This window comes from Nuphar pumila, chromosome 7, assembly GCF_984573655.1.
Source record: "Nuphar pumila chromosome 7, dmNupPumi1.hap1.1, whole genome shotgun sequence".
Taxonomy (NCBI): domain Eukaryota; kingdom Viridiplantae; phylum Streptophyta; class Magnoliopsida; order Nymphaeales; family Nymphaeaceae; genus Nuphar; species Nuphar pumila.
The window spans coordinates 21,664,028-21,736,116 of NC_143255.1; the positions used below are offsets into that span (position 1 = coordinate 21,664,028).

A 72,089-nucleotide genomic window follows, 5' to 3' on the forward strand; every position below is an offset into this window, starting at 1 on the left:
ATTTATGACCTTCCAGATCTCAGTGCTGCCGGAAAACGGCGTCTCCGTGACCGGGTCCTCCAAACGTTTCCCGTTGATGTACAAATGAGTAGGCTCCCCATCAGCTGTCTGATACTCATACATAACAATGTATCTCGTCACAAACTTGTCCGCAATCACCGGCTTTGGGTAGGCAATCAAACTGGACGGAATTCTTGATTGATCGGGCACTTGAGGGTTGCCGTGCATGATCACAAACTTCATCACCTTGCTGTTGAGTGCATCGACTGGAGTACCGGATGGATAGGGATAAGGCGCGTTGTTCGTCAGCTCAATTTCGCCGGACGAAGCTGAGAAGTCGATCACAATGTCGGCGACTTCTGATGTAGAAATCAATATGGTTGTGGTAGTGACTGGTTTGCTCAGGTAGGAGTGGTCGGAGGCAACTTGAGTGAAAGGGAGGCCGTTGCTCAATGACAGGCGCAAGTAGCGAGCATTGCTAGCATTGATGATCCTGAAACGGTACTTCCTTCGTTGGACATTCATGTAAGGCCAAGCCTTGCCATTAACTATGATGGCATCACCAAAATACTCAGGCTGCCATTGTGGGTGAATAGAGGGGTTGTTGCCTGTTCTGTTCATGTAGAGTGAGCCATCTGTATTAAAACTCCGATCGAAGACGAAGAGTATTTGGTCGAACTCATCACGAGGGAGATTCAATGGTGATTCTTTAGCCGGGTTGCGGATCACATATGCTCCGATGAGACCGGCTAGGAGGTTCAGCCTTGTCAGGCCAAGTGCATGGTCATGGTACCAAAGGTTGCCTGGTAGTTGCTGGTCGTTTGGGTAGGTGTAGGTTCGTCTAGTCCATGCCGGTCCAGTTTCCTTGAAACCAGCAGTGAACCAGGCGAATGCGCTGCCGTCGCTCTGCGGTTCATGGACACCACCGTGGAGATGGACAACTGCGGGAACACCACCTGCCTTTGGTATGGCGGTCGGGACCGTCGGATCCCATGGGAGTATGTGAGTGGATGGTAGGTAATTCTCCCAATTGACAAGAGTTGGTACGTTCTGAAGGGCCTCTATGGTTGGTCCTGGCACGGTTGCTGCCTCTTGGGAAGTTCCATAAGCAAAAACCGTGCTGTCAGGCAAATCTCTGTGGAATTTCTGCCGTAAAAAAATTCAAAAGTGATTACTATTGCGGGTAAATTTTCACAATTAAATGAAAAATGATGAGAGATTGTCTTGAGGAAGATGGAAAATTAATGGTTAATTGGTGAGCTAAATTCATACCCATTTCTTCTCGAACATTCCAATCTTGAGAGTGGCTGGCCTGGCCTTTTCCTTACCTAGAGTGTAGCCATATATCTTTGGCATGAAAGGCAATTCATCAACGTACATTTGAAGGGAACCAGCCACCTGATGAAGTTGATCTGCAGTTATTGGCGCAGTCTTGGCAGAAGATACCAATGGGATCATGTTGTTCACAAAGAGTGCCAATAGAGCTAACCATAACGCTCTTCCTGTTCCCATCTCGTTACCTGCAAAGTACACGTGCATATTGGTTGGCTCCCTATCTTTTAATAATATTCAATCCTTTACTTCTGTGTTGAAAAAAAAACACAATGTGACGTCCAATTCAAAGTGATAATTTAGTTTGAAAAGATAAACACGATACTGTGCAACTGCACGTTTCTTCTGTCGTGCATGTCTCCTTTACTTGTTGTATCAAAAGAAATAACTTTGAAACATGAAAAAATGAAAAGGAAGAAAGTGAAAAAATGTTAAGTATCGATGACTTGAGAAAAGAAAACTATTAGACAGAGAGAGAGAGAAAAAATTTTGTGCAGTAAGGGGGGCAGGCTTTTAAGGCACAGCAAAAGGATTGGCAATTTTGTGGGCACCAATACCGTGACACCATTTGATGCAGAAACACATACCTACTTATAACACTAGTGAATGTGAATGCCACCATGCTAACAAAAGATTAAAGCAATAATAATTAAACCAATAACTGATCATAGAAGCTTGGATATGAGAGTTACTGACACCCCATGTTAGAGAAAATTGTTGTTGTTCTCAGGCTCAAGGTGATCATAAGAGGTATTAATGACTAGAGATGTGTTTATCTCAAGCTCAAGTTGGTGACAGATTGACAACCATACTTGGGCTATATTTATGACTACCTTCCAACTCTAGTTGCGCCCATGTTAACTAACGATACTTGGGCTACAGGAAAACAAATATTTATGTCAATCTAATTTCAAAGTGGTAGTTTACTTACTTGACATGCAAAATTGTAGAGGAACCAAATTGGAATTCGATTTTTAAGAGAGAGAGAGAGATTGCTGATGGAGGAAGGAGAGGAGCCTTGTGTGTTGAGCTGATGCAACTTGAGGAAGGAAGGGGGAGGCAATAGTCCCATAGATAGTCATCTTCATCACCATGTTGACGGCCGCGTAGGAAGTGGGGGCCACCCATTGAAGAATTCCATGCGGTTTAGCCAGCCAACAAAATCCCACGTAACCTTGGCAGGCACACGCTAAAGAAACAATAGCCAAAAACTGAATAATTAATTCTGTTAAGTTTTATTGTGTGGTTCATATATTATAATAATGCATTCTTCAAAAAATATTATATAATAATACCATACGTATCATATAAAATTGGTCCACACTATGCACGTTTTATATCAAAGGATGACAGCTTAATCAAGGTGGCCCACATGATTAAAGTGGGCACCTCTCTCTCTCTCTCTCTCTCTCTCTCTCTCTCTCTCTCTCATTACTGTGGACAATCGATTTGGTTTCATTTTTCAAAATGGCATCTAAAGCTTAGGATTCCAGAGATACCTAATACCAAATACCTAATCATTCGCAATAACAGATGGTGGATATAGATTCCATCCACTTTAAGTTGCAAAGTATATTATTAATTTGATACATTATAGTAAGAGTAATGCTATGGTGCTATAGGATTAAATAAAATATCTTAGTTGGTCATTAGTGGATCTTTTCGGATTAGAATCTTTTGTGTGCGCGTGTGTGTGCACTCGTGTACATGCATGTGTGTGGATTAAGGAAGCAGTTTTATGTTCCAGGCATTCTAAAGAATCTAAAAAATCACAACTGCAGGCTTTTTAGATTAATGCAAACTGCATATGTATTTTCCATGTTTTTCTTTTTCTTTTTTCTGGAGGAAAGCTGGGGCGTAAGGGTTTGATATCAAGATTGGCCTTTACCGGCGCTTTTCAACCGTTGCTAAAGGTCAAAACATATTTTTTGCACTATTATTTTCACCCACGGGTTGCACCATGTGCGTCCATCGACGCTCAATGGATTGGGTGTTTGAAGTTACGATATATATCTCTATATATACATAGAGAAAGAAATGAGTAGGTGTGAAATTGCATACTAAATGGGTTTTTCTGCCCTTCTGGTATTTTTTTTCATAGTTCCGACCCCATAAATGTGTTGGGCATGATCGATTTACAAGGAATCCACACCTGGATAATCTGTTTTGGATGAAAAAGAAATGATATTTGAAGCCTCAAAATTTTATAAAGATTTTGAACAGTTGATTTTCCACCCATGCGTCTGAATCAAACACTTCAAGAGCTGATTCCTGTAAAATCAAGTACATATATCACATGTGTACTATCATAATTTAAAAATAAAACAAAAAAAACCCTAAAAAACTTATTTAGCACCTACCCATCTCTCTCTCTCTCTCTCTCTCTCTCTCTCTCTCTCTCTCTCTATATATATATATATATATATATATATATATATATATATATATATATATATATATATATATATATATATATATATTAACGGTTATTATAATGAACGAATCAACAATTGATCAAACTGGATGGGATTGGCTGGGTCAGCCCTCAAGGAACAAGAGAAGCTAGCGTTTTGCGATGAGCAAAGTTGGTATGGTTTCGGTTAGGTCAAGTGGTCGAAATGTCAAATACTTTGTTTATTTTGTAGGCCGCTGATCGTGTTCCTTTGCTTCTCGCCTCTTCTCATCATGTTTTAAATATATTTTCAGCCACCTTGCTTCCGTGGGCACGTGGGTTCGACGCCTCATGGTTTTGAAGGGTTTCGTTCAGCCCCATCAAGTCAACACCCAAATCAGCGAAACAGTTAGCTCTTAGAGCCTACCAAACAGCCCAAAGTCTTTCTCCTATGCACATTCTGTTGTTTCGTGTCCGTGAATAATGCGCGTTGAAGGAAGAACAAAATGATGTATACATCTTTGTCTCATATAGACCCAGCCCTCGTTTGCATGGCAGTTAGCAAATAACATCTGCGATAAATATACGTGCCAATTTATGTACGGGCTCGGGCCAGAAACTGACCTCCATGGAATTATTCTAGAAACAAGTTCTTTCAGAAAATTTACCATAAAAACAAAGTTTTTCAAAATTATTATTTTAAAAACTAGTTTCATAGAAATAAAACCAAAGACCAATTAATCTTATGGGAAGCACAGGTCCATTACTGGCTTGGTGCATAAGCACACAACCGAGATATACTGTCCAACCTATGTGAGAAATGTCCCCAATATTTCAAGAGCATCTCAATTTAATCGTGATATTAATGTTATATATATATATATATATATATATATATATATATATATATATATATATATATATATATATATATATATTCAAGAATTTTCTGAAAATACAGTTTTTGAAAAATAATGAGATATTTTTCCTCATCGAAATTTTCTCGAGAACAAGATTTGTGACTTTGGGCCCAAGATATATACTTCGATCCACACTTGTAACCTGTTTAACTTATTGGACTTTATTTTTGGATAGGCCAAGAAAAAAAATCCTCCCACCACCAACTACACTCGGTAAAACCCTTGAGCCCCCCCTGCCCACCGAGGAGTCCACCGGACTTCGACCTTGCGGAAAAGGACACCACTAATGGCTTTTGAACTTGTGATGCCCCGTCAACTTGGTGATATTCACAGGTCATCCCTATCAGATGAGCAGAGCCCTTGTGGGTTTTATTGGACATGAGTTGGGAAGTCCAAACCCGTTGAAATTGGATTCTTACTGAATTGGGTTGGATTGGTAAGACCAAAACCGCCAAGCGCAAATATATGTCCCAATCAATGCTCATATTTTGAATTTATTGTGATAAATGCCTCACGCACAAGGTCAAGAAAAAACCACAAATATAATTTAGTTTAACATATCATTTTTCTGGCCGAGTTACCAATTATGTGTTGAATATATTACAATAAAATCATAAAATCACGGTAAATTTAAAATATCACTTATTTTTAAGTTGATGCTGCTTCTGTTTAATGGTTTTGGATGATATCTCGAATTTCACGGAGATTTTGAGTTTATAGTGATGTACTCATAAAATTACAAAAAACACGATAAATTCCCAATATATAATTTTGAATTTATATCACTTTGTTTTAATATGTGCACTTGTCTCTATCTAATGGTTCTTTATTTTGTATATACTTAATTATGATCATGTGATTTTCTCTTGTTCTACCTGGCTAGGTGAGTCGGCTCAAGGCATTCAAGTTGAAAGACAATACAATCGAGTTTGAGTTCTGATGTGTTCTTAGCCTCAAGTCCAAAGCAGAAGGCTCCCCTGGTGGGGAAAGGGACGGCCGAAGGGTTTTAACGACTTGGAGGTAGGGGTGTCATCTGGTCGGGTTTAGTTTGGAGTCAGATGGAATCAGACTTGGCCTTGATTTTTGGGTATTGTATCGGGTCTCGACCCGGGTTTAATCAGACCCACCATAAGAGAAACCATACTCGAACTCAATAAAAACTACATAAACCAGATCCGGTAAAATAATATTTTTTATTATTTTTACATTGAAAAATTATGGGTCTTAATCATAACTTGTGTCGGGCCTGAGTCTAGTATAAAATTTCACAAACTATATCCAGCTCCATGTATTAGTCGGGCTTTCGGGTCTAGACCTAGGTCTTAATTGGGTCTTCTTATTTAGCACCTAACCCGGACCCTAAAGGTTTTGGTACCGGTCCCGTTGACACCCCTACTTGGTAGGGATGGCAATGGACCAGGGCAGGGGACAAGGTCTCTACCCCCCGCCCCTCTCAAAATATGAACCTCCATCCCTGCCTCCATCTCCGCATGGGGATTGATTTTAACCTCCAACCCCGCCTCCATCCCCGTTTCATGTCCTCCATCCCCGATCCAAACGGGGGTGAGGCGGGGCGGGGCCCCCATTTCCCCTCGGTCTATTGTCATCCCTTAGAAGGATTGAGGATGGGGCGGGGCAAGGCGGGGATCGGGGTGGGGCAGGGAAAGCATAAGTCCATATCTGTCTCCATCTCCACATAGGGATGGATTTTAACCTTCAATCCTATTTCATGCCCTTCATCCCCGGTCAAAACGGGGCGAGGCGGGGCCCCGCTTTTCCCCGGTCCACTGCCATCCCTACTACTTGGAGGTTGGCAATACGGCAAAGGATTTTTCTCTCCCAGGATTCACCACTTGAACCGAAGTTTCCCCTTGATAACTATCAAAAGAAAATGTGACTGGCACCAACAGACAGAGGAGGTGCACTGTCACTTGTCCTTGGATTTGGTCAATGCCCAGAGTGGTGTCCTGGTATTCTTTTTGTGATACTACAAGTCATGTAGGTGATGGAATATTTCCTCTCATTGATTTGCTTAATTAGTTCTACATCAGTTTTTTTTTTTTTGGGGTGTTTGGTGTGTGAATAGAGGGAACAAGCGTGTTGAAGGCCACCACCATTTGGGTACGAGAGTTTAGACTGATAAAAGTTAGACTAATTGGTCAAATATATATATATATATATATATATGATCAGCCTTGCCTACATTCAAAAGTCAACCATATTTTTTAGTCATACTGAGTCTGGGCTTGGCTTCTTCATCCCCGTGTTGCACAAGCATTATTGACTCACTGATTCTTCCGGACAACCTTCTTGTGCAAGAAACCTAAAAATAAATCCTTTACAGTTTGGCGTTCGTGAATATATATAACATTTGTATATTGTATACCAGATCCGGAACTGACCCCATTTTAGACTAACATTCACAGTTTTAAAAAGGTATTTTTACCGGGTATGGTTTCTCTTATGGTGGGTTCGATTAGACCCGAGTCCAGACCCAATATCATCATCTCAAATCAGGTCTGGGTCTGGTTTCACCTGGGTCCATACCAAACCAGACCCTTTGACACCCCCTATCAGTCATTCGCTAGGTGGCAAAGATATGGGGTACCACACGACAGGCGACTCGAGCTCGACACACTATTTAATTTTTTTTAAATAAAACATAAGAACATGATATTGAAAAAATTTACCAACATAAAATTATTTTTCAATATTTTATTATAACATATAGTATTAAAATATTATTAAAAACATTAAAAACTATTAAAAATATCACAATACTTACCATGACTGTCAAGGTTGTATTGTCGTATCCCAGCGTGTTCATCTCGTGTCACCAAGGACATGCAGTTGGCGTGTCAGTGTGACATTGTAATTACGTATGTAGCTAACACCATGGATCATGTTAAACAAATTTATTTTAGTTCTGTCGCAGTGGATAGATAGGGCTAGGGTTTAGGTGGCTGCCATTGATCTTCATACTTCCATACACAGTAGTGGTTAGTATCAAGTGGTAGCGAGGGGTGGCAATCGGGTCGGGTTGACGGGTCAGCATACCTCAACCCGAACCTGACCCGTTTATATATTAAACGGGTCAGTTGTGGCAAACATGAATCCAACCCGTTTATTAAACGGGTAACCTGACACGACCCGCCAACCCGTTTAATAAACGGGTTGGGTCGGGTTGGCAGGTTGGCATACCCCTAACACGAACCTGACCCGTTTAATAAATGGGTTAGGCGGGTCGACCGGTTTATTAAACGGGTTAGTTTAAGCCAAACTTGAACCTGCCTAAGAGGCGGGTTGGCGGGTCGTGTCAGGTTTTGCCACCCCTATATATGAGCTCTCTCGTGTTCAGGCTTGACTCATTTAAGCTAAACGAGATGCTCATGGCTCAGCTCACCATCTATATGACCCGATCACGAACGAGTTTATGATGAGTCGAACCGAGCTGAGTCACAAGCCGGTCTACTTAGGATGCAACCCATTTGGACCCAAACCAAATTGCACACAAACCCATTAACTCATATGGGTAATCTATTTTAGCCATACTCAAATTCAAACCCAAACCCAGACTCAAATCAAATTGGGTGGGTTCAAATCTAATTTTAATATGTTTGAAAAAAATGGGTCTGACAAGATCTGACCTGAACCCGAACCTAAACGACCGTGTTAGGAGACTTCAAATGTTTTATCAATCGAATATCTGCCAAAGTGCAGCCAGTGTGATTGGTGATGGAGGGGTTTTTCCTCGACCTAACCCAAAATAAAAAATAAAATAAAATATACCAAACAACAGAATCTAGGGCATTTGGTAGGCATCAAGAGCTAACTGTTGGCAATCCACGGGTGCCTGCGTGGTTAGTAGGAGCTCACTACAAGAAAAATGCTAATTAGCGACGGACATTTGCGACGGATTTTTCTCATCAGAAATTTGTGATGGATTAGCGAGAGAAAACTATATGTCGCTAACATTCAAAATATTTGTGAAATTAGCGATGAAAAGTATTCTCTCGCTAATTTCATCGTTAATGAGTGACAAAATTTTTTCATCACCAAACACTACAAGAAAAATGCTAATTAGCGAGGGAATATTTTCGTTGTGAATCTGTCGCTAATTAGCGAGGGAATTTTTTTGTCTCTAATCCATCCCTAATTAGCGACGGATTAACGATGAAAAAATTTCATCGCTACTTTTTTATTTAAACCGACCCATCTAAGGCGCGACATTTTTCTTCTCTCCCCGTGCGAAATTTAAACCGACTACTTCATTGAGGGCCTCCTTGACTTATCGAACGAGGACGACTTCGTGGCAGAGGAACGCGTGGAAGAAGAGGAGTCGGAGTCGCTCTCTAGCGCTGGAGGACCAGGCTGACCCGACCTCTCCGGTCCGGTAAGTGGTTTTCTTTTCTGAGCATGGCTTTTCGTTCCCAGCCTAACAATTCTGTTGGGGTTCTGGTTTTAGGTAGACGGACAAGCAAGGGAACCAGGTCGGGAGGGTGCCAGAGAGTGCGCCGGTTCGGAGGTGCAGCCACTGCGTTGTGCAGAACACCCCACAGTGGCAAGTCGGGTCGGACAAGCGAGGAACCAGATCAAGAGGGCATCAGAGAGCGTGTATGAGAGTGCACCGGTTCGGAGGTGCACTCTCCTGCGTTGTGCAGAAGACCCCGCAATGGCGGGTCGGGCCGAAAAAGCAGGGAACCAGGTCGGGAGGGCGCTGGAGAGCACGCCAGTTCTGTGCAAAAGTCCCCGCAGTGGCGGTACAGGCAGCTCAGGTGCAACGCATGTGTGGTGCGGTACAAGTCTGGCCTATTGTTGTCGAAATACCGCCCGTCATGGAGCAATTTTTTTTAATTTTTTTTTAAATTTAGCGACGGATATTATCCGTCGCTAATTTAAAATAGCAACGAACTCATGATGGATCATGTCTGTCACAAATTAGCGACGGAAATAGCGACAAATCATTTTTGTCGCTAATTAGAGATGAGAAATATGCGACGGATGATATTCATTGTTAATCCATCGCAAATCCATCGCTAAGTTGTTTAGCGATGGATTCGCGATGCATAGCGTTCGTCGCTAATCCACGTTTTTCTTGTAGTGGTTGTTGGTGCACATCACCTTGTGGTTTGACGTTGCAGGTTCAAACCCCAGTGATACGTTAAATAATAACTTGTGTGATTGGTCTAACCCCAGCTTGCTTTTCAAAACAAAAAGAGCAAACTCTTGGCAGATTTGGGGTGTGAGAGATTTGATTTGCTGCACACCAATCCTTCAAAACCATGAGGCGCCATGCAAATTGCCTTACAGTTTTGCCCTTTTAGGTTGCACCTCATGCAAGCAAGAATGCAAGATGGCTGAAAACAATTATTTTATTTGGGAAGTTGGGGTTAGACAAACCCTACCAGTTATACAACGATACCATTGGGATTTGAACTTGCAAGTTCCTGACAAAAGTAATGTGCACCAGCTGCTCCTACCGGTCATTGTGACTTTGACTATTTGCGCTCAGAAAAGACCTACAGTGACACAAAAAAGCATTAATAAAGTTCTGAGGCTTTAGCGATGCTTTTCATGCACTAAAGGATTTTTTCACTACAGCGGGCGGACACATGTCATGCAACTGCGTGAATGACTACTGTTTGATGTATTGGGCATTCAAAGTTACTACCGTACATATATATATCCTGATCCGCCCCTTCAAAATCATAGTTTTTTTATATTTTTTCTCAATCTCACACCATAGATGTGATCTATAGGTTTTGTTTAGTGGGATCCAGCTTTTGGATCACCGAAATCTGACCTGCATATAGTTTTTTTTGGTGGCTAATCCAATTCAAAGTTGTTGATGTTTATATTGATCGATCATAGAAGAAAAATTTTGATTCACTTTGATCAAACTTCCGTCCTATTAAGTTGGAAGTTGTTCTCTGATACAAGAAAATGATTCAGTTCTAGAGATAAAGATTGTAGTTCGCAAAGGAGCAATCAAAAAGATTTTGGTGCACCCTCGTGAGTAGGTATTGTTCTCCCAACGATTGTGGTACCAAGTACTTTCTGACGAGCTCTAATATGATCATATTTATAAGTGAGCATCTCTTGTGAATCTCATGTCCAATGTGTGAATGTTTAAAAAGTCTGCAAATGAGGTCACAAGATCGGCATATATAGAGGATGTTCGCAAATCATCTTGCGAACATCACGAGGACATCTGAAAATGAGTGAGAACATTCACAACAGGTATTTGTGAATGTCAGCAAACATTTGCGAACCCCCTCAAGGAGTATTTAGTTAAAAGAGGTTTATAGGTTTTCTTCGTAAAGGTCATACTATATTTGTGGAGGTTTCATTAAAGTGAAAAAAGTCGAAGACATTCATAACAGGTATTTGTGAATGTCAAACACATTTGTGGAGCTCCTTGAGGAGTATTTACTTAAGTGAAGTTCACGTATCATATTCACGAAGGTCATACTATACTTGCAGTTGTTCGCAGAATCTCCTTTTTATTTAAAGGTTGCAAACTCCCTACAACTTACCTATATATCGCATGAATCTAAGTAGGTTCGCACGTGTGAAGGGCAAAAATATCTTAAAACAGAGAGGAATCCATGCTTTTGGATCTGCAGAGAATTTTGTCAAGCTGGTATAAATTTTGGAAAGCACATCATTTTTGCAAGGATAGAATGGCCATTTTTCAATTTTAAAAGTACCATTATTCTTGAAGATGATTTGGTTATTTAAATTAAATGTTGCTAATTAATGATATTTGCTAAAATTGAAGGTAAGGAAATAATGAGCCCAAAATCATAGGTGCATGTTATATGAACTCATTCTAACAAGATAAATGTATTTACCATGGTTTATTTCCTAAGGATTATACCTTTCTTTTCTTTATAAAAATATGATTTTTTGATTTATGAAATTTTGGCACATTGTGGACTGCTTGATCTAAAACATGTTTTTGACTAAACAAATCATATAAATCATGTCAGTAATGATTGATTCAAAAATAAAAACCAATAAAATTTGAAACAATTGGTGGTTTCTACTAAAGGGTTGTGTCGATACACATGACCCTCCATGTGAAAAAATATAAATTTTTTAGTATTTTCAGTTTTTTTACACATCTGACCCTCCAGATGTGATCTACATATTAAGTTTATTAGAAATTGACCTTTGGATAAAAAATTTTCCGACATATATGCAGACTTTATGATGGTTTAAAATCAATAGCCTACAACGTACCAAATTTTTAAACCTCAAAAAACATGTTTTTATGTCAAAACAACATCCCCACCCCCCACCCAATGAGTTTAAACTAGGAGGTTTCTTACCCACGTGGGTAGCAAATGCTATCACATATATATATATATATATATATATATATATATATATATATATATATATATATATATATATATATATATACACTAGAATATGTTAACTGACAATATTTGAACTAAAGTATAAATAAATATTTTTATGTTTTTTTTCTTTAATTTTATTGTATGGATGTGATCTAGATGGTTTTATTAAAACAGATTCTTGGATCATCTGATTATGATGCATGAAAAAGATCTTTTAAGGCTTGAAAATAAATGAATTAGAATTTTTGTAAATATTCAAGCATCCAAAAATCATATTTTTCATAAAAAATACACGATCCAATAGTCGATTACTAAAAAATGGACCACGCCAAATGCATCTGTAGGGTTGGATTTACGAAAAAGTGTCTAAAATGCCTAGTTCACATATTTCCAATTAACATATTATAGTGACTATATATATAGTCACTAGAATATTAGAACTAGAAATATGAGAAGTAATGTGTGAATCATGATTTTTAATGAATTTTTTGTTCTTTTCTCTTGAATCTAACCATATGGTTGTGATCTGCATGTTTTGTTTTATAAGAACTCACTCTTGAATCATCTGATTTTGATACATAAATGAGATTTTTTTGAGGCTTTCAAATAAAAGGCTCATATCCTTCATAAATATTCAAGCACTCAAAAATCTCAATTTTTAATTGAAAATGCACAACCCATTGGTTGACGACCATAGACTTGGTCGACCCTTGACCGACAAAAGAAAGGACATTTTGTAATTCTCTTTTATGAAATGAATTTTAAATATTCTACATCATGTATATATATTTTTATTTTATATTTTAATGTAATTTGTCTTCCAAAACTTAACCAAGAGGAAAAACTCCTCTTACGAAATGGCTCTCGTTCGGGCCCTTGCTAATTCTCTAAGCGATCTCCCGTAAATCACATGCACTGACGGGGATTTTTCCTCGTTTGAGGCTCAAATTTGGACAAGCGATCTCCCGTAAATCACATGCCCTTGCTAATTTATCATGTTCCATGCTTCTTGGACAAATCTGGTTATCATGATTTGGCCTAAAACACATTCAGATATGGTAGCTTTGATCCAGTTGATAGCAAGCTGATCAGAGAAATGTCATGCAAGAAAATTAGGATTAACTTCTTGCTTACCACCTTCAATTGCGGTGATGAACTAGACGAATTTCAGGAAGGACTCATCGATTAATTTTAGGATATTCTGGCTGAGCATGACCGACTCTAGCTGTGATCTCCAGAGAAGATAGTTTTCTTATTTCAGCTTGACTAAGACTAGGCTTGCTATGGCATTCCATTGAGTGGCTAGAACGATGGAGGTCATTGACGAACTTGTTAGAGCTTCTCAACTTTGATACCATGAAAGGAAGGCTAAAGTATTTGATAACTCTCGAAACTCACTATTCATGTGAGATGATAGAATGAATAATGAGTTAAAGGACTCATGTATGCGTCTTACATACAAATCAGAAAATATTTTTACAACTCAATGATATCACGATAACTCAAACTATACAACAAAAATGGGATCACGATAACCATTATTCAAACATGCATGATAATCACTAACCACATGTGATCGCACTATCCAAACGTTGATCACGTGACTTTCTGTTTCATTTGGATGTGTTGAGGTGGTTGAAGACCATGCACATTGATGTTCATTTTTGTTTCATTTGCCTTATCTAGTTAGATAGGATCTGCTTTTCTTTTTGGATATGATTTGTTTTCTTGATATGGTTTGAGTTCCTTAACAGAACCGACCTAAACGTGAACCCAAACCTGCTTTATACCTGAACTGATCTAAATCTGAATATGTACCCAAACTCGTTTTATATATGAACTGAATTGAAATCCATTGAAACCCATTTTATTGCAAGATTTTCCTTTGCCAAGGAAATCCCCATAATGAGATTCGTGACTTTGTGACATAGCTAATGACTATTAAGGGTGTCAAGGGGTCAGATCCTCAACAAAAATGGGCGGTCCAGACCTAGTTTCGACTAGAGGTATTGGTATTGTAATATTGTGTGTTTTTCCATAGTTTTAAATTCTGAATTTCTGAAATTTTAGCTAAGTGTTTTATAAAGTTGATAAAAATCAATGAAAATATCCTCAATTATAGGCGACGTCAGTTGGGTTTGGGCGTGGTTCCAAGGCCCATTGAGAAGACCAAAATGAGGCGAATAATATTTGAGAAACTTTTTTGTTTTTAACCTTTAAAACTAAGCAAAAATTGGGCAAAAGTTAGGTTAAATTCAAGCAAAATTCGGAGGAAAAAATCAGATAAGTATACCGTTAGATGTGTTTCATAATTTTGAGAACATTGATATTTTATTTTTCTGAAATCGGGTTATTGTTGCCCCAAAAATCACGTTTTTCAAAAATGACCCACCTCTATTTTTATCATTCTCTAGATCGGATCGGATTGAATCCAATCTATTTGATCGGAGTTGATATGGATCTGGACCCAATCCAAGACCCATATTAACTATGGTTTGGTCCAGGTTGGGATCCATATGCATTTTAGATATAGATTTGGATCTTGGATCCAGATCCAAAATTCAAGAGTAACCAATTTAAAACTTTAAATTCAATCTAAAGGTTAAATTGAGTAAGAATTCCATGTTGAGAGGACTTTTAAAGGGGGGCGAGACCCTCTGAAATATTTTTAAAAAATTAATAATTTAATAATTAAATATTAAATAATTAATTAAAATATTAAGTAATTAAATTTCAAAATTGTATTTATTAGATAAGGTGGAGTTTTATATAGAGTAGGACTCTGCCTAGATAGGTGTTCTAGATAGATCCCAAATTAGTTAAAAATAATAATAATAAAAATTAAATAAGAGATAAAAAGAGGATAAGTAGGAGTAGTTAGAGAGATAGAGTTCTACATTTTGTAGAACTCTATCATCTATAAAAAGGACTCTAGAGGGGACATCACCTCTCTCTAGAGGATCTTAAAAAAAAATATAAAAGGGTCTAAGTCTAACTTGTCTCTCTCTCTAGATTTCATTTTCTATAGAGAGAGAGAGAGAGGGAGGGAGGGAGAGAGAGAAGGAAAAAGGGAAAAGAAAGAAAGAGAAAAAAAAAGAAGAGAGAGGAAGGATGAATCAATCTGTCCTTTACACCCTTTATCTGACGATTCTTCGGTCTGTTTTTCGATTCTAACTAAGGTATACATTCCTCTTTAGGTTTGAACGGGAAGAAGCGAGTTTAAATCAATTTCATGTACAATTTTCAAGAAAAAAATGAAATCTAATTTCTGAAATCATGTTTAAACTCATGTTTTAAATTACAATTTTGTAAATCCTTGAATGAAGTGATCTTACCAATGTTTTCTATATTTAACCATGAGTTCAACATGAAATATTCTTGAATTTACGTATGTGTTGATTTCCTACACCTAATTCTTGTTTTTATGCTAAATATGTGTACATATATATATGAACTCTTAACCCTATCGATTTTGTTATAGGTTGGGTTTTAATTATTTATGTTCAAAAGAAAGGTATAGATATGTGTAATCATATTCAGATCTATCGATCTTAATGATCGCATGTGCAGTGGATAGCTACCTTTATTTCTTTTTTTGATTGAGATCTGACCTACTGCATATATACATATATGTCTGCAGACCGGGTACAGGTCAGCAGCACATCGTAGGTATGTAGATCTGACCCAAATCTGCCAAGTGTCTTATGCATGCAGATTTGTGGATTGTTATGAAAAAAATTTATATTTTGATTGATAATCAGATTTGTGTTTACCTATTTATCAGCTTATCAGAATATATATATGAATATTGTAAAAAAAAAAAACTAGGTCATGCCGTTATGACCAGACTTGAATCGGATAATAGATGTAAATAGGTTTAGATGTCATCAATTGAACACACTTTATATTTTGTTTTGCCACTTTGCGGATTGTCATCAGCTGAATCCATGAGTTTATAAATTGTTTTGATGTTGTTCAAACTGCTCTGCTGATATGGATGTTAATTCGTTTGTTGCCATAAATATCTAAGTGTTTGGTAAATTTTTTGCTTGTCAAACTATTTTGATTGTCATGTATAACAAAATGTTTCATTGTTATATAATATGTTTTTACTGTTACACATACAACTGTTGCTGCAAACAGATTATATCTGATTTTGTCATGTATATTCAAAGCAATGCAACAACCAATACTAGACGCCCTTATTTCATGGTATATCGTTTCTCTTATATGTTTATTTTTTTTTATTTACTCTTGTTGCTTCGTGTTTTAACCTTACTATTATCACAGTTTCGTTCAACAGAGTTTCGCCCGCTGAATGCCATACTCCATTGGATTTCAAGATGGACTACCATGTTGGGGTAACGATGATCATTGTGAAGACTTTTGGTCAAGTGAAAAGGTAAGTGAAGAAACCTCTTGTCCAAAGTTTAGGCATAACAGTCCTAACATGATTTATACTATCGATTTGTAAGATATTGTATCGATTTACAGATATTGATTCCTACACTCTGGCAAACTTCTGAGCATTGAGTCTTATACGTGATGGATTTATGGAAAAAATAACTATGATGCTACAACTCATTAGACTTCCACACTGGTGTACAACGTGACATTATGCATTTGGTAAGTTTTTATCTATAAATGTATCGTATCTTGTATGGTGGCCTAGAATTTACTTGCTTATGCATTAACTACATGAGGGATTCGTCAAAGACATTTTGGGTGTCGACATTGGCGAGTGGAGGTTGCGCTGTGCACACCATGCTCATTTACAAAATAATGGCATCGATTGTGACATATTTGTAATGAAGTATATTGAAGCAATATACAATGTTCAAGAACCTGATTTCGCCGATATATGCTCTACACTTAAACATGTTTTATTATCCTCTATTATTAGGGACTCAATTTATATATTGGTGTCACATTACCTTTTTGTTGCAGAATGATATACTTGGATTCCGCAAATAACTATGCAAAAAATTGACGGAGTTTCTAATTGCAGAAGAGAAAGAAACTTAACCAGCAAAAATACCTAGAAGGCAACAAACGATGCGACCCCCCCCCCCCAGAAGTAATATGATGTACAGAGATTTTTAACAGATTTTGTATACAAATTTTGTAAGACTGTATATACAAATTATGTAAATCTCTCTAGGTTGAAATAAAATTTCAATTTTACTAAACATGTCAATAAGTTGGACTGTTATTTGTAGCAAAGGCAAATCGTTGTCTCTGACATAGACGTCATTTTGTAAATCATTATAGGACACTGTCTTGTATAATGATTCAAATATAGTATATGTACAAGGATTTGTCTTATCGTGATTTACATAATGATTGATAAAAGGCAAAAAAGTTAAGAAAAAACTAATCGACATGATGTTTATTGGTGAACTACAAATCTAGGTAACTTGATAAATATAAATCGACTTACAACCAAAATTCTTTAAGTTTCATAGAATAACAGTATTTATTCTGTCGCGATTTACTTTTACAAGCTTTGTCTATGTGAACAAATCATTATAATGTTTGCCCTTCGTAAATAAAAATCATAAAAACGATTAGCGTTGTGTACAGTAAAAATTATGATTTGCTTTTACGGTCTTCCTATCGTGATTTGCACAAAAATTGATAAAAGGCTGAAACGATTTGTACGTATGAAGGTTGCGTGCTATAGCAATTTGTATGATATATTCTATAGCAATTTATACAATGACTGATTCAACGGTACAAATCGATGTCTTGTTTAGAATTTGTAAAGTGCAAATCGATTTTGTTCACAAAGACAAACAAAGACATATTGTTGTCGCGGTAACTTCATAACTACAAATTCACATGATTTACAACCATATTCATTTAAAAAAAATATTAGTATTTAGTTATAATACATCATAACCAATGGTTTGGCGTAGATACAATACATGACCATCATCATCAAAGAAGACCGATATCATCACCAATATGAAACCCACGTCCAAATAGTGATGTACTTCTAATGCAATTCAGGTGTGAAAAGCTATTTATAGGAGGACATTTTTGTCAAACGCATATCTATCTTTTAGAGACTCTCATTTTTATAGAAGAGATCACCAAAACATCCATATCGTTCATCGTCGAGTTCATTTTCTGCTACAAAGTGATTCTATGTGCAGTTGAGGATACATTCTTTCCAAGCAAACGAGCTCATTAGTAATGGTAGCCCACTGCACCATTTTCCTCAGACTAAGGCTGATTCTTATGTGCAGCTGAGGATACATCCAAATAGTGATGTGCTTCTAATGCAATCAATGTGTGCATGAAATACATCTTGCTTGTGCAGAAAGCTTCAGCATAGCTGACGAAGCTGCAGAATGTATGGGATACCAACACGTGGAAAAGATGAAGCTCGCACGACTGTAGCATATCTGTCATAAAGTATATCGAAGATTAGGCAGATATTTTTTCAACTGCTAACTATGGTTTGCGAACGATGGAGTATATCAAAAATTGTTGTGCACAGTATGGAGCCCTCACCACTGTAGCATACTTGTATTGAAGTATATCGAAGATTAGGCAGTAGGAATAGATCAAATAGATGGTCATCAGCATCACCCTCTATCTATCATGTAGAATATTTGTACTTGCTCTGATATGGCGACAATGATTGAGGATGATTATGGTCGTTATATATAGCGTAAGCTTCGAACCCCATCTATCAAGCACAGGTAGAAGGAACATAGAAGAACAAAAGAACAAAAAAAAATACAAGGAAGAAGAAAAAGAAGAAGACGAAGGCAGAGGAGAAAAAAGAAGAAGAAGAAGAAGTTGTGTTGCCGCAATGGTTAAATAGATTAAGGTTTTAGACCTGGACAACGGGTCAGGTAGGGTTTATATAGAATAAGGTTTTACATAGATCTATATTAGGGTTTTACAAATATATTGATATTGTTGTCACGGTAACTTCATAAATATCAATCGACGTCCTGATAATTATTTGTTAGGACTCTATAATTCTTTGTTGTAATTCTATAATTCTTTTCTGCAATGTGACATTCTATAAGTGTATAAATCTATTTTAATAAGTGTCGCACATAAATGCCACTGAAGAAATTGTTGTAATGATCGGCCTTTATAAATAAAAATCAAACAAGCGTTTAACGTTGTGTACTGTGAAAATTATGATTTGCTTTTACGAGATGTCTTCCTATCACGATTTACGCAATAATTGATAAAAAGCTGAAAGATTTGCACAAACATTGATAAAAGGCTGAAACGATTTGTATGTATAAAGACTACGTGCTATCGCGATTTGGACTTTTTGAAGAGTTAAGATCATCTTCCCTTTTCTGGATGGAGGACATTTTTATCCTTTTCTCAAACCATCGTTTCATGGCGAGAATGACGAGAAAGGATACTTAAGTCTTTGCAATTGCACTGAACTCCGACGCTAAGTGATGCCAATACACACGAGGATACGAGCCCCACGTGCTTATATACGTGGCGCTCATTCGGACCCCCAAACACGCACTGTAGCAAACCCTGCGTCTTCGGGGGAGAACACACAACACCCAAGTTCCAATACTTCAACGGGTATTGGGTATCACAACACGAATACAACTATGTGAATTTTCTTTTTTTTTCGACCAGAGAAAATCTCGTGATGAATTTTAAAAATTTATGTAAAGAAAAAAATATATAGGAATCTTTAAAATTTAAAGTGAATAAAAAGTAAAGAGCTCTACCCGGAGACAGCATGGGCACATTAAAAAAAGTGATATTATTGTGAAATTTTGATAGTTTTATAATTTTATATCACAATAATTCATAATCTAAGCAATACTTGGGACATCAATTGGAAACCGTTAAACAGGGAGAAAAAATCAAGATGCATAAAAAATAAGTGATGTTTTAAGATAGATTCAAATAATGCAAAGGCATTATGATATATTAAACTAAATTATACTTTGAATCTATTGGGATTTTATCTTGATCATATCTTGTTATGCTTTTAATATCAGCAATGTCTTGGACATGGATTGGCACCAAGTAAGTCAACGGGTTTGGTCTTACTCTTACCAAACCAACCCAACTTAATATCAATCCATTATTCATCTGATTCGGACTTACCAAATCCCGTCCAACAAGTTAATTAGGTTACAGGTGTAGCATCCAAGTATTAGCTGGACCCAATGTCAGAAATCTTGAATTCTCAGTAAAATATGGGTGAGGAAAAATCGTATCATACATTGAAATTTCTGGATTTCCTGAGAAAAATCTTGAGAAAATATCGGGATACATCAAAATATAAATAAATGCAGAAATCAAACAAAATAATCTACGTAAGAAAAGACTTGGGGTTTGGTAAGCTCCAAAGAGGTAACTGTTGGCTGAGTTTGGGTCTGACTGCACCAAACCCTTCAAAACCATGAGGCGTCGAACCCATGTACCCACGGTTTCTGCCCTTGGTGGGTCGCGCCTACGCAAGCTAGATGGCTGAAAATATATTTAAAAAACGATGAGAAGCAAAGGACCACGACCCGAGAACACAAACATATCTCTGATATTTGGACCGCTTGCCCATATCGAAATCGTACCAACTATCTTTATTTCAACACTCTTCTCTTGTTCCCTAGGGGCTGACCCAGCTATTGGGACTTTGAACAATTCTTTATTCATGCTAAGTTGGGTTGGTTTGGTTTGGTAAGATAACAGTTAGGATGTTTAGAACTTAAAAGTATTTCGTACATGCACAAAAGTGCATGCATGCGAGTTTTACGAACCCATGCTATTGGTGTCAAAACCTAGATCTCTCTTGCTCACCAATAGGGATGTCAACGGGCCTGGTTTACCTGGATCCGACCCAAACCAAACCCTATAGGGTATGGATACGGTGATAAATTAGAAGGCTTGATTAAGACCCAGGTCCAGACCCAAAGGTCCGATTAATACATGAAGCCGGGTATAGTTTGTGAAATTTTATACTAGACCTGGACCCGACCCGAGTTCTGATTAAGACATGCAATTTTTCAATGTAAAAATGACAAAAAATATGGTTTTACAGGGTATGGTCCGGGTTTGGTTCATGTAGTTCTTATCAGGTGCGGGTATGACTTTTCTTATAATGGACCTAATTAGACCGGGATCCAGACTTGATACCATACCCAAAAATCTAGTCCAAGTCTGGTTTCACCTTGGTCCGAACCAAACCCGACCTGTTGACACCCTACTCATCACGAAGTACATCCAACTTTGACCTTACAGGGTTTTGAACTTGTGATGCCCCTTCAACAATGTCAATGTCTGCAAAATACTTTAATTTTAGTTGGGGCTGTCAACGGGTCAAGTACCCAAGCCACGGTGTACCCAAACCATCTCAAATAACAAATCGTCGGGTTCGAGTTTTGTCAGGTCATAAAAATAAAATCTCAAACCCAAATCTGCATAATTTACAAGTTTATTTTTACTAAAAGTACACATTAAACACTGAGTCGGATCAGGTACTCAGTAAATTTATACACTAAAATTAGTGCTGTCAATGGGTTGGGTTTGCATCATGTACCGGACCCATTGACAGCGCTAATTTTAGTGTATAAATTTACCGCAGTACAGTAGAAAGATTAGGCTAGTAGAAATTTATTGAAGTACAGTAAAACGATTAGGCTCCATGGACCATCATTGCCCATTATGTAATTGGCTGGTAGCAATTAATAAGAGGCATTTCTGAGAGAGAGAGAGAGAGTATTGGGTGATCACTACCCTGTGGGCCACCTTGTAATTGCTATGCGTGGTGTTATTCGAATAGACATAACCTTGCGAAGCCAACCGTTAAAGCCAAAACCATATATGATATTATGATATTATATGGGTCATACAATAGAACCTGTGAATTAATTAATCTGTTTTTGACTATTGTTGCGTTGGCGTGTGCTTACCAAAGTTACGTAGGAAATTGTTGGCTGGCTAACCATTGTAATTCTTCAATGGGTGGGCCACACCTCCTACGGCGACGTCAACCTGGTGATGATGATGGCTATATAAAGGGCCACTGCCTCTCCCTTCCTGTATCAAGTTGCATCAGCTCAACACACAATACCCCTCTCCTTCCTCCATTAGAAATCTCCCTCTCTCTCTCTCTCTCTCTCTCTCTCTTCTGCAATTGAACTTCAATTTGCTTCCTCTACAATTTTGCATGTCAAGTAAGTATCATGGCCTTAAATTGACATTATAAAGATTTGGTTTTCTGTAGCCCAACTGTCATTTACTATATGTCATCAGACCAACTGGAGCTTGAGATTAGCATATCTATAGCCCAAGTATCGTTATCAATCACGTCACCAACTTGGGCTTCAGATAAGCATATCTCTAGTCAAAGAATCGTTAGGTATCATATGTTCTAGTGTCATTATTACCTCCCATGATCACCAAGAGCATGAAATGAACCACTATATTCTCTAACGAGGTACCCAATTAAGCTTATATTGTCGTATAATTATTATTTCTTTCTTTAATATTTTCTTATAGTGGTGGCATTCACTAGTGGCTTAGGTAGGTATTTATTTCTGTATTCAATGGCATAACACTAAAATCCTCTCTCTCTCTCTCTCAGTTTTCCTCAAGTCAAAATATTCGTGCATAACTTTAAAAAAAATTCCAATTGCTTCTCTTTCAATTATTTATATTTCAAAATCATTTCTTTTGGTAAGAAGTACATGATACACAAACCGTGTAGTAGCACAATATCACGTTAATTTTTGTAAAGTAAATTACCACTTTAAATAAAAGGTTATATTGTGAGTCAACTAATTAATGTATATGTTACGTGGGCTTTGCAGGCAACAAAATGGGAACCGGAAGAGCGTTTTGCATAGCTCTATTAACACTCGTTGTGCACACCATAATCCCAATGGCATCTTCAGCCAACATAGAACCAATCACTGCAGATCAACTTCATCAGGTGGCTGGTTCCCTTCAAATGTACGTTGATGAATTGCCTTTCATGCCAAAGATATATGGCTACACTCTAGGTAAGGAAAAGGCCAGGCCAGCCACTCTCAAGATTGGAATGTTCGAGAAGAAATGGGTATGAATTTCGCTCACCAATTAACCATTAATTTTCCATCTTCCTCAAGACAATCTCTCATCATTTTTCATTTAATTGTGAAAATTTACCCGCAATAGTAATCACTTTTGAATTTTTTTACGGCAGAAATTCCACAGAGATTTGCCTGACAGCACGGTTTTTGCTTATGGAACTTCCCAAGAGGCAGCAACCGTGCCAGGACCAACCATAGAGGCCCTTCAGAACGTACCAACTCTTGTCAATTGGGAGAATTACCTACCATCCACTCACATACTCCCATGGGATCCGACGGTCCCGACCGCCATACCAAAGGCAGGTGGTGTTCCCGCAGTTGTCCATCTCCACGGTGGTGTCCATGAACCGCAGAGCGACGGCAGCGCATTCGCCTGGTTCACTGCTGGTTTCAAGGAAACTGGACCGGCATGGACTAGACGAACCTACACCTACCCAAACGACCAGCAACTACCAGGCAACCTTTGGTACCATGACCATGCACTTGGCCTGACAAGGCTGAACCTCCTAGCCGGTCTCATCGGAGCATATGTGATCCGCAACCCGTCTAAAGAATCACCATTGAATCTCCCTCGTGATGAGTTCGACCAAATACTCTTCGTCTTCGATCGGAGTTTTAACACAGATGGCTCACTCTACATGAACAGAACAGGCAACAACCCCTCTATTCACCCACAATGGCAGCCTGAGTATTTTGGTGATGCCATCATAGTTAATGGCAAGGCTTGGCCTTACATGAATGTCCAACGAAGGAAGTACCGTTTCAGGATCATCAATGCTAGCAATGCTCGCTACTTGCGCCTGTCATTGAGCAACGGCCTCCCTTTCACTCAAGTTGCCTCCGACCACTCCTACCTGAGCAAACCAGTCACCACCACAACCATATTGATTTCTACATCAGAAGTCGCTGACATTGTGATCGACTTCTCAGCTTCGTCCGGCGAAATTGAGCTGACGAACAACGCGCCTTATCCCTATCCATCCGGTACTCCAGTCGATGCACTCAACAGCAAGGTGATGAAGTTTGTGATCATGCACGGCAACCCTCAAGTGCCCGATCAATCAAGAATTCCGTCCAGTTTGATTGCCTACCCAAAGCCGGTGATTGCGGACAAGTTTGTGACGAGATACATTGTTATGTATGAGTATCAGACAGCTGATGGGGAGCCTACTCATTTGTACATCAACGGGAAACGTTTGGAGGACCCGGTCACGGAGACGCCGGTTTCCGGCAGCACTGAGATCTGGAAGGTCATAAATTTGACCCCTGATAATCATCCCCTGCATATCCACTTGGCCAGTTTTCAGGCTATTGAGCAAAGGGAGCTCTTGAACCCAGCTCAGTTCGCAGCATGCATGGGTCAACTAAATGATGCCATCAAGTGCAACATCAGCAGCCATGCAAAAGGCCAGTTGGTCCCCGTCCCTGCTAATGAGATGACATGGAAATATACAGTGAAAATGACGCCATGGTACGTGACCACCATTGTGGTGAAGTTTGGATACGTTCACAAGAATGGACCATATGGGTTCGATGCGACAGCTGAGCCTGGTTATGTGTATCATTGTCATGTAAGTAACCTAATTAACCATTCTGCATGCACCTAGTTCGAGCCGTGGCTCATCATCATTTTCCTTTTTTATCTTGTAAGTTGGTGCTCACCTTTGATCATTTTTGCAGATTTTGGACCATGAAGATAATGCCATGATAAGGCCCCTGAAGCTAATTCCGAAGGCATGAAATTTTAGAAAAAGCTGCCATAAGCAGGCGTCAACTGTAGTCTATACACTACACTTATTGTTTTAGTCCTATCTACTTATTCTTGCAAATTGTTGGCTTGGAAAACATATCGTTCATTCGTTGTTTTTTATTTCCTAGTTCATTAATTCATTCATTGAAGTGTGACATAATGTGGCGTTTTATTTGTATTGTGCAATTCTTTTGGGAGGGAGGCCACGGGATCTGAACCCGCAAATGTAGGTATTCAAGAATGTATTCAAGAATGTGAATAAAGTGTTGGTGCAGCGGAGATGCATCATCTTTTTTCCATCTACTTTCTTTAGTATGATTTTTTTTTACATTAATTTACGCCGAGAACAGAATCCTAGCAGTGCTGACTTTATCTGCAGTAGAGTAAAACTTCGTGGGCTTACCCCTTGCCCCAGGGAGTCGCCACCGCTACCCCTGCCTAGCGGCCTAGGCCCCCATCACAGTACGCCAAACCCTTTGAGGCTTTTATTTAGCATGACTTAATGTATTGTACTGTTTTTTTTTATAGGGTGGCCACGGATATGAACGGTTCAATTGGTTGTTGTCAAACAAATTTATGTATATTTATGGTTAATTTATTCAGAAATGACGCTGAGTTTTTTAAAATATAATGAAAAAACACAATAATTGTGATTTTCAAAGGTCAATACTGATGTAGATCCAGCACGGGGTCGATCCAAGATTCAAATGGATTTTGATGAGCAAATGCTAAGACAGATTTCAATATAGGGTTATTTTGACCCAGTTGCGCTCTAAACTGAAGGACAGCACCAAAACCGATTTTGTAAATGACAGATTTTCTTTTCTAATGACTCTAAAAACACAAAAATTTGACTACTGATGGTTGAGATATGGATCAGACACCAAATCAAATGATTGGTATTCACAAGTGGGTCTGGTGGAACTGTCCAGTAGAAAAAGGCCAAAACGGGACTGTTCTCTAAAGATTCAGTCAAAGATAAGAACACAAAAGTTGTAGAGAATTTAGTTTTAAACTCAAAGAAACTTAAATCACTCAAATAGGAGGTCTTATGACTCCAATACAACCCAAGCAAAATAGCGGACTCACACAGTCCTGAAGAGTCACCTGTGGGACTATTCCATCTGTTCCAAGATACTTTTGACCAGATAAATGATCGATTCATCAAATTTGCCAAACATGAAAGTTGTAAAAAGTTTAAATGCTGAATTAGAGAAACACAAATCACATGAATCGGAATTTGTATGACTCTGAAACAAACCAGACAAAGGGTCGAACTGTTACAGTCCTGACAATCACCTGAATGATTGTTTTCTTTGTTCCAAACCACTTTTGGCAACAAAAAAAAGGAATCAACAAATATGCAAAACATTTAAGTTTTAGCAACAAATATTAGCTTTCCAACAAGCTATCATACACAAATTGTTATGGATTAGAATGAGAGATGTGCCATGAATTGTGTGACTATATCTGACACACAGACAAACATAGAACCGAGTTATGTATACATGGTTTAACAATATTTTTAGTTTAATCCAATTTTAATTTTTGGGTTTATTGTTTAACTTGCACATACAAGCAATTCTAGTGTATATTCTCTAATGTCGAAAAACCTTTCCTCCTTATCCCAACTCCGACTAGACTAGTAAAGATAAAAATAAACAAATTCAAGTTTATAATCTTAATGCACAAGAAATTTTGCTCAGAATTCAAACACAAAGAAAGGTTATTTTTGTTTAGATCAGATGCTAGATCTATTGTAAACAGAGAAAAATATATTCAAACCAGCTTTGTAGATAGAATGACAGAGTTCTTGGTTGATCCACGGTTCACAACAACAGTCATCCACCTATCAGCAGGGGACTCACATGGTTTGGGTTCCACAGTGGGCGGGTTCACACCCCAGTCATAAGTTCAGATTCTTAAACAATAGCTAGTGTGGTTCGCACTCAGTTTCTTCCAAGACGTCACTCTAGCTGGTCTTCACTCCCATCTCCAAGTGAAGAGCAGCTAAGTTCCAACACCCAAGGTTCTAAGCAACAACAAAACTACCAAAGTAGGAAGTCCTTCACATCTAGCCAATTCTTCTCAATAGAGGAAGTCCCACTCAGTTCCTTCAAGTGTGGATGTCTCTAAAAATAGCTCTAAATAATGAAATCCAGATTCCTCTCAAAGCCACAAGTTTTCACTCACCCACAAGGTTCAAACTCACATACAAGATTCAAAAACTCTCCCCAAGTTCATGCCTAGCCCTCAAGGCTCACGTTTTTCTCTATCTCCTTCTTCTTTTCTTTTAGATTTTTTTTAACATAGCAAAAAACTAATAGCTTGTGGCCACATTATCCGTCTTGACAATGAACTCGGCACCCAAGAGGTAGTGCCGTCAGGTCCTGAGGCAATACACAATGGCGGTCATCTCACGTTCATACACTGTGTAACTTCTCTTTGCATCCTTCAGCTTGCGACTCTCATATACAATAGGATGACCATCTTGTATAATAACTCTGTCAATGTCAAAGTCTAAGGCATCTATGTGGACTTCAAAGAGTCTCGAATGATTGGGCAATCGCAACACTGACTCCTTCACTAAGGCTTTCTTCAAGCCATCGAAGGTATCTTGACACACTCTTGTCCAGAGCCATACCCAATTTTTTTTTAACAAATTGGTGAGGGGCGCAACAATGAGGAAATAACTTTTGATGAAACACCGATAGTAGTTTTCCAAACCAAGGAATGACCGTAATTCTGACACTTTGCTTGGCGGAACCCATTTCTGGATGGCCCTTATCTTTTGTCCATCCATACGCAGCACACCACGCCCCACAACGTGGCCAAGAAAGTTGATCTCCTCCTGCCCGAAGAGACACTTCTCTCGTTTGACACAAAGGTCATTCTCCTTCAGCACCTGAAACACTGTTCGTAAGTGCCCGACATATTCCTCCATGTTGTCATTGTAGATCACGATATCATTTAGGTAGACTACCACAAACTTGTCTAAGTAAGGATAGAAGATCTGGTTCATTAAAGTCGTGAATGTGGCTGGAGCATTTATCAACTCGAATGACATTACTAAGAATTTATAAGCACCATAGCGGGTGACGCAAGTTGTCTTCGGCTCATCACCTTCAGCAATTCTCACCTGCCAGTAACCCAATCGCAGATCTAACTTGGAAAAGATACGAGCACTGACTAGCTGATCGAACAAGTTCTTTATCAATGACAATGGGTACTTGTTCTTCACCGTGACTTTGTTTAAAGCACGATAATCCACACATAACCGTTTGGAGCCATCATATTTTATCTGAAAAAGGATTGGGGCACCAAATGGGGCTTTCGATAGATAAACGATGTCTGTATTTAACATCTCGTTTAGCTGCCTGCGCAGCTCTTTCAGCTCAACTGGTCTCATGCGGTATAGAACCATTGCGAGAGGCTTCGCTCCTAAGGTCAACTCAATCTAGTGGTCGACCTCACATCTTGGTGGAAAATGCCTTGGCAATTCTGGAGGCATCACCCTCCAAAACTCCTCCAATAGTGGGGTTAGGGTCGGCGGCACTGCTGCTTCTACCTTTTCTTCTTCTGCACGCACAACAACTAAGAATGTCTACTCCATATGCTTGACACCCTTTTTCAGTTGCATTATTGATAACTCTGAAGACTTTTCTTTCTGTGTAAGGCACTGCATTGTGTAGGACAGGTTTGACCCCATAATCGTCAATGTGTTAAACTTTGGCAGCATCATAACATTTTGGCTTTACAGAAACTTTATACCCAGAATCATCTTGAAATCGTCCAGGGGCACTACATAGAAGTTGGCTTTGCCGACCCAACTTCCCACTTGGATAGCCACATCTCTTGCTTCACCAAGGATGAGCTTGGCCTTAGAGTTTACCGTTTTGATGGTCCTCTGCATTGGCCCAGATTTCAATCCCAACCGCTCTACCTCTTCCTGCGAGACATAGTTGTGTGTGGCCCCAGAGTCTACCATAGTTGAATTAGACTTTCCATTCGTAATGACTTCAAGATACATCAGTTCTTTGCTAACATGCATGTTCTCAACTGCGCAACTTCTAGCTGCGTTGATCGACCGCATGACTCACATCTGCGGTTGCATAGCCTCAGTGTCACTACATTCCTTCTGCGTTGCGTTGGCTTGCCTGTCATCCTTCACGAGGCGCTTGGAGCACTGCCTGGCGATATACCTATCGCCACAAAACCAACATGTCACAACCGCACCCTTGTTGTTATTGTTATACTTTGGGTACTTCTGTTTTTTGTCGGATGAATGGCGTGTCGATGTCTCACCTTTGTTATCGTGTCGCTCGTTCTTCTTGCCTCCGTGGTCAGGCTTCTTCCTGACTTTGGTTGATGGGGTGAAAGGCTTGCGCTGAGTGTCAACTAAGCGCTCAACCGCCATATATGCATCTTCCAAAATATGGGGGTTGCTCCTTTCTACTTCAGATTGTGCCCATGGCTAAAGTCTCACAATAAACCAGTTGAGCTTGTCATCTTCTAGCATGTTAGGCACCTCTAGCATGAGCATCTGAAATGTTCTAACATAGTCTTGCAACGAACCCGTATGTTTAGGCTCATGAACTATCTGGTACGCCTGCCTCTGTGCATTCCTTGGCATGAAGTAGTTACGCAACTCTATTTTGAAGTCATCAAAGTTGTCTATCATGCATTAACCCCTCTCCATGTCACTACGCTTCTGCCTCCACCAAGTGATATCATCACCATCCAATAACGTTGTTGCAACCTTTATCCTGAGATCTTCAAGTGTCATATTTTGAATATCCAAGTAGTTCTCTACTTGGAACAAAAAGTTTTCAATGGCCTTGCTGTCTCGAGAACCATTGAACTTTGCTGGTCATGGCACATCAATCTTTGATGGCCTTTTACCATTTCCCCCATTTAGGGTCACTAACCACTGTAATGTGTGATTTTTCAACTGAAGCTTCCCTACTTCTGTCTGCAAGTTAGCCACTGTTATCGTCAACAAAGTGATATGCCCCATCTGTAAGTTCGCATGCTCTTGCAGTCTCGCCATCATATCATTCAATCTACCAAATGATTCAACTGCGCATGAAATCGCTTCCTCGTATGAAGTCACATCTTCCACTAGCTTGTCGACAGTTGCAACCATCTCTTCTTGGCCTCGAGGTGAACTCATTTCCTCAGCTTCGGCAACTGCCTTGCCTTTGGTGTTGCGCAAGTTTTGATAAGATGCTACGATGTCTTGCTCATAAATCGCAGCCTGTCGGTGTGTCTGTCGACACCGACTCTAGAGTCTCTTCCCCAGCATGAGAACAGGCTCTGGTACCACTTGTCATGGGCTTATTTCCTTTAATGGGCCAGCGCAACGTGACGATTTTTCCTTATCACCATAAGCCTACTTGTTAGCTCGCTTGCCAGTCGCAAAAGCGTGTAATAAGAGAGCAAGAGAGAATAGAGGGAGAAAAATTGCATTCACAAGAAGCAATCACAACGAGGGTGAACAAAAGAAATCTCAACGCATTTAATTCATTCACAATTTTGCCCAAGGGCTATTATAATTCAAGCATACGGACTGCCCTTTTGGTGTATTGATTTACCTGAACCGGGCAGCTTACATCAAACTCAATAAAAGCAAAACAGACTCTAAGGTAAACTTTACAATGTAAGTCGCAAGGGAACATTGTAATGCACATTTATATAGGCAATGATGTCTGGCAAGCTGGGCCTTCTGATGGTGTGACATTGATGTCTAGAAAGCAGAGAAACTGATGGCGAGGGTGGTCAGCGACGACACAGAACCATTGCCACACACCAAAAGCAGGGAAGGCAGTGAGGGTTACGACAGTGGTGCAGAGAGAAATAAGGGAAGAGGGAAGGAGAAAGGAAGGGAAGGTCGGTGATGGCCCGCAATGGTGGTGCCCTTTAGCAAGCGGGGGTGCCGACGATGATGTGGCTTCAACGATGGTTGACGGTGATGGCATCCGACTGCGGACGGGGAAGGGGAGAAGGTGTCACAGTGGGTCATGATGGTGGTGGCCTCCAGTCGGTGCTCGAACGGAGGGGAGACACCAGAACGACACAGGAAAGAAAAGGGGAGAAGAAGAAAAGGAGAAATGGAAACATAGGAGGAGACGATGGTGGTCATGGTGGCGCCGCGGCTCTGGCCGATCGGCAAATGGGGAAGGAAGGAGGAGGAGGTCACTGCAGTGACAACCATGTTGGTCTCTGGCAGACACCCAAACGGACACTTCACGGCGATGGCTCACTCAACTTTCAGTGTCAGTGGTGGAGGGTTTCGGAAGAGAGGGAATTGCCGAAATGGTGAGGCAATGTTGCAGGTTTCGGCAACGACACGACTCGCAACTGAGGTGACCTCAGGTCGGCTCTCGAATGGAGAAAGAACATAGGAGAAAAGATGTGAGAAGAGGGGTCGGTTGAGGGTGTCAGCGACGACGCTGCTCCAGCGAGGTCGCAGATAGGGAAAGGCAAAAGAGAAGAGAGAGGAGGTGAAGCCGCAGACAAGGCTCTCAGTGGCAACACATGACAGCAAGAGAGATGGAGTGAGGGAAGAAGGAAGAGGTGAAGGAGAGAACTCACGCAACGAGCGGCGGCTGCGTGCGAATAATGAAACAAAAAGGAAAAGAAAGGGCCTCATGCCCTAGTTGGCCGTATAAAAAAGTAGCATAAAAAACATTCTGTCTCAAATATCATCGCAAATTAGCGATGGAGTAGCTACAGAAAAATTCTGTCGCAAAGTTACGACGAAATTTGAGCCAGAATGTTTTCGTCGCTAATTAACAATGGATTTTGAGACAAAATTTTTCGTCGCTAATTCTGCAACTAATTCCAATTTTAGGGACGACTAGTTTTCTCTTGATAATTCATCACAAATTTGCGACAGATTATTTCTGTCGCAAATTTTCGTTGCTAATTAACATTTTTCTTGTAGTGTCAACATGCTCTATTTAGTAGGATTTGACTCTTTGGATCATTTTTTTTACGAAAAAACATGTTTTTATAAGTAAGAAAAAATCAATGCATTCATAGTTGTTGATTTTTTTATCACCAAAAAAACTATATACGTGTCAGATTCAAAGCCAATTTCAACTAAATAAAACATGTAGATCACATCTATGGTGTTAGATGTAAGAAAAAATATCAAACAGAGAGGTTCCATCCATTTATTAAGTCATTTGCATTTACAATTGCATGTAACTAACACACACACACACACACACACACACACACACACACACACATATATATATATATATATATATATATATATATAAGGGAAACCAACTCGATGGTGTTCCTTCTCTAACAATCAAGTTTTTCAACTATTGGACCTTACATATTGGATTTTTATCATTCATTTAGTGAGTGACATATTTTGGATTATGAATTTTCAATGTTTAGATGCATTTTTGAAAGTGATAAAAATCAACTGCCCATGCTACTTTGTTTTATAAAGTTTTAAATGCATTAAGCCATTGATTTTTCACATTTTCACAAAAACATGTCTATATGTTGTAAAGTCTTCGTGTAAAGCATATTTCTTACTAAATGAATTATAAAGAACCAATATACGAGGTCCTATCGATGAGATGCTCAAGCATTGGAGAAGAAAAATTGTCTTTTTGTCATTGAATATATATATATGTGTATATATATATATGGGTTAATATTGAGTACTAATGAAGGTACAAAACTAATTATGAGTAGAAATCACTCTTAAGTTTTCAATTTTTTGTAGATAAAATGTTATAGCTACATAGTTTGTTTAGTAGAAAACTTGTTTTGAAACATGTGATTATGACAAGTAATTAGTTAAAGGAGTCTAAAAATCAATGGCCCACAATGTGTCAAAATTTTATAACTTAAAATATCACATTTTTACATCAAAAAAGCATAATCCAAGGCTTGATCCTTATCAAACAAACCATGTTGAATACATCTATGTGGTTAGATTAAGTGGATACAACTTTCACCTATGATATTGAACTCATTAGCTCTGTACCTTCATTAGTAGCCAATATTTACCCTATATATATTGGAAATCTGATATCAAGCTCATTAGTTCTACATAGTTTGTTTAGTATAAAACTTGTTTTGAAACATGTGATTATGACAAATAATTAGGTTTTTAAAGGAGTTTAAAAATCAATGGCCCATAATGTGTCAAAATTTTATAACTCAAAAGATCACATTTTTACATCAAAAAAACATAATCCAAGGTTTGATCCTTATCAAACAAACCATGTTGAATGCATCTATGTCGTTAGATTGAGTAGATACAACCTGCACTGTACTCATTAGTTCTATACTTTCATTAGTAGCCAATATTTACCTTATATATATAGAAAATCTAGTAGCTGCCTACTCTGTTTTGTCCTACCGTCGGCCTACCATGAAAAAATGATGTTTTCAGGCCATTTTTTGGAATTTTGACCCTGCAGATGTGTTTGACATGGTCTATTTGCTAGAAAATGATACTTGAATCATGGGTTTTCAATAAAAACATGATTTCTTTAAAGTTTGAATATTTATGAAAAGTTTTTTTTTGACATTTACACAGAGAAACTTCCCCTATGATCAAAGACCTAGCCGCACTGTCTTTGCCATACTTACGATCACTCTCTAGACAACATAAAACGCCTTTGGCTTACCGCTTGCAATAATTATGAAAATCTTAGATCATTGATTTTTAAACCTTATAAAAACTTGCGTGCCAGAATCAAACTATCTAAGAGTTGATTCCTATAAAATCAAGAATGTAGAACACATTTGGAGAGTCACATTTAAGAAAAATGTAGAAAAACCCTTGAAAATCCTGATAGGCTAGCGCTAGGCAGCTACCACTCACTATATGTATATATATAGTGAGTGGTAGTTGCCTAACCACCTCTATGACTGACCAAATGGACGTGTGCTGAGCATTCATCGCACGTGTGATGCACTCTCAATGCATGCCTTATATTGAAAAAGGCTTTTAATGGTGCTTTTGAAGCGCCACTAAAGGTTTCAGTAAGACTTTGATGTTTAGTGACAGTTCAAAGGTACTGCTAAAGCCCTTTAGGGTGTGTTGCCGAGTGTCTATCTTGTGTATGCGATTGACGTTCAACAACACACCCCATGTGTAAAGGGCTTTACCGGTGCTTTTGAAGCGCCACTAAAGATCTTGGCAGTTTTTTTTTTTTAGTAGGGCTTCAAAAGTGCAGCTAAATGTCTTTTTTTAATGCAGACACGCTCACGATGGATGCTCAATGTATGCCCATTTGCGTCAGACACAAAGGTGGTCAGACAACTCTCTCTCTCTCTCTCTCTCTATATATATATATATATATATATATATATATATATATATATATATATATGGACATAAAAGGTTGTCGTAAAGGCTTCTTCTTAATTGTCAATGAGAGAAGATGATCAACAATGTCTAACCCATTGTCCTATCGCATATCACTTGATCAAGGTTTACATGAGGCCAATTGATGGTTCCCAAGTGAGATGTGAGGGTGGGGATATTTAGCATGATCTGATCAACTCTTCCTCTTGGAAGTCCAATGCCAATCACCCTTGCATTGCTAAGGATGTAAACTCAAATTCTCATGTGTTCAAGCTCATTCACCCAAAAAATAAGCCCTCGAAGGCATGAGGGGTTTGGCTTCGATCCCAAGGTACATGCCAGCAAATTTGGAGCCTGGAATCTAAACTAGGGTGGGACAAACGCACAAAAAAGGAAAAAATATTTCAATTGACAAAAAAAAAAACTCTTAACATTTTAACCAAAATCAAGCATTCATTATTTATAGATTCATGCCTAATGAAAATTGAAAACAAAAACAAAAAAAAAAGCCTTGAAACCATTGCTAGACATTTATGTCATTTTAAAAAAGCCAAATTCAAATATAAATCAAAATAAACATATCATTTAAACATATGTTAGTTAAAAAAAATAAAACCCTAAAAATTCTAACCAAAATCAAATAATGTTTAATGTTGGTTAAAAAAAGAACACCCAGGAATACCTATAAAACCTAATTAAAATATTCATATCTTTTAAAAAATCAAAATAAAAAACTTAGGTATTGTTTGGATGACACCCCAAAACTGGTTTATGAGATAAAACCCAGTTTGTGCACTGTTTGGGTGACACAAATCGGGTTTATAAAGCCTGTCAATGAGGTGGGCTCATGCTGGACCCGTTATGATTCTTGAGGTGCTGGCACCAGGTTTGACTGGATCTATCATTTGCAGAACCTGATTCAGGTCTGCATAAAATATTGGTTTTTATATTTTTATATATATTGAAAAAATGCCAGATCTTGATCAAAACTCAAAATGGACCCGTTTTGAAATTTTGGAAATCAGACCCAGTTAGGGGTGGGCATCGAGCCGGCCCAACCCCCGTCAAAAGCCCGACCCATTTATTATGAGGCCGGGTTTTGGCCCGGTTCTTAACGGTTCAGGTTTGAAGAGAGGCCCATGGCCCGGCAGGCCCAAATAAGACAATTCCTACACAAAATAATCATAGCCAACTGTGTGTGCAATTAATGTGATTTGGTGCAATCAATTATCTTTGTCCTAAAATTAGTGTAATTAATTAGATAATTAAAGTAATTAACAAGTTCTCATGTATCTAAGTTTCTATGTGATTTCTAGTTTCCATAAAAACTTAATTTTACTTTCTTTCTTTTTCTTTTTTTTTATAGCTCAGGCCCATTGGGTCGGACCGGTAGCCAGCCCAGGCTAGGTTTCGGCCCGGGCCTAAAATCCTGACCCAAACCCGGCCCATGGCAGGCCAGGTCGGATTGGCCCATCGGCCGCCCGGCCCGTTGCCCACCCATAGACCCAGTTCAATATACTTTCGGGCCTCATAAGTCCAACCCGAATAACTGATCATACCCGTTTCCTTTTTCTGAACCCAGGTCTTCTCGGATCCGATCCTGGTCGTGATAGGATCAAACCCGACCCATTGACAACCTCGACTCTCAAACTCAAACAAATAGCAGCGCAAGGTTCGCAACTTCGCAGAGAGAGACAGAGAGAGAGAGAGAGAGAGGGAGAGTTTCAAGGCTCTTCCAATCTCGGGAACGAAGATGATGTCGACCAACGTGGATGATCCCATCTCTCGGACGGCCAGCGTTAAGCGTGAGCCTGATCCCTTCAGGTACGCTTCTCTTCCGATCCCCGATCTGCCTCCTCATTTTTTGGGGTTGTTAGGTTCCTCTGTGTTAATATGTGATGTCCGAAACTCGAAGGGGTTTTTGGACACAGGACGGCGATAGAAATCTTCGGTTTTAGGGTTTTATGTGCGCAAATGGTGGTTGTCCATTCTGGATTGTAATCGAACAATATTTCACCTTTTCTCCCCCTTTTTGTGTTTCAAATTGGCGTTAAAATTGTCTGCTGCTTTCATTACTGTGATCGTTTAATGCCGTTGGTTATCGAAGATGCGAAACTAAAACCAGAATTGGTTGGGTGGGATCTTTGATCCCATTGTTGGCTTGCACTCTTTGAATGAATCGCGGTATGGATGTATTGATTTTTCGGGCGAAATGTGCTGCCTTGATCGCTAAGAAGAAAGAGAAATCAGTGTATCCGTTTAGCTCAGGAGGTGTCGATAATGGGATTAGGAATTGCCCTGTCCTACGCCTTTGAGAGCTTATGCAGTGGTCAGGGATTGTGGCTGAGCTTGGTAAAAGGAGATTGATGCAGTTTGATACCTGAAGTGAAGTTCTCTGTTATAAAGAAAAGAAAGAACTTTTTTTTTCTTTCTTCATTAATGCTTCGGATGCTTTGATTTCTAACATGATTTTAAAGCATATTGAGAACGTTTCTTCAAATCCTACAGTCATATAACTCTTTTTTTCCCGTGTATCACCTCAAGTATGCTAAAACTTATTAAACCTCTTTCTATTGGATGACACCAATTTTAAAGCAATATTCAGGGGATCTTTACTTTTTAGTTTCATAGTGTATAACTTGAACTTTTACAAGTTTTTTAGCCAATGATTTATGTCATGATGTTGATTTGACTATTTCTGTATGCACCACTAAGGTTTAGGGTACGTTTGGTTCGATCACATGAGATTCACTTCCTCATACACTTTAGAAAGTGAATCTCATTTGTTTTTTTTGCAAAAGCAACGAAACTTAAAAAACACCCTCATGAGAAAGTGAATCTCATTTTCCTTTGCAAACGAGAGTCGTTTCAGAAAGTGAATCTCATTTGTGTGAGAACTCGAATCTCATGAGATTTAAAAAGTCAATCTCATTTGCACAGCACCCCACAAGCAACCACACGTACCCTTAGTTACTAATCTCATGATGGAATATGTTCACCCCTTTGTTTTAGGCAAACACCTTTGCAGATTATTCACCTCATTGGGAACTTCTTGAGAATATGGTCAGTTTTCTCCATGTACCAGTATGTATCAGAGCAAGGAGCTTCGGTTATAGTTTTCATCTTCAGTTGTTTGGTTCCATCATCTATAATCTTCCTGGCCATGCAAAAACCTTGGAGAGGGCGATCTCTTTCTAATTCACAGGTTAGATATGATTCTATTTTTTGAATCTTGTACCAAACGACTCCTTTGTTAGGTTTATTTGATATGGCTAGCTATTTCATCTTACTTTTGAAAGGGAAATAGTGTTTCAGGTAGTACTGTCCATAGTAAATGGAGGTATTATGGCATTGTACTTCATCTTGTGGGGGAAGGGCCTAAAGACTTGTGGACCCATCAGGTTTGTAGCATGTCTTGAACTTTCCTAAATATTGATTATTGTTCTCTTGAAACCAAACATGTCCCCTTGGAATGATATACTGCCTTTTTGTTGCCAGAATGTCGTTTAATTTATAGTCTCGCCTTGTCAAAATGCTAATTGTAATTATATGGTTCATAATACCTTAAGTTTAATTTACTTTTCCAGCTCTTGGACTTGGTTAAGCCTGTGTATGTTACACAAGCACATCTACTTGCCAAAACATTTCATGTCATGTGGACACAACATGGTAAACTTGAAGGCCACTTTACCACATGGGTGGATGTGGTGGAAGTTGTATTGGATATAATCAATATTTTGTTAAACTAAATTCAGTTCTACCAACATATGTTTGTATATGTGGTATGCCTGCATCCTAGTTTTATAAAGTTTCCTTGTAACATAAACATGTGTATGTCCTATCCATCCTATGTCTTTGTATGTCAGGTTTGATTCTGAGATGTGCTGACCAGGGGGATTTGGTACGTTATTCTGTGCTGGATGACTTTAATGGATACTTAAAGTAGCTGGTGACAAGTCTTAACTTATTTAGAAATAATCAAATATATTTTTGTGTTAATCTTATTTGGAATACTGGAATAATACAGCCCTCTATTCAATTTTTTTAGCATGTTGTATATTTATCTTTTATTTTTTGGCATGTTATGGCAAGAAAATAGTGTTAAATCTTCATTGAAATTTCAGTGTTGTAATGGCTGAGTATGCTGGTGCCGTGCTTGGAGTATTATCTGCATTTCTTCATGGGAGAAGGGGTCAGCTATGGAAAAAGGTTGGTTACCTCAATCACACAATGTTTTGTATCTTGCATACATTTCCTGAGGAGAGTAACTTTAATTACTTTAAGTACATGAATTGCAACTCATTCCCTATTTTTTGTACAGAAATTGTTGATATTGTTCTTGTTTATGGATTTTCTAATCAAATTAGGGATCATATGAATACCACTCTGGAGAGGCCACTGAAAATTTTGTGCAGAAATTAAACTATTTCCCTAATCAAATGGTTGAACTGGCATATCATTGTTTTCAGGTTGGTGGACTGATTGCAATGGCTGCATGTTTCTACTTTTTGTCAGAGGGATGGGCTACAACAACATATACTCCTTTCTATATCCTCAAATAATAAATCTTTTTAATTCTAAATGCTGGTTATGGACTCGTCTTATAGGGACAGCTCTATTGTTTGTATTCAACAGTGAGAGGAAGTCCTGGAAGATGTGTGTTAAATATGAGTGCTACTTTTTCTATTCTTAAATAATATTTCCCTGTAATTTAAATGTTGGTTATAGGTTTTCATACAAAAATAGGTCTACTGTTTGCAACCAATAATGAAAGGAAGGCACATCTTATATGTGAATGCAGTACATACTACATAGTTGTAACCATACGAGGTTTTCTGTTAATTGAAACAACTTAACCAAAGATAACCTTTCACGGATAGAGCTGATGCCAGATTAACAACTAACAAGGAAAAGCCTTTGGAGATGAAAGATATGGCAATCCCCATCACTGCTGGGATTCTATCAGGTTTGAGGAGGGTGATTGCACGCCGTGTATCGCTCAAGGTTGCTGTTAAAGTTTTCCTTGTACTTTGTATATTTCCAAGACCTTTGATTCTTTTATCTATTCTTTGTGAAGGGTATAAGATTGATGCTTATGATTAGTTATTATCATGCCATCAGAATCAGCTTAAAAGGAGGCTTCATTCAATAACAGTCACATCTGCTGCTTGCTTTATCTTTCCATTTGCAATGTGGGAGATGGTATTGGTAAGTTCCAACTTTATTGTATGATATTATCTACCTAAGGGTACATCTGGATGTCCCTAGGTTAAAATATATGAATATTTCAAAGTATAATTTTGTAGTTTCTGCTATGAAGATAGTGCAATTTTATTTATAATAATATGGTAGCAAGTTAGCAACTAATATGTTATATGTATGATAAAGAAAAAAAATGAAGGGGTAATTAGGAGAAAGTAGCCAACTCTTCATTTTCAAGGAAAAAATATGGAGTAAAAGGGGGAGGGATGATTTCCTACTTCTAAGAATTCTATACATTCTAGCCTTATATTTTGAGTTTTTAGTGCTAACATAAATATTTATAGATAATACAAAGCTTTTTCTTTCTAACATGTTATAACATATTGAAACAAACAACAAGCATGCTGAAACTGAAAAAATTGGGAATACTATGTCAGTCATCCAATATTGCAATATAGTGTGTCCAAGCATGCCATAATTATCTGATGACTATTCTTGGTTTGATGACCAATGATATAAGAATTTTTTGGTTTTATTATTTGGTTCTCTTTGTCCTTTTGGATTTCAATATTGTTGCCTCATTGACATGGGGCTTTCTGCAGGGCTCAAGCTCAGAGAGAAACTGGAAGCCATGGTTTTCATCTTGGGCTTACGTTAGCACAATTCTTTTTGGAATCATCTTAATATTCTACATTGACAGTATCGCTGAAGAGAGGTGTGCAACTGATGTAGAAAATCCATTCAGATGCTTTCTTTACTTCCATGTTTGAGACTTTGTTTTTTCATTATTTGTTGGTCCCAACTGATCCCATGAATTGTTTACTTCTCTGCGAAAATGTTGAGGGGTATTTAATCTAAATATCATGTAATGCAACTTAAATATAATGTAACGTTCTATTCAACACACATAAAACCAGTTTCACTGAACTTCATATATTTATCCCATTCATCATGTTTAAAGTTTTCTTTTTTGTTTTTGATAATCAAGCTGGGGACTGGGGTTGGGCATGAACCGTACCAGTTTAGTTAAACTAAAAACAACAAGCACAGTTACAATTCATGAATACCAAGTAACCAATCTGGAGGCTTGTCTTTCCACAACCAGTTGGAACCAACACTTGCCCATATGGCTAACTGACATGCAATTATCATACATTTAGGAACACACATGAAATCTAGCAGAACCATGAAGTCTACCCAGAACCAAGGGATCTACTAAGCCCAATCTCCCTTGGCCTTCCATCTGACCTACATCTAAAGTGTACTCCCTTATCACATGGATACATCACTTCACAATATCTCCTGAAATCTGCATGCTTTCAAAGAATCTGATTCCTGAGATACCACAGCAGCCAGATAGTGATTTGAAAGGCCGGCAGCCAACACCTCATAAATTTTATCCTGCTTATACCTATAATTGTCCCATTTAAGGAATTATTTGTCAATACTATGGGATGGGGTATGCGAGTTGCCAAACAAACACATAATACGTTGCCAAACCTTCAAACTAATGGGGCAATTGAAATCATCAGAAGGTTAATGTGAAGAAATCAGAATATTTTTTTTCTGAGTCGAATTTGAATTTTAAATGGAATGCCAGAAATGTATAATCCTCCAACTATTATGAGATTCTGAGTTAGGTTCACATTTTGAGACTAAAGGAATACATATAAAGTATAAACAATGTTCAATAATAAAAAAACAAAAAAATAGTGATATATATATAGGGATTCTGATGTGCTTGTTATTTTCCTGTGATACAACAAACAACAACAACTACGCCTTCATCCCAAAACAATTGGGGTCAGCGATATGAACCAAAAAAGCAATTCATTTTGGGTCTTCCACATGAATCCTTTTCCTCCAATCATTTCTATCCAATGCCATGTCCTCGGTGAGGTTCAAAGCATTCATATCATTTCCTATCATCTCCATCCAAGTCTTCCTAGGCCTACCCCGACCTCTTTTAACTAATATATTTTCCCATTTCTCCAACCTTCTAACTGGAGCATCATTAGGCCTTCGCCGAATATGTCCAAACCACCGTAAACGATTCTCTCGCATCTTATTTTCAATGGGTGCAACACCTACCTTCTTACGTATCTCCTCGTTCTGAATCTTATCTTTTATTGTATTTCCACATATCCATCTAAGCATCCGCATCTCAGCTACACTCATTTTTTGAATATGATGTCTCTTGGCAGCCCAACATTCCGTACCATATAGTAAAGCGGGCCTAATAGTCGTCCTATAAAACTTTCCTTTCAACCGCAATGGCATTCTACGATCGCACAACACTCCAGTTGCACTTTTCCATTTCATCCACCCAACCTTTATCCTATGATTTACATCTCCATCAATTTCTCCATACTTTTGAATGATGGATCCCAAATATTTGAAATAATCATTCACCGGTATTTCTTGCTCACCAAGCTTCACTACACTCCCATCACTACTTCGTTGCTTACTAAACCGACATTCCATATATTCAGTCTTACTCTTACTCAACTTAAAACCTCTAGCTTCCAATGTCTGTCTCCATAATTCTAACTTAGCATTAACCCCAGCTCTAGACTCATCAATCAAAACAATATCATCAGCAAACAACATACACCACGGTACATTTTCTTGAATTGATCTCGTAAGCTCATCCATCACTATCACAAATAGAAAAGGGCTTAAAGCAGATCCTTGATGTAACCCAACCGTTATCGGAAAATTGGTTGTCACCCCTCCACAAGTGCGGACATTGGTTACTACTCCTTCATACATATCTTTAATTATACTAATGTACTTGAGAGAAACACCTTTCTTCATCATTGTCCACCAAAGAACGTCCCTAGGTACTCTATCGTATGTATTCTCTAAATCAATAAAAACCATATGCAAATCTTTGTTCCTCTCTCTATATCTTTCAATAAGTTGTCTAAGAAGATGTATAGCTTCCATAGTTGATCTTCCAGGCATAAAACCAAATTGATTCTCCGATATCATGACAACCTTCCTCAACCTAGACTCAATCACCCTCTCCCAAAGTTTCATAGTATGACTCATGAGTTTTATACCACGATAGTTTGTGCAATCTTGTATATCATCCTTATACTTATATAAAGGCACCAAAGTACTCTTCCTCCACTCATTAGGCATCTTATTTGTTCGCCAAATCAAGTTAAAAAGATTTGTCAACCATTCTAAACCTTTCTCTCCCAAGCATTTCCAAGCCTCGATAGGTATACCATCTGGGCCAACTGCCCTTTTTGATTTCATTTTTTTCAAAGCCTCTGCAATTTCTTTCTTTTGAATCTTGCGCATGAAGTCACGATTTATCTCATGAAAAGGAATGGAGAAGTCTTCAAGATCTTGAGCATGACTATCATTAAATAGCTTATCAAAATAATCTTTCCATCTCTCCTTAATCTCCTCATCTTTGACTAAAACCCTTTGCGTTTCATCTTTGATACATCTAACCATATTCAAATCCCTCGATTTCCTATCTCTCATCTTTGCAAGCCTATAAATATCCTTCTCGCCTTCTTTGGTATCCAACTTGTCATAAACCTCCTTATATACCTTAGCCCTCGCGTTTCGAACTACTTTTTTAGCTTCCTTCTTTGCTATCATATACTTCTCCAAATTCTCATTATCACGACTCTTAGATTTCTATAACACTCTCTTTTAACCTTAATAGCTAATTTGACATCCTCGTTCCACCATGATGTATCCTTACCTAGTGGTGCACCGCCTTTAGACTCACCCAATACCTCCTTAGCCATTTTTCTCATGCCACCCGCTATCTTATTCCACATTGATTCTGAATCCTCCTTGAGACACCAATCAGCTTCCTTAACTACTTGCTCTATAAACATTCCTTGTTTAGCTCCTTTCAGTGCCCACCACTTAATTCTAGGATCTATCCTATGTCTATCCCTTTTGCGGCATTGTCTAATTCTAAGATCTAAAATTAAGACTCTATGTTGTGTAGCTACACTTTCTCCCGGTATAACCTTACAATCGATGCAACAACCCCTATCTCTCTTTCTAAGTAGGAAAAAATCTATCTGACTCGTATTAACCCCACTTTTAAATGTTACTAGGTGAGACTCCATCTTCCTAAACCAAGTGTTTGCTAAGATCATATCATAGGACAAACAAAAATCTAAAATCCTTTCTCCACTTTCATTTCTTTCTCCTATACCATAGCCTCCATAGATACTCTTAACTCCATCCCTACTAATGCCTACATGTCCATTAAGGTCACCGCCGATGAAAAACTTTTCTCCATAAAATATCCCTTGTACTACTCCATCTAAATCTTCCCAAAATTGATGCTTAATGGAATCATCTAAACCTACTTGAGGTGCATAAACACTAATAATATTAATAATATCTGTACCTAATACTAATTTAATAAGTAAAATTCTATCACCTTTCCTACGGACCTCAACTACATTATCTATAAACTGACGACTCATAACGATCCCTACTCCATTCCTATTCCTATTTATTCCTGTATACCAAATCTTATATCCCCAAGGTTCTATCACTTTTGCTTTCTCACCTACCCGTTTGGTCTCTTGTAGACATAAAATATCAATCTTTCTCCTACACATAACATCTACTAACTCTACCAACTTACCCGTTAAAGACCCTATGTTCCAAGTGACTAACCTAATTTTATGGTCTTGGACTAACTTCTTTACCCCCACCCGTCCAACAAAGTGAGGGAACCCTTGCCTATTTGACACCACACCCGGGCGCCGGTGTGACGCGTCGCTTCTGGGCGACGACCTAGCAACCCTTGCCCATTTATCACTGCCTCCGGGCCTAGAGAGTACAACGCATCGCTCAGTAGGGAACGCCCCAACGAAATTCTCATATTGGTTCATTTTCATAGGGTATGACTAAGTTTTTATGCTGGCTGTCACAGGCCTACCGCAACCCTCCTCCTTTATCCGGGCTTGGGACCGGCAGTGTATAACTAAACAGTTATACACAGACGGAGTTTCATCTATGGATATTCAATCCATGCCTTTTTGTATTTAGGTGCATGCGGTGTGTATTATGTGAAAGATTGATGTGGCTTTCTTCTGTTTCCAGGTTACACATGGTTGTTTCGTCTCCAAGGCATTTAATGGTCTCTGCTGTCTGTATTATTATCATGGCAATTATATACAAAGTGGACTTTTCTCTAATTGGTTTTCTGGTTTGCTCCATGATTTTGGGTTTTGGTATGTTATCTAATCCTTCTGTGCACTGTCTATCCCTTCATTATCTGTTTCTTTTTGTTTTTTATCATTGATGGGCAGTTAAGGACTGATCAGAGTATTTCTTCATCAGGTTACTCTTTATAATGACGTGACTGCTCTTTTTCCTTGGGATTTATTTATTTTCTTTTTATTTACTTTGTAATGTGGAACAGAACTGCTTGTAGGCATTTTTGCCGTTAAATGTTTTCTGCAATAATTGTTGCTTCTATTTTTTGTCAATTTTAAATAGTACTAGAATCTTAGTTGCAAATAGTTTTTGTGAATCTCCTGTACATCATGTTCATTTTCATTTTAGGGTGTCCTTGATACTCCAATTGCATCTGGAGAAATTTTCCCGGGGCCTATGATTTTTTATAGGACTTTTTTCTCCTGATATTTATTTGAGTGTTTGGTTACGACTAGGGGGAAATGTAAATGTCGTTGTGCTTTTTTCTTATGTTAGATTGCCAGTTTTGGTTATTCCGTTTCCTTCACCACAAAACTAATATACAATAAGGGTATTTTAGTCATTTTAATATGGTTGAATTCGTAAAATGTTAAACACAACTAGTTTAATGTTAGGTTAACCCAGTTTTTCAGTTATATATATATGTGTGTGTGTGTGTGTGTGTGTGTGTGTGTGTGTGTGTGTGTGTGTGTGAAACTGAAAAACATAAACTATACAAAAAAGGAAAAATAAAGGAAAAACAAGAAGAAGAAAAAAAAAAGAAAAAAAAGAAAAAAAAGAAAAAAGGAAAAACGGGAAGAAGAAAAAAAGGAAAAAGGAAGGAAAAACATGAAGAAGAAGAAAAAACATGAGGAAGAAGAAAAAGAAAAATAAAGGAAAAACAGGAAGAAGAAGAAAAAAAAGACAAAAAGGGGGGAAAAGAGAAGAAGAAAATCGAGAGAGGGATGGAGAGAGCAAATTGAGAGATAGAGCAAAAATGAGAGTGAGAAACCAAGAGAGAGAACTCAGAGAAGTGAGAAACCGAGGGAGAGAGAGAGTACCTTTTCTTCTTCTTCTTGCTACAACAAACCGAGAGTGCGAGAGAATGAAATGGGGGAAACTGGAGAGAGAGAGAGAGAGAGAGAGAGAGAGAGAGAGAGAGAGAGAGAGAGAGAGAGAGAGAGAGAGAGAGAGAGAGAGGCTACACCCTTCCCCTTTTATACTTCCCCCTCGGTTTCGTTAATCAGGCTTGGACAAGTCCAACATGTTGGAATGTGATCTGGATATGGACCTGAATCAGTGATCCAGATTCAACTTAATGTGTTTGTAACAGATATACATGCCTTTTCACATTACTATATTGCCCTTTTAATGTTTCAGTAAGTTGTTATTCATGTCAGGGCATTTTTATAACATTGCTATTGTAACAATTTTATAATGTAGGAGAGAGAATCACGATTTTTCCAAGAGAGAAAAATGTGAGGTTGCAGTTCCCCAACTTGTCTCCTCCTCTTCTTTTGTCCTATTTCTTTTCTTACATGGTATCAGAGCAGATTGGGATCGAGCTGCTCATACGGCCTAAGGTTGGGACTCTTCTCTTTTTGTTCATTTCTATTCTTCTTTTTGTTCATTTCTATTCCTGGTATTCCCCTCTCATCTTTTTCTTATTGAATCTGAATACGTCAGATTTGATCTTCCTGTTTTCTCAAATCTGACTTCATTCTCTTGTTTTTCTCTATCTGACTTCAGATTTGATCATATCAGATCTGGGTTTGATCTTCAAAAGCATATCCCCTTTTCCAAGTCTCTCTCTCTCTTGTTTATTTTCTCCGACAGATCTGATTATATCAGATCTGGGTTTCTTTGTCTTCATCTTTATTTTCAATTGTCTTTTATCTTTCCATTTCTATTCTCGTTAGATCAGTCACGTCAGATCTTTATTTTCAATTGTCTTTTATCTTTCCATTTCTATTCTCGTTAGATCAGTCACGTCAGATCTGAAACACTATAATCAGATCACGTTGAATCTGATTTTCTTCTTTTGTTCTATCTTGTTGAATCTGATTTTTTTCTTTTAATATCTGATTTACGCATTTTCTCAGGTTCTCTGTATCTTGTTTGGATTCATATCTGACATTGACTATGTTTCTACTGTGATTCTGTTCTTTTGTTATCAGCCTTAAAAAAAAGGCCGAGTAACGTGACTGAATACTCTGCATATTTTGGCAGTATTTTTTCAATATGGATGCAAATTCTTCTGTCAATTCTATCCTCTAATTTTCTCAATCAGCTTGTTTCTGAAAATCTGAACAATTCTAATTTCTTGATGTGGAAATTCAAATTGTTCCTTTCACCTAGAGTCACGATCTATCAGGCCATCTCGATGGGTCTGTTCCAATCCCTCCCAGAGTTACCGGAAGCGCGCTTCCCCGATACGCGCTTCGGGAGCGCGAAACGCGGCGCTTCCGAAACACGCGGGGAAGCGCACACTTATGACAGGAAGCACGTCCCCCTTTAAAGGGGTACGCGTCCCCCATTAAAGGGGTACACATTTTACCATTTACCCTTTTTTTTAAAGGAAGATTTTTTCATTAAGGGTAAAATGGGAAATTTCAAAAAATCGTGAAATAAAAACTCGAAAGAGTGGCTTAGAGTTTTTTTTTTCATGCCTCTTTCGAGCCCCTCCTCCTCCCTCTCTCGCTCAGCCGATTTAGCAACCTTCTCCGGCGACCTCCGACGTCCGGCAATCAGTTGAGTGGTTGATTTTCTATCGATTTTTTTGGTGATTTTTGGATATTGAGGTTTCTTATGTCCAGATTTGGTTTTTTGTTTAATGTAATCCAATCAGTGAGTGTTTGGGTCTCGGATGGATTGTATTTTGGTCGTTTTGATGTATACCATCAGTCAGACAGACGTGATTTGGGTTGATATTATTCATGTCTTGGATGAGGAGAAACCAGGCTTTGGTAGCCTATATCACCTCTACCCTCTCCGAGGATGTTCTTCTTGCCATCCCAGATGATTGTATTGCTTGACAGCTTTGGTCTCACTTGGCGCATTCATATTCTCAGATTTTAGAATCTAGGGTGATGTTATTGAAAATGGAGTTTCATAGTCTTAAGAAAGAGACTGAATATTATGGATTGTTTGAATAAAACTGAGTTAGTGACTGATCAGCTGGCTTTAGTAGTATCAGAAGTTTCAGAAAAGGAGATAGTACAACAGATTTTGCTGGGATTGGGACCCGAGTATCATGTGATATCCATTCCCTCGTAGAATCTTTCTCCTTTTCCTACTTTGGATGATACAAGGGCCAAACTACTCACCTATGAGAGCACTCTTAAGAGCCTTGCTGAAGAAGCAAATTCAGGAAATTCTCATGAAGTTTATTCTATGGGCATGAACAGAGATAGAGACAGAGGAAGTCAATGGGGAGGCAGAGGACGTGAACTTGGAGAAAATCAGGGAGGCAGTGAGATATTACCTTTACCTAACATGCCTCCAATTAATCAAGATAGAGGCATCATTCCTGCGTGCTTTGTTTGCAAGAAACCCAGTCATATTGAGGCAAATTATTGGTTCAAGAATGACCCTAGGTACAATGTACAAGTGCCCACTCAGAACAGAAATCAGAATAAGTTTCATAATTCAGGGCAGCAAACTGATGCAGGGCAAGGTACAGTAGATAAGTAATTATTGTTGGCAGCACTTTCTTTCCTGAATTTGAAGCAGAATGATTAAGTATATGGTATGTCGATTCAGGTGCAATGAGCCATATTATTATAGATGAATTCTGGTGGGTCATATGTTATAACTGGTGATGGAACTTGATACCCATCATAGATATTGAAAGTGCTTCTATTTCTTTGTCTGCTTCTAGCCCCGTAAATCTTTCTAATGTTTTCTTAGTTCCCAACATTAGAAAGAACTTAGTATCTGTTTTCAAACTTGTTGATTATTCAAATTCCTGTGTTGTTTTTACGCTTTCTTCTGTTTATGTGAAGGATCTTCACATGAAGAAAATATTCACTAAGGGAGATCGTGTGAGAAACATGTATATTTTCAGAGAAGATCCATCCCACAAGCATGTCATTCTTGTTTTGAATTTCGAGTTGCAGTCCAAGACATCTTGTCTTTTAAATGTGTCTGATGATAATGAATCAAAAGTATGACACAATCGTTGGGGTCATTTAGGTCATTTGTTGAGAGATTAGTTTCTAGTGGTCTTATTCCATAGTCTAGTTTAAATTCTGAAATAAACAATGTTATTTATCCAAGTTGTCAGTTGTCAAAAAGTCGTGTACTTTCTTTCAATACATTAAATGAAAGGGCTTTAAAAGTTTTTGATATTATCTATTCTGATGTATGGAGTCCAGCACCCATTGCTTCATTTAGTGGTAGTCGATATTATGTTTCATTCATTGATGGTTTCTCGAGATTCACATGGATATATTTCATGAAACACAAAAGTGAAGTGTTTCAAATCTTTCAAAAGTTTCATGCCCTTGTCGAAAATCAGTTTTCTATGTCCATTGTTAGCTTCCAATGTGATGCTGCTAGATAATATTTTTTCACTGAATTCATTAAATACCTCGAGGATAGTGAAATCAATTGACACTCTAGAATAGAATGGCATTGCTGAGAGAAAACAACACCATATAGTTGAGTGCCTTGGCAATGATGCATGCATAGTAACAAAAGTTAAAAACCACAAAATATCGGTAGTCAAAAAATCGGGGGATTTTGAAAATTTTTATAAATCTTGCATTTTTGGCAAAATCTTGGCAACAAAAAATATAAAAATGTATTTTTTATAAGAAAATAAAAATAAAATATATTTAAAAATAAAAATCTCAAGGGTTTTCATGATAAATATCTGTTAAAAATATAAGTCTTGCGATATTTGTCACACTGTGAAAATCTTGCGAGAAATTGCCGTTTTAAACTTTCAAGCAATTTCTCGCGATATTTGTCGGAGAGGATGGATGAAGGGAAAATTCTGTTTTACTTATGGACTGAAGCTTTTCATTCAGCAGCTATATATTTCATAAACAGACTTTCAATAGAAATTTTGGATTATAAATCCCTTTACTTTGCTCTATTTGGTAAGCATCCAGATTACAACATGTTACATGCCTATGGATTCATCTGTCATGTTCATGTGGATGATATGTTGAGGAATAAATTTGACCCTAAAGCTTACATATGCAAATTTATTGGCTATTCTGATGGCATCAAAGAAAAAAAGGTTAGAATATCCAGAAATGTCATTTTTTATTAAGCCTCCTTTCAGCCAAGTAAATCTGTATGTGCTCCTACACAAGTCTCTGCTGAAAAGGAATACTATTCTCCTTGGTTAAGTGAGGAGTTGCATTCCCATATATTAACGTCAATGGTAAATCAACAGAAGCTCAAGACGAACATGCTGATATGCAAATTGAAAATCAGCAAGTTCAACAAAATTTAGAAGTTGATGATCAAGACAGATGGAAGATTCAAGGATGGATGTGTTTATCAAAGGTGAAACAATGTAATATTAGTGAAGGACATATCACTAATATTGAGCCTGAAATTAGAAGATTAAGCAGAATTTGCCACCCAGTTCAGAAATAGGTTAGCTATCAAAATTTCAGCCTTGAACATCAAGCTCTTCTCACCAAAATTGAGAGCATAGTTATAAAAAATGTGCCTCAAGGCACAAATAGTGTGCCTCGCCTTGAGGTGTAGGTAAATAGCGCAACAAAGAAAAAATAAAAAAAAAGAGAAAAAAAAGGAAAGAAAGAAAAGAAAGAAAGAAAGAAAAGGAAGAAAGGAAAAAAGAAAGAAAAAGGAAGAAAAAAAGAAAAAGAGAGAGAGAGAGAGATAGAAAGACAAAAAGAAAAGAAAAACTATTTATATTTGCAATTTTTTGTGGAAGAAAAAAAATGTTAATTTCGCTATTTATTTGCAAATTTTTGTTTCTTATTGATTGTTACTTTATCAATAAAGCATTTATATTATTTATTTGTATTTTTAGATACTTTTAAAGGTTTTTTTAAAGTTAAAAAAAAAATCTGAGGCTTACGCCTTACGCCGTGAAGCTATGCCTCGCTTCAGTTTTTGGTGGAGTGCTACGCTACGTCACAATGCTTTTCACAACATTGATTGAGAGGCAAGTTGAACCAGAGTTACCAGTCGAGGAAGCGGGAGCGGGAAGCGATACGGGAAGCGAGAGCGGGAAGTGAGGCACTTTCAAAAATTTAGGAAGCAGGGAAGCGTGGGACCACTTAGAAGAAAATTATGAACACAACCAACATGATCCAAATTCCCTAGGCTACATTATTCCCTAGTTAGACATTTCTCCTAGTTAATTAATTAAAACAAGATTGCAAGTGACACTGCAGACCCAACAAGATAATGAAGAGTGGAAAAAACACTGCACCTAAGCAAGCCCAATCTTAGCTCAACTGAGTAGACACAATAGTGTGGGGTCACCTAATTAACTAGTAACCCCCCAAATCCCCAATGCACTTCATATCTATTAACCATACTCACAAAAATATCTCAGGATTTTTTAAGCCACGCTATTTTAGCGCAAGATCTCCAGAAACAAATACAATCCCCCCACAAAAAACAAGACATTTTGAACATATCATGGTTTTTGTTGCAATATCATTAACATGATATCTACATTTTTTATATTTTAATGTTGTTATTATGTTTTCTCATACATTTTCAAATTTTAAATGTACATAGATCTCCTCCCCCCCCCCCCCCCCCCCAAAAAAAAAACCAAATTTCTTCAATTTATTGCAATATTTTTGTTCACCGTCGAGAAAATACCAATAAAGAGATTTGTGACTTTGCTATTAACCAAGCGTCACAGCGAGCAAAGTGACTCCCTTTGAACGATCGACGCAGAAATCCTGCTTCGCTGATAAGAATCGATCGATGTCACCAAGACATCTTAAAAATTCACGTATCTAACGCACAGTGACAGCATCGCCAACGTGCCGGCTGAAACCCAATCAAACCCATCGGTTTCTTTCCATTCATTTCCAACCAAACACGCATTGAGTTCGATCGAGACTCGGTAGCAAATCAAACAACAACAACGGAGGGACGAGAAATGACAGGAGAGAGAATCGAGAAAAGAGAGCGTACCTGAACGAAGACATTGTCGGTGGCGGAAGTCGCCGGTCGTCGGACGTCGGTGGAGGAGGTCGCCGGTCGTCGGACGTGAATAGCGGAGGAGGTCGCCGGTCGTCAAACGTCAATGGAGGAGGAGGTCGTTGATCGTCGAATGTCAATGGAGGAGGAGGTCGCCAGTGGCCGAAAACGAGAGAGAGAGAGAGAGAGAGAGAGAGAGAGAGAGAGAGAGAGAGAGAGTCAGATGAAAAAAACAAAAACCCTAAGTTTCTTTTTTTTATCCTTACGATTTTTTTGAAAATGTCCATTTTGCCCTTATTCAAAAACGATTTTCTTTAATTTTTTTGTTTTTCACGTGTTAATTTTTTTTTAAAAAAGGGGCAAACTTGACATTTTAAAAAATGTGTCCCCCTTTAAAGGAGTACGCGTACCCCTTTAACGGGGGACGCACTTCCCTTTAAAGGGGGACACGCTTCCCTTTAAAGGGGGACGCGCTTCCTATATTTTTCATGCGCATCCCCACGCGTTTCGGAAGCGCTGCGTTTTGCACTTCCGAAGCGCGTCTCGGGGAAGCGCGCTTCCCCTAGTACATGCACGTTTCCGGTAACTCTGAGTTGAACCTTATTCCTATACTCAAGCAGTCCACAGTAAAAAGTGGATTGAAGCCATGAATGGTGAAATGAGTGCTCTACATGAATATAAAACCTGGTAGATAGTGAAATGGCCTCCAAAAAAAATATTGTTGGGTCAAAATGGGTTTATAAAATTAAATATAAGCTTGATGGAAGCATAAAAAGGTATAAAATTTGACTCGTTGCCAAAGGGTTTACACAGGAGCATGGTTTTGATTATGATGAGACCTTCAGTCCTATAGTTAAAATGAAAACGATTCGAGTAGTTTTATTTCTTGTTGACTATGCTGGACCTTAAATCAACTAGATGCCAAGGATGTATTTTTCATGGAGAATTAAAGGAGGAAGCTTATATAGAGCAGCCATCGAGATACAATGAGAATGATCCAAAAGATTATGTCTGCAAATTAAGAAGAGTTATTTACGGTTTCAAACAGACTTCTAGATCATGGTTTGAGAGTTTTTCATTGAAAATATAGAAACATGGATTTTACTTATCACATTTGGATCACTCATTGTTTATTTACAAAGGTAAAAACTAAAAACTACATGATTGTTCTTCTTATATAATGTTGATGGTATAATTATCACATGAAGTTCTGAAGAACACATTGATAAGATCAGGAGTTTTGGGAGAAAGGCTCAAAATGAAAGATCTCGTGAATCTAAAATATTTCTTGGGAATAGAGGTTGATAGGAAAGATAATGAGATGATATTGTCCCAACAAAAGTATACTGTTGATTTCTTGAAGAAAACATGTATGCTGGATTGTAAACCTATATAAACTCTTACTCCTGTTCATAAAACATTAAGAGTGGAGGAAGGAGAAATATATGAAAATTTGACTAAATACCGGAGTATCGTGGGAATGTTACAATATGTGACTTTCACTAAACCTGATGTTGTCTATGCTGTGAATCAGGTATCCCAGTTTATGGATCAACCAAGAATCACTCACATCGAGGTTGTGAAAAGAATCTTGAGATATCTCAAAGGGACATTAGGTGATGGATTGCATTATAAGAGACATAGGCAAGAAGAAGATATGCTTTATAGTCATGGCATTTTCTTATGTAGATTAGGTAGGTGATCTAGATGAGATGAGGTCAATATCAAGTTATTGTATCTTTATTGGGGAAAACTTGGTTTCTTGGTCTAGCAAAAAACAAAGATAGTGGCAAGATCGAGTATTGCTATGCTTGTTGCATCCTCAGAATTGGCTTGGCTTAGGTTTTTGTTGAATAATTTAAATGAAAAGTTTCTTAAGCCTGTATTATTATGCGATAATCAAAGTGCCATCAAAATATCCTTAATTCTATATATCATGGGAGAACAAAGCATATAAAAATAGATAAGCATTTTATCATAAACAAGATTGAAGATGGAGAATTGGAAGCAATGTTTATTGAGACAGAAAATCAAGTTGCTTTGTTTATAGGAGGGTTGATAAAACAAAGATTTTGATATCTTAAGTCCAAATTGTCTATGGTTCTCACCACATACAACTTGAGGGAAGCTGTTGAAATGTGATTTGGGTCTGGATCTTGATCCATGATCCAACTTAATGTGTTTGTAACAGATATACATGCCTTTTCACATTACTATAATGTCCTTTTAATGTTTCAGTAAGTTGTTATTCATGTCAGGGAATTTTTGTAACATTGCTATTATAACAGTTTTGTAATATAGAAGGAGAGAGACTCACTATTTTTCTAAGAGAAAAATGTGAGGTTGCAGTTCCCCAACTTGTCTCTTCTTCTTTTGTCCTATTTCTTTTCTTACACAAACCTGGTCAACCAAACTTAAAAAGAAGGCAAAATTGTTCCTACTCTTAGTCAGCAACCGCCTAGGCGAGCTAGGCGGTAAAAAAGGGCCCCACCCAAAAGCCCAGGCGGTGGGGCTGTGCCTAGGTCGCCGCCTTTGACAGCTAAGTTTGAGACCTTAGAGAAATTTTCTCAAATATAATTGCTTTAGAAAGAAGGGATTATGTCTGTCTAGATTGGATGTTCTTAAGCATATTTCAGTCTCTTAAAAGATCTATAACTTCAATTGCATTGTGTTTAGTCGATAACACTGCAAAGAATGTAAAAGTTTCTTTTTGTTTTGGGTGCGAAATGAGGCTGAAGTAAGGTTGCCAAACTAGGAAGCGGAAGCGGGAAATGATACGAGAAGCGAAGCGAGAAGCAAGGCATTTTAAAATTTATAAGAAGCGGGAAGCGAAGTATCAATTTGAAAATGAAATAAGAATAAAAAATAAAGCAATATGGTAATTGAATAGGAATCAAATAAGAAGCAAATAAAAACTAAAATAAAATTGATCATTCTTATATTTCATAATTTTTCAGTAAACAAGTTAAATTTTTGTTAAAATCTAACAATGATGGTTACCAATTTAGAGAAAGTACATGGGAAGTGAGTGAAAGCGTGAGGAAATACATGAAAAACATGAAAAGAAACGTGAGAAGCATATAGGAAGTACAAACCATGTGTGTAAGAAGCATAGAAGAAGTGTGGGGGAATCGAGATTCCCATAAAGTTTCGGAAGCGAAGAGTATCGCGCTTCCCACCTACTTAAGAAGCTGCTGGTAACTCTGGGCTGAAGCCACCTGTTTGATCTTAAAGTGTAACAAAAAATGACAAGGAGAATAGAACTCATTAAATGATACTCAGTAGGATAGTAATTGGCTCATACAGATTATGTTGTGTATTTTATGGCCTCACAGGACATGATATTCTTTTTTTTGTTATAGGTGGATACATTGTGTTGGGCCCTATGATTTACCATGTTGTGCCTATTATATGTTGTGACAAATTTATAACATTGCAAGATTTCAAAAAGGAAAAGTGACAACTCGATCAATTCTCTTTCAACCTAAGTCTGGAATGGAGCAAACTGGTAAAACAAAAGCTTTATTTAGCACAGACAGTTTATCTTTGTGGCCTATGTAACATGGACACTTCTAACAGGGCAACACACCCGTGTCGCACCCGCACCAATGCGGTTGCGACACTTGGACATGGCTTCCTTTGTGTCAGGTAAAGTCAACCACATTGAGGTCCATTTCTGTTCGAAACGGAGTCGGTTAACCCTAACCAAGTCCAGTTTTATCTATATTATACACACACACACACACACACGTGTGTGTGTGTGTGTGTATATATAGTTTGTGATTGATGTCATTGATGCATTCCATTTAGATTCTCAACCAATATAGCAAATTAGTGGTCAGTCTCTATGTGCAAGTTAGCAATAATATAAAATTTTGTTGTATTGAAAGGAGTGATCTTTGAATTTATGACTTATTGGGATTTTAACATTTGCATATTTATTGTGATAAAGTCGTAACAGATTTATAAACATTGCCGATACCTGTGACATGGTTAGTGGTTGTGTGCAAATGTATATTCCCCTGGTATCTATGTACCAGCACGGTGTTTTTTAACTTTGACTTCAAATAAAATCTCTTTATTTCCAAAAGGAAAATAATAATAGAATTTTACACAATTTAAATTGTTCACTTAATAGAGTCTAAGCTTTTAAAGTCATATTTTCAACAAGTAGACAAAGTGCCATGTAAGTTTGATTTCTACGTGCTCTGCTCTACCCTGTTAACTTTAATGGTGCATTTTAATGATTTGACAATCACTCTTTTTTCATTTCCAGGAATTTATGAAGCAACTTCCATAGAACGGATGAGAAAAACCTCCAGTAATTCTCATAGCATTGTTGATGATACGTTTGGAAGCCAGTCATCATTGTTGCTTCCTTCATAGAAAGAAGTACATATGCTGCGGTAATGAATTTCTTGTGTATTTGTTACATTTTCTTTTTACTTCTTTTTTTCAGCTTTGTGCCCAAGTATGTATGAACAATTGTTTTTTGGTAGAATTTTATGGGACTAGATTGTGCCAAGAAAAGGAATGGAGAAATGAGATTATGTTTGTCTTCATTGTTGGTTCATAAGATTTGTTCTCTGAATCTCTAGACTTGGATTCTTTTTATGACCCGTGCAATGGTTTTTCGCAAAATATGTCAGACGTAATTACCCCAGTTCCATTGATGTGGTGATTAAATGCTGAATGTATCACTACTCGGTGTAGATGTATATTTATGCTCACAAGCTTCCATAAAGCAAATACAGGAAATGCAGGATACAATACCTAAAATGATAGTCACAAGTGAGAAGCACATCCATATACACAACGCATGGCCACATTTCTTTTTCTAGAATATATATGCAAGCTAATATCATGTGTCATTGGAAAGTTAACATTGTTAGTTGAACAGCTTTGGAAAATCTGGATCCATGAATAGGTTAGAAGGAAAAGAAAAGGGCAAAGTTTTTTATTATGTTATCAGACTATGATGTAGATGTCCCTTGCTTTTATTGGAAATACCATTGCTGACCTCAAGTTAAAAAATATAACATTACCAATTTACTGTTTACCTGACACTTTTACCCTTTGTCGCCTAGAAATTTATGCATCTGATTTTTCAGGTGACAACTTATATGGTGCCTGATTTTTCCAGGCGACAACTGACATGGTGCCTGATTTTTAGGGTGAAAATTACATGACCAAGGTGTCTAAATTGTCATAAAAAAAATCAACTGGCCATGTTTGGCATATTTTGAGTAGTGAATTGTTCATGTTTGACATATTTCTCTAGTCTGGGCCAAAATGAAGAATGATGCTTAAAGTGAGTACCATCTACATCATTTCCGCTTATATTTTTCCTTCAATGTTTTGAGAAAGTCTCATTAACAGTCATTGCAGTTAATTTAGATGTAGTGATAGTTTGTTTCCCTAAACATCTAGTTGGAGTTATTCATCATCTGTGTGTTTCTGCTGGAACGGGTATCCCTTGATATCTGGCCGCGCTGGTCTTAGCCTGCGGTGCCTTCTGTCGCTGTTTTTTTTTTTCTTTTGAAAGACAAGCTGAGGTTAGGCAGACCCCTACCAACGGGGGCTCCAATTGTTGCTGTTTTGGCGGTGTAAAATTCTGTAGGCACCCCCTTGACCACTAGTGAGCCTCCTGCTTTGGCTTGCGGAGGGGAACACGGTGTTGGGAGTCGAACTTGGGGTAAGGGAAACCTCCTTATTCATGAGCCTTATACCGTGTGGGTGACCCCTTGAGGCCTTTAACTTGCTATTACTAAGACCCCAAGAATGGCCTGCCATTCGTAATACTGTAAGAATGAATTATGTTTCATTTGGGTTAACTCGAGACCACTAAACCCAAGTAAATCGTGCATTCTTGGTTTTGACATGACTCACTTAAGTCACGGGTTGACTTGGGATTCGGGCCAAATCAAACTTGGCTGGGTTTTTGGCAAAGTGTATTTAACCTTAGTTTTTGACTCCTATCTCCTATCAAAGTTGGCTTGGTCGAATCACGGGTTATGGGTAAAATCACTTGTACGTTTTTACATTTTTTTGGTATTATTAGCATTTTTACATAAATGGACATAATCAAACTAACAAAAGCACATATAAGGAAGGTACTGCAAGGGGACCATGTGATAAACGTAGCCTTCCATACCTATTGGGTTTCATTCAGCAAAAAATGGTATGTAATTGACATCTAAATTAATTGAACGATTTTTTTTTGTTTTGTTTAACTAGCAAAAATTGGCATACAGATAAATAACATCTAAATATAACTACATCTATCGAGGCCTTCAGTATATTCTTATTTTATTTTTTTGTTTTTAAAATACCTAACAACTGTCAGTTGGTGGTGTGGGGCCAAGATAAGATGCTGAAGGGGTGCAAACAGGTCGGATTCAGGCAAGGACTTACCAGATCCGAATACACGAAATGTAAACAGTAGATCCGAATCCAGATCCTGACTGAATCAGATCTGAGGAGCTAAGGTTGAACCCGAATCTGAAATACATATGGTAATACTGGATCCAGAAAAAATGGATAAAAAAACAAGCTATTTACAGGTATAAAATTCAATGGGGTTGGATTTTGATTCAGATCAACTCCATTTCCAACTTTAAATGCTGATCCAAATTCAACCCGAATCTGATTGAACAGATCTGAATCAGATCCAAATGCACATTTGGATTTTACTTAAAAAATCTATATCCAGAAATAACATGTCAGACTCAGATCGGATATCTGACCATATTCGATCTGTTTGCAGCTGAAGGGTTGGTTAAAAAACGAGACAGACATGGGTCAGGTCATGCTTGACCCAACATTGGAAGTGACTTGTAAGAATGGATCCAGTTTCAGATCTGAACCAGATCCAATCTCACAGTGAAAGGTTGGATCTGATTGAAATGGGAGGCCCTGTGGTACTGGATTCACTTATTGCATGTAAAATCTTCTGATTTTCAAGTGGAAAACAGGAAAGGGTAAAAACTGGATGGATTGACCCGGTTCTAATCAACCATATTTATTTTTACAATTCCAACTTGTACCAAACGAATATGCCCGGCATATTTGTTCTGAATCCTTGTACCATCCAGAACTAACAATCTTGGTTAGATCCTGTTGGATCCGGGTCAGAACCCTGACCCGTTCGCAACTCGTACCAAACGAATATGCCCGGCTACGCTTGATGTTTCCACTCAATGAAGGCAAAATGTAGTTTCTTTAAAAACTTTACATTTTATCGCTTATTTGAAAATGGATAAGAAAAGCAAGTGGATGAAATAAAATTTCTGACAAGTTGGAAGGTCTGGTGTAAAATTGAGATACTTTATGTGCTTTTCTGTTACTTACTCAATAAGGACGAAGGTTTACTACTCATTCTTTTCTAACAATTTTAAAAGCCATCTAACTTATAGCTATTAAAAAAATTTGCCTGACATTTTGATTATTACATTCTGCAGCCACTTTTATAATTTATATTTCGAAAACACATGTGGTCCAAAATTCATTCCAACCCTCGTTTAGTCAACCAAAATGGCTAAACGAGATAAGATAAGTCGTTTTGTAAGAAAAAGAAAAAAAAAATCTCGTTTTGTGTCTCAGGCGGTTATTTGAAATGCTTTCAGCACTTCAGCTAAAAGTGGGCGGTTGAAATGTAATCGTGCAAATTTGGGGTAACTTTTTGTAAATTAACAGCTTTTTACAATTAATCACCATTGGGCTCTCTCTTTCTCTCTCTCACTGCAAAAAGGATATAGGATCCCCTGCGTCATCCCAATCTTCGTACCCTTCTTAATATTTCATTGATGCAAGTTGTTTTGATCAAATGAGACTTCGTAGATGTGATCTTCGTCATTCATTTAGTGAAGATAGCCATTTAAATCCGTCTTGTGTGCAAGATTTTTTTGGTGATTAAAAAATCAACGGTTGACAAAATAAAACATTTTGTGATTTAAAAATTTCTAATATAGGAGATGAGTGGAACTCACATTCCTGTGTGGTTAAAATTTGACAATAACAAAAGGGCACGAGACAGGTGTGAAGTTGGAGTATCCTCGTGTCCTCTCTCTCTGGTGGTGCAGGCGCCTAATGGTGATGTCGGCGGCGATCAGTCAGGCGGTTCTGCGTCTGCCCTTCTCACCACCACCAAATCCGAGTCCCCATCTTCTTATCAACCCCAAGATCGATGGCCACGCACCCCGCTCTCTTCTTCATCTTCACTCCAACCGCAACGCCTCCTCTTCTGCTCCACCACCACGCTTCCCCTCTCTCCTTCCTCCCCGGAGCATGCTTCCACCATGGGGTTTTCCCGCTGGCAAAGGGTGGTCCCCCTGGCCCCCTCTCTCTCCAACCAATTCTGGTATGGTTTTTGTTCATGTGGCTGATGTTGGTATTTTCAATTCCTTGGATCAGGATGAACAGTTTCTGCGAGGTTGAGCTTAAAGTTCGTGACTATGAATTGGATCAGTTTGGAGTCGTCAACAATGCGGTTTATGCTGGCTATTGCCAACATGGTTCGTCAGACCCTCTCTCTCTCGCTTTCCTCTTTTTCTAGTGATTCTCTTTTCAATGTCGGTGCTACCATTCGCAATATCTTGAAATTTTGTTCATCTTAAGGTTATCTCATAGGAACATTGTTAGGAAAGTTTTAAAATATTAAATCTTGATGATTTTGTTTACTACCAAAAGTGTTTTGAAAAAGTTTAGTCTCATATCTAAGAGTGAAAAGTTTTTCAAGAGGTTTAAATAGAGAGCTTGTTATCTATTCTTTACTTTGGTAAGCCTTGAGTCTTTAGGTGGATTGCGGACGTTGCTGCGCATCGTGCAGCAACGGACGCGCCGTTCGCGCATGCCTGTGGGGGCGCAAGGGCGCTTGAGGCGCAATGTGGCATTTTGATGGCCGTTTGAAAGGTTTTAATAACATTTATATTGAGTTTATGTTGCATTGTGACTGTTGGACAGTTTCGAAGGCCTTTGATTGATAGTCAAAGGTGTGTGACCGTTCAAGGACCTTTTCGTCCTATTTTCAAACCGTCTGGATTATGGCCATTAATCTCATTTATCTCAAAACTTTTTGGCTTTTCTCACAAGTCTATAAATTTCTTCCTTTTCCGCCTTTTGAATCAACAAAATTTCTGACTCTCCAGTTTTCTCCTTTCTTTCTTCTCGGTTTGGCTTGCAGAGTTCATGTGTGGGAGAGGTCATCTGTTCTTGCGAAGCAGTGACTCTCTTGAGGTTCAAGCCTAGTTGTATCCTGGGAACTCAGTCGTAACAAAACCCTTTTTCGCATCTTCGGAATTCCCGGAGTGGGGCGATTGAAGTTTCAAAGATAGCGATCTTAAGAACGTGCCTCTAGGCTTGAAATCTCTTTTCTGAAATCCATTTTTCAAAAGGTTGGAATAACAAACATAAGTGTCTTTGCCTCTCACTCTCTCTCTCTCTCTCTCTCTCTATATATATATATATATAATCTCTTTTTTCTTACTGAATTGCGGTACATCTGTATTGAATCCAGGATGATCCACATGATTCTCTAGTTGCTTAGCTTCTACCACTGTTATTTGGATGTTCTGCTATTCCAAGTTGCAGTGTTATATCCCATCTTTTCAAGTAATCATCTGATACAGGAAGCGAGCTATGGGGCATGCGAAGTGCGTGTTGCTATCGGAACCATAATTTATAATCAATTGATGGAAGGAATGAGACAAGTTAGGAAATTGTTATTGACAAGAACTAAATGGTACATTTTGATGGAGGTGGCTAAATTTTTTAGCTACTTGTTGTTAAATATGTATATGTAAATGAATATATTTCTGTACTGTATTGTACTACTGTACTGTATTGTACTGTATTGTACATCATACTGTACTGTATTGTACTATTGTACTGTATTGTACTGTATTGTACAACATACTGTACTGTATTGTACTATTGTACTGTATTGTACCACTCGTACAACATATAAATATCAATGGAAAGGGGAGAAGACATTATTGCCGCCCAACATTTTTTTCTCTCTTCCCTCTTACCTCTCTCTCTATCTCTTGCTACGATAGTAAGGTGACTCCCACATCTGATTTCTCACATGGTATCAGAGCCAAGGGCGTGGTAATCACGATCATCTGGAAGGCCCCTAAGGACCTTGACGTGCATTTTTTGGCGTTCTCAAGGAAAGTGTTTTTTTTCATCTTTTCTCTGTTGTTTCTCCGTTGAATCACTATATTTCGACGTCGTTTCTTCATTTCCTCATATCGTGCATCTTTTCCTTCTTACATATTCTGTTATCCCCAATTTTATCAACCCTAATTTCTGTTTTCCCCAAATTTGGGAACCCTCATTTCTCAAAAGTGCCTCTTTTCTCAAACTTCTTGTGATTTCTTATCTATTTCTTGCAATATAGTTGATAAATCGTACATTCTGCACGATTAACTAAAAAATCGTGATTTCCAAAACTCAAAAATTTCTGTCCGTACAACCTACGAATTTCTGTCGTGCTATTTGATTCATCTTTGATCTTCTTCCTTATGGATTCTAAAATCAGCCCCGGATTTCTTTCTCAACTTGTTTCTCACAAATTAACTCATGATAACTACTTACTTTGGAAACGCCAAATTCTGCCGTTTATCCGAAGTCATGGTCTTTCCGGGCATCTGGATGGGGGATCACCCGCCTCACCTATGACTATTACGCAAGAGGTAACTGGTAATGATGGGAAGGTGAGTTGCATTGCTATTCCAAATCCTGCGTATGATGTTTGGTTTCAGAAGGACCAATCTGTGGTTGCCTATTTGACTGCCACGTTATCTGATCGTATATTACAAACTATCTCTGACCATTTTACTGCTGCAGAACTATGGAGACATCTTGCTCACTCTTATTCACAGGTTTCTGAATCACGTGCACTTCAACTGAAATGGCAGTTCCAATCTATGCGAAAGGGAACTAAGACCATTACTGAATTTCTAGGGGATATCAAAATTATCATTGATCAGTTGGCCGCTATTGGATATCCTGTTTCTGACAGAGATGTTGTTCAGCAGGTATTGGGAAGCCTTGGGCCCCAATATCGTATGTTTTGCACTGCATTACAGGTTGCCTCTACACTTCCATGCTTTGAGGATTTACAGGCCAAACTCCTACAGTATGAAGTTAGTTTGACTCAAGATCTTCTTATTGATGATCCTCATCCTGTCATGTTTACATCTGGGTCTACCTCATTTCGTCCACCTGCTGCTCATATGGGCCGTGGAGGACTCCTTCCTACTCCTACTGCTCCACCTGCCACTAGAGGTACCCGTGTCCCTACTTGCTTCCATTGCAACAAGCGTGGCCATGTGAAAGCAGATTGTTGGCACAACCCACAGAATCGCAACAAGGCAGGGAGGCCAGGACCAAGAGCTGGACAGATGAATGTTAGACAGTTTCAGGGGCAGTCGCAGGGAAATTTTCGAGCACATCAGGGTACTGATCAGGGACAGAGTGCAGGGTTGCCACATGATGTGCAACAAATTCTGATGACTGCATTTAACAACATGAATTTGCGTCAGAATGATGTTGGAGTTTGGTATATTGATTCTGGAGCAGCCGCACATGTTACTTCTGATGCAAGTAAACTTTCCAACATGGTTCCTTATATTGGCACTGGCACTATTGTCACGGGAGATGGTTCTCACCACCCTATTTCTCATACTGGAAATGCATCTCTCTCTTTGTCACAATCTACACTACCATTGAAAAATGTCTTACTCACTCCTGCCATTGAGAAAAACATTTTATCTGTTTCTAAATTGGTTGATGAAACAAATTCATCCATGGAATTTACTCCGTCTTCTGTTTGTCTTAAGGACCTTCGAACCAAGAAGATGCTCGCTAAGGGTGAACGACGCGGAAACATGTACGTCTTCGAAGCAGCCCCCGGGACTTTGAAGACGTCATCTACCGTGTCTCCATCTTTTCCTGCTTATTTGAGTCAGTCTTCTTCTGTTATGCAATGTAATAAGCCAGTTTCTTGGCATCGTCGGTTAGGTCATTGTAGTCAAGGGTTCCTTGACAAATTGTCTTCTCAGGGTTTTATTCCCAAAGTCAAATTAGATCATAAGTGTCCTAGTTGTAATGTCTGCAAGAGTCATGTACTTCCCTTTCAAAGTATCAATAAAAGAGCTTCCAAGCCATTTGAAATTATTCACTCTGATGTTTGGGGCCCAGCTCCTGTTTCATCTCTATCTGGCTCTCGTTATTATGTGTTATTTCTTGACTCTTTCACTCGTTACACTTGGATTTACTTTATGAAATCTAAATCTGAAGTGTTCAAACTTTTCAAACAATTCCATGCTCTTGTTCAGAACCTTTTCAATTTAAATATCACTTATTTCCAGTGTGATGGTGGTGGAGAATACATATCTCATGATTTTAGTGAATATTTAAAGGACCATGGCATCACACGTAACTCCTCTTGTCCTTACACTCCACAACAGAATGGAGTAGCAGAACGTAAGCATCGGCATATTGTTGAAACCGCGTTAAGTATGATGCACAATATTGATATTTCTTTCTCTCTTTGGACTGAGGCCTTTCACACTGCAGTGCATATCATTAACAGGTTGCCTATGGAATTATTAGGAGATCAGTCTCATTATTTGCTTCACGGTTCTCACCCTTCTTATGATGATTTGTATGCTTTCAGATGCATTTGTTATGTCCATGTGGATCATTCTTTACGTAACAAGTTTCAGGACAGAGCAGTTCAGTGCAGATTTCTGGGATATGCCGATGGGTATAAAGGATATAGATGTTATGATCCTATTTTGGGTAAGATTAAGGTGTCTAGAAATGTTGTTTTTGATGATGACCATTTCAGCACTTGTGATACTTCTCAGGTATATGAGCAAACTACTTATGATCCATGGCTTTGTGATACTTTGCTATATGACTCTATCAGAGATCCTGTTGTTGATGAACCAATTCAGTTTGAAGCAGACAACTCCATCATCCAGGATGCACCTTCACGGTTTTCAGGTTTGGTTTATGCCCGTCGAGGAGCCCCTTCAACTCCATCTCACGAGGCTCCCCCTCTTCGACGATCCACACGTGAAAGGCATCCTATCCATCGTTGGGTTAGTTACAACAATTTTTCTCTTGACTTTCAGTTGTTTCTAACCAATGTGGCCAAAGAGAAAGAGCCGTCTACTTTCCATCAAGCAGCCCATTCTCGAGCTTGGGTTGAAGCTATGAACGAAGAAATGGCAGCACTTCATGAATGTCATACATGGGATATTGTTCCTCGACCTGTTGATAGAAATGTTGTTGGTTCCAAATGGGTTTACAAGATCAAGCGTAAACCAGATGGTAGAATTGAAAGATATAAAGCTCGCCTTGTTGCACGTGGATTCACACAACAATATGGGCAAGATTATGAGGAAACTTTTAGCCCTGTTGTCAAAATTGGCACCATTCGTGTGATCCTCACTTTGGCACTTCAGCATGGTTGGTCTCTTAGCCAGTTGGATGTCAAGAATGCGTTCCTACATGGAGACTTGAAGGAAGAGGTGTATATGGAGCAACCTCCTGGATATAGTGAACATGATGCAGCTACATGGGTTTGTAAATTGAGAAGGTCTCTTTATGGTTTAAAACAGGCATCTCGGTCTTGGTTTGAGAGTTTCTCCATGGAAATTCAGCAGCATGGCTTTTCTAAGAGTATACTTGATCATTCTTTATTTATGTATAAGAATGATCATGTTACTACTTGGGTTCTTATATATGTTGATGACATCATTATCACTGGGAGTGATGATGCACATATTGCCTTGGTCAAGTCTTTACTCATGGCCAAATTCAAGATGAAGGACTTAGGCCCATTGCGATACTTCTTGGGAGTTGAAATCGATAGACAAGATGATCGACTCACTCTAAGTCAACACAAGTATACTCTTGACATTCTTCACACCACTGGTATGATTAATTGTAAACCTCTCAGCACCCCATCTGTCTTAAATCATAAGTTTAGTGCAAAAGAAGGCCAATTATATCATGATTCTACTTTATATCGCCGCATTGTTGGTATGTTGCAATATCTTACATTTACAAGACCTGACATTGCTTATGCTGTAAATCAAGCATCTCAGTTTATGCATGCTCCCACTGATTGTCATATGGAATGTATTAAGCGTATTCTCAGATATCTGAAAGGGACTATTGGAGATGGATTGCTCTATCACAAAGATGAAAGCTTCACTACAGGACACCGTTTACTTACATATTGTGATGCAGATTGGGGTGGGGACCCTGATGAGCGTAGGTCGGTTTCAGGATATTGTGTTTTTATTGGCCCAAATATTGTCACTTGGAGTAGTAAGAAACAAAAGGCCATTGCTAAATCCAGCACTGAGGCAGAGTACAGGGCAATGGCAGCAGGGACAGCTGATGTCACTTGGGTACGGCATCTTCTTCAAGAGTTGAATGAACCTATCTCTTCCTCTCTGCTTTTATGTGATAATCAAAGTGCCATTAATATTTCTTTTAACCCTATTCATCATTGTCGCACGAAGCACATTGAGATTGATCAGCATTTTGTTAGACAAAAGATTGAAACAGAAGAAATTGAGGCTTCGTATGTCAGATCAGAAGACCAAGTAGCAGACATCTTCACCAAAGGATTGGTTAGTCATCAATTTTGGTTACTTAAGGGCAAGTTGAGCATGATTGAAGATCATCCTCAACTTGAGGGAGGCTGTTAAATATGTATATGTAAATGAATATATTTCTGTACTGTATTGTACTACTGTACTGTATTGTACAACATACTGTACTGTATTGTACTATTGTACTGTATTGTACTGTATTGTACAACATACTGTACTGTATTGTACTATTGTACTGTATTGTACCACTCGTACAACATATAAATATCAATGAAAAGGGGAGAAGACATTATTGCCGCCCAACATTTTTTTCTCTCTTCCCTCTTACCTCTCTCTCTATCTCTTGCTACGATAGTAAGGTGACTCCCACATCTGATTTCTCACACTTGTACAGCCTCTTTCGTGAATGAAGGGCTCCATCCATTTCCTCAATTGTCAGGCAATATACATATTGACTGCCCTTGCTCTATTTCACTCGATATAAAACAGATACGTGTTTGAAGCATGTTCTGGCAGATGGTTTGAATCTCACAATAAGATTTTGGGGAAGCACGATTTTTGCATAGTCGTATGAGCTTGTAGGTAGTAGCCACATTTGTACGATGAATTTGATGAAGACATTGGAGGGTAATTCCAGTTGGTAGGCTGTGCCCTATATTTCCTTAGCCATTCTATTCTAAGATGAAAAGGCTTACTCTTGTGTCCCAATGATATCTGTGAAATGTAAATTAACAGTTTGTTATCGATCAAACAGGTTCATCTCTAGCAATAAACAAGAAAGAGCATATATATGAAAATTTTATGGATGACAAGAGAAAAAGGAAAAGAAAGAGAAGAGGCTGAGTTTTGGATTACTTTTTTGAAAGAGTAGAGCCTTATATGAAATTCTTAAACTCTACCATTTTTACTTGCAAAAAGAGTTTGAAGAAGGGAAGGAACTAAAGAAGGAAGAAGAAGGGTGTCATTGAGAAAAAGAGACAGTAGGAAGTACAAAATCGAAAAGCAAAAGTAACTAAAACCTAGTCAATTGCATATGGACATCAATATGAACCCCTTTCAACAATCCCCCTCAAATAGGGATTGATATATCAATCATCCTCAACTTGAGTTTTAGTTCAAACTGCCTTGTTCTATTTAGTATTTACTGCTTTAGTATGTCAGCCAGTTGCTGAGTTCTAACATGAAGATTCAAAACATTCCTTCTATATTTTCCCTTATAAAGTGACACTCCACATCAATATGTTTGGTTGCGAAATGGATGGTTGACTTGTTATCACAGTGTAAGGTCATAGGAAAGAGTACCTCCAGGCCCATGTCTATGAGAATAGATGTAATCCATATTCTTTCACATGCTCCAAAAGCTATGATGTGATATTCAGATTTCATGCTTGATCTGGCTGCCATATCTTGTTTCTTGCACCTCCAAGATATAAGATTTCCTTCTATGGATGCACAATAACCTGTAGTAGATCTCATGTCTTCAACTAAACCTGCCTAATTCGCATGTGTAAAAGTTTCCACTTTACTATGACCGTTATTGGTACACAAAATATCTTTCCCAAGATTGTTATTCAAATGACTCAAAACTCAGAACACAATTTACATATAGGACAGAGTAGGAGCATGCATGTAACAACTTAACACACTCACAAAATGTTGTTCGTATCGTATCGTATCGATGCAAGAGATCGATACGGGTGTGTATCACATGTATTGTATAATACAGAGCCGTATCGTACAATACAGTGCCCTTAGCCTTAAAAATGGGCAAAACCACAATTTTATGTTTTTGGTTTTTAAAGAGCTTTTGAGGTTCGAAACATTCATTCGTATAGAACATACTGGAGAGCTTTCTGCATACCTTAAGAGCCATGAGACCGTTTTGGGGGTTGATCTTTGCGTTGGGGAGAGGGCTTTCATGATTTCATCAATTAAGAGTGCATTTTCACTGTTTTTCACCCAAAGAAGTGGGTTAAGGTAAAAAAAGTATTTCAAGGGTTCCAAGTCCTTTATATCAAAAACTATGTTCAAGTACTTCTTTAATTAAGTATTTTTCTCTACATTATCCCCAATCACCACCATATTATCTACATAGACAATGATAGCAATGGTGAGCTTGCCCTCTTAAAACAAACTATGGTCAAGTGCACTTTTTTGGAATCTGAATTCTATTATTTACGTACTGAATTTCTCGAACCATGTCCTAGTTGGTTGTTCAATTCATAGATAACCTTTTTAAGTTTGCACACAATGTTTTTTCCTGTCTCTTGTACGAATCTTGATTGGAGTGAAATATACACTTATTATTATAGATCTCCATGTAAGAATGCATTCTTAACATCTAACTGATGCAGTGACAATGGCATGTGCAACAAGCGCAAGAATAACATGAATTGAGTTCATCTTAACAACTGGTGCAAATGTGTTTTGATAATCAATGCCATATGTTTGAGTATATATTTTTTCCACCAACTTGGTCTTGTACCTTTTAATGAAGTCATTAGGTTTAAACTTCACAGTATGTACCCACTTGCATCCAACCACTTTTTTCTAGAGGAAGTGCTACAAAATCTCATGTCTAATTCCTTTTCAAAGCATCCATTTCACTAAGCATGGTCTCCTTCAATATAAGAATTTTAAGCATCTCTTCTACACTTTTAGGAATGGGAATTGAATCATAATTTGCAACAAAGGCTTGATAGAATTGAGAAGTGTGGTAGGAAATAAAGTGACATAATGTCTTTTGCCCTTTTGAAGAGCTATAGGAAGATCAAGATCATCTTTTTAATGAGTGGTAACATCTGATCCTTGAATTGGGGGCTCTTTTAGGGTCCTTGAGCCTAGGGTTTCTTTAATTATAGACATTGGGAGCTTGAAGATACTTCTTTCACCTTTGCTATATGTTCAAGTAACCTCAGTTAGAGGGTTGACACAAATGGGTGATGGAATGTCAAGGGAAACCCTAGGTAAGCAAAGTATAAAAACTTCATTACAAACTTCATTCTACAACTCTCCCTTACTTCCATCATAGGTACTATAATATGGGATATCTTCAAAGAAAGTCGCATCCATGGAAATAATATTTTTTCTAGTAATTGGGGCCATAACATTTATACCCATTTTGACAAGGAGAATATCCAATAAAATTGCATTTTCTTACTTTAGGATCTAACTTATTCCTATATATGGAGGGCATATGCACAAAGCAAACACATCCAGATCACTGTAAGAGTAAGATAGAAAACTGGTTCCTAAGGTTTTAATATGCTGATAACGGACTGTCCACCTAGGTCATTCGTGGGCATCCAATTTATGAGGTAAGTAACAATGATGTATCCTTCTGGCCAATATCCCTTAAGAACATTCATCTCAAACTTTAGAGCTCTAGTTTCTTCTAGAAGGTATTTAATTTTCCTTTCTGCAACCTCATTCTTTGGGGTATATTAGGGCAAGTGATTTGAGTGTCAATACTATGCTCCTGAAGACAACTCTAGGCCTTTTGGGATGTATATTCTATCTCATTATCGGATTTTAGTATTTTTAAGAATGCATGATATTAATTCTCTACCATTTGATGATAGATAGGGAAAATAGAAGACACTTCATCTTTTGATTTTAACATGAAAACTGTAGTCAATTTTGTATAATCATCAGTAAAGAAAACATAATAGCTATATCCAAAAACAGATACCACAGGGGCAGGCCCCCATACATTAGATTAGTCTAATTCCAGTGGAGGTTATCCCTTAGATTGACTCAAAGGATATGATGTTCTACAATGTTTGGCCTTTTGACAAGTCTCGCAATAGATGACATGACTATATTCAGACTTGAAAGTTTCTGAATACAAAATCCGTAATTTTGAGAGGGGTAAATGTCTCATTTTAAAGCAAAATGGACTTGGACTTGAATAAATCTAATTTACTACTAGACATCATTCAACAATGTGTTATCAGGGTGTACAACTCTTTCTCCTTATGTCTACAGCCAAAGATTCTTCTGGTCCACAATTTATGAAACACACATAACGATAAAATGTTAGTTAGCATTTAACATCCTTGGCAAGGGAGCTTACACATATAAGGTCAACAAGAAATTTTGGAGTGTGTAACACAAAAGGAAGAGGGAAGCATGTAGTGTGAATAGCCCCTTTCACCAGGATTGGAGATAGAGATCCATCAACCAGCTTTAGGTTTCTAATATGTATAAATGCATCATAATTAGTAAACAAGGATCTCATACTAGTCATATGATTAGTGACACTAGAATATATGATCCATCCACTAGAAGCAAACTGAGCAAAGACCGAGCATGATAGGAGGTAGAGGATGGTTTAGTAGACTCCTTCAACTGATCAACTCCTTTCATTTCAAGTTCCTCTATTCTTTTTCTTAGCTGCTCTAACTCTCCCTCTTTGCATCCGTGGGTCAAAGGGAGTTTATAGAACTGTATGTTGGAGTTCCTCTACCCGCAGGTCTTCCTTCTACATCCCAATATTGGTCTCTAGTATGTCGTTTCTTCCCACAATAGTTTCATCTCAACCTGTCTTTCTCATCTATGATTATATGATTTGTACGACGTCCACACGCACTAATACCACCTCTTTCTCTACCTCTCTTTCCAAACACCTTAGGAGAGATATGATCACTAAGAAAGGCAGATTTTTCCTCAATTGTCTCATTAATAGTAGCTAAATTCAAGGTTGTAAATATCGTATCGTTACCTGTATTGGTCGTGCCCAAAGTAATACCTTATTGTATCGTATCGTAAACGTATCTTAAATATTTAATAAAAAAATCAAGAAAAACCAGAAAAAAATAGCAAAAATTTTAAAAAAATCATATCACGTGAAACAATGATGAATTGCACAAAATACAACCATAAAATCACATATGAATCACGTCTCTATGAGCCGCATAAGACATCATCAAACATCAACTAATATAGAATCATGGATAATATTGCATGCATATCTCACAAGAACAATGCAAAATATTAAATATCTTACAATTAAGAACATTCCATAAGACTCATAATTTCATACTACATAAAAAAGTTATTATAGCAATAGTTGCACTCGATTTTCAATTGGTTTTCACTCATTACTTGAGTGCCCCATTGTCATGTCGAATTATCTTATGCCATCTTTGTTGGAGTACGGAGCCTGATTTCTACCTTAATATAAATATTTAATTTTTGCGGATCTAACATCGCGGTAAGTTGGCAGGGGGGTGTAGAGAGGCCGCGCCCCTCGAGGCAATTTTTTTTTGTTGAATAGCTTTGTAATTTTACTCATAATAAAGATTTTTTTACTTTAACCCATTTTCTTGAGTGGAAAAATGGTGGAAATGCATTTTTTTTACTTTTAACCCATTTCTTTGGGTAAAAAAATGGTGGAAATGCACTTCTAATAGCCTTTAGACAAATGGAGAAGTCGACCCTCAAAAGGTATTTAAAATCCAAAGTAAAAAAGTAAATTTTGACCTTTTTAAAGTCTGTCGAAGGTGTATCATATGATACAAGGGTGTGTCATACGATACACCCGATATGGGTACGATACACACTCATATCGCGATACGAGTGTATATCATATCACAAAACCCAAAAGTAATGATACCTATCATACCATACGATATGGTACGGTACGATACTTACAACATTGGCTAAGCTCATTCGATCCTCTTCTCTTTAAAGAAGAGCATACATAATCCCAAGAGA

At 38.1% G+C, this 72,089-nt stretch overlaps 4 protein-coding genes across 4 annotated transcripts in view; 3 read left to right on the plus strand and 1 right to left on the minus strand.

Moving 5' to 3' along the window:
• The window catches only part of LOC149831478 (multicopper oxidase LPR1 homolog 1-like), a 2,186-nt gene extending 674 nt beyond the window's left edge, over positions 1–1,512 (minus strand). Inside the window, exons 1-2 of the mRNA XM_090013026.1 lie at positions 1,273–1,512; positions 1–1,146 (exon numbers count right to left, since the gene is read on the minus strand). The exon at positions 1–1,146 is cut by the window's left edge and continues 312 nt beyond it. Coding sequence (XP_089869152.1) covers positions 1–1,146; positions 1,273–1,512 — 1,386 coding nt within the window. The remainder of the gene's footprint in view (positions 1,147–1,272) is intronic.
• A 21,387-nt stretch (positions 1,513–22,899) lies between these two features.
• LOC149831479 (multicopper oxidase LPR1 homolog 1-like) lies at positions 22,900–25,057 on the plus strand. Its single transcript, XM_090013028.1, has 3 exons — positions 22,900–23,076; positions 23,203–24,660; positions 24,770–25,057. Exons 1-3 carry the CDS (start codon positions 22,900–22,902, stop codon positions 24,827–24,829), a joined length of 1,695 nt encoding a protein of 564 aa, XP_089869154.1. The 3' UTR covers positions 24,830–25,057.
• Positions 25,058–35,880: 10,823 nt separating this feature from the next.
• Positions 35,881–56,294, plus strand: LOC149831480 (uncharacterized). The gene is made up of 10 exons (XM_090012093.1): positions 35,881–36,012; positions 37,201–37,393; positions 37,504–37,589; positions 38,313–38,397; positions 38,658–38,736; positions 39,056–39,192; positions 39,310–39,396; positions 39,993–40,105; positions 44,488–44,618; positions 56,009–56,294. Exons 1-10 carry the CDS (start codon positions 35,942–35,944, stop codon positions 56,116–56,118), a joined length of 1,092 nt encoding a protein of 363 aa, XP_089868219.1. The 5' UTR covers positions 35,881–35,941; the 3' UTR covers positions 56,119–56,294.
• A 3,456-nt stretch (positions 56,295–59,750) lies between these two features.
• The window catches only part of LOC149831481 (acyl-acyl carrier protein thioesterase TE3, chloroplastic-like), a 15,260-nt gene continuing 2,921 nt past the window's right edge, over positions 59,751–72,089 (plus strand). The window contains exons 1-2 of the mRNA XM_090012094.1: positions 59,751–60,053; positions 60,145–60,245. Of these exons, the coding sequence (XP_089868220.1) occupies positions 59,821–60,053; positions 60,145–60,245 (334 nt within the window). The 5' untranslated portion in view covers positions 59,751–59,820. The remainder of the gene's footprint in view (positions 60,054–60,144; positions 60,246–72,089) is intronic.

What these genes read in the sequence shown, in the direction of transcription:
- LOC149831480 (XM_090012093.1), top strand. Translation starts at nt 35,942, where the DNA reads ATGATGTCGACCAACGTGGATGATCCCATCTCTCGGACGGCCAGCGTT. An exon ending in GATCTCTTTCTAATTCACAG is followed by an intron (nt 37,394 to 37,503) that starts GTTAGATATGAT and finishes ATAGTGTTTCAG; the next exon opens with GTAGTACTGTCCATAGTAAA. An exon ending in CTCCATGATTTTGGGTTTTG is followed by an intron (nt 44,619 to 56,008) that starts GTATGTTATCTA and finishes TTTCATTTCCAG; the next exon opens with GAATTTATGAAGCAACTTCC.
- LOC149831479 (XM_090013028.1), top strand. Translation starts at nt 22,900, where the DNA reads ATGGCATCTTCAGCCAACATAGAACCAATCACTGCAGATCAACTTCAT. An exon ending in GAATGTTCGAGAAGAAATGG is followed by an intron (nt 23,077 to 23,202) that starts GTATGAATTTCG and finishes TTTTTACGGCAG; the next exon opens with AAATTCCACAGAGATTTGCC. An exon ending in GTTATGTGTATCATTGTCAT is followed by an intron (nt 24,661 to 24,769) that starts GTAAGTAACCTA and finishes TCATTTTTGCAG; the next exon opens with ATTTTGGACCATGAAGATAA.